The sequence below is a fragment of the Carcharodon carcharias genome, chromosome 3 (assembly GCF_017639515.1).
Source record: "Carcharodon carcharias isolate sCarCar2 chromosome 3, sCarCar2.pri, whole genome shotgun sequence".
NCBI classification, from domain to species: domain Eukaryota; kingdom Metazoa; phylum Chordata; class Chondrichthyes; order Lamniformes; family Lamnidae; genus Carcharodon; species Carcharodon carcharias.
Window position 1 is genome coordinate 4,190,142 of NC_054469.1, and position 67,151 is coordinate 4,257,292.

A 67,151-nucleotide genomic window follows, 5' to 3' on the forward strand; every position below is an offset into this window, starting at 1 on the left:
CAGAACTGTCTCTACTCTCTGACTCCTATCCACAGAGACCCAGAACTGTCTCTACTCTCTGACTCCTGTCCACAGAGTCTCAGAACTCTCTCTACTCTCTGACTCATGTCCACAGAGATCCAGAACTGTCTCTACTCTCTGACGCCTGTCCACAGAGACCCAGAACTGTCTCTGCTCTCTGACCCCTGTCCACAGAGCCCCAGAACTGTATCTACTCTCTGACTCCCCTCCACCAAGACCCAGACCTGTCCCTACTCTCTGACTCCTGTCCACAGAGCCCCAGAACTGTATTTATTCTCTCACTCATGTCCACAGAGATCCAGAAATGTCTCTACTCCCTGACCCCTGTCACAGAGACCCAGAACTTTCTCTACTCTCTGACTCCTGTCCACAGAGACCCAGAACTGTCTCTACTCTCTGACCCCTGTCCACAGAGTCCCAGAACTGTCTCTACTCTCTGACTCCTGTCCACAGAGTCCCAGAACTGTTTCTACTCTCTGACTCCTGTCCACAGAGTCCCAGAACTGTCTCTACTCTCTGACCCCTGTCGACAGAGATCCAGAACTGTCTCTACTCTCTGACCCCTGTCCACAGAGACCCAGAACTGTCTCTACTCACTGACTCCTGTCCACAGAGTCCCAGAACTGTCTCTACTCCCGGACTCCTGTCCACAGAGACCCCTAACTGTCTTTACTCTCTGACTCCTGTCCACAGAGACTCAGAACTGTCTCTATTCTCTGACTCCTCTCCACAGATACCCAGAACTGTCTCTACTCTCTGACCCCTGTCCACAGAGACCCACAACTGTCTCTACTCTCTGACTCCTGTCCACAGAGACCCAGAACTGACTCTACTCTCTGACTCATGTCCACAGATTCCCAGAACTGTCTCTACTCTCTGACTCCTGTCCACAGAGACCCAGTACTGTCTCTACTCTCTGACTCCTGTCCACAGAGACCCAGAACTGTCTCTACTCTCTGACTCCTGTCCACATAGACCCAGAACTGTCTGTACTCTCTGACTCCTGTCCACATAGACCCAGAACTGTCTCTACTCTCTGACTCCTGTCCACAGAGACCCAGAACTGTCTCTACTCTCTTACTCCTGTCCACAGAGACCCAGAACTGTCTCTACTCTCTGACCCCTGTCCACAGAGACCCAGAACGGTCTCTCCTCTCTGACTCCTGTCCACAAAGACCCAGAACTGTCTGTACTCTCTGACTCCTCTCCACAGAGACCCAGAACTGTCTCTACTCTCTGAATCCTGTCCACAGAGACCCAGAACTGTCTCTGCTCTCTGACCCCTGTCCACAGTGACCCTGAACTGTCTCTACTCTCTGACTCCTTTCCACATAGACCCAGAACTTTCTGTACTCTCTGACTCCTGTTCACAGAGACCCATATCTTTCTCTACTCTCTGACTCCTGTCCACAGAGACCCAGTACTGTCTATACTCTCTGATTCCTGTCCACAGAGACCCAGAACTGTCTATACTCTCTGACTCCTGTCCACTGAGACCCCGAACTGTCTCTACTCTCTGACTCTTGTCCACGGAGACCCAGAACTCTCTCCACTCCTTGGCTCTTATGCACAGAGCCTCAGACCAAAGAAGTTGTCTTTTATATTGTTCTCCCTTGCTCTGCACTGACTACAATGTCTCCTTTCCCGATCACCCCTGTTATCAGTCTCAAGTAACCCACCCCTCTTGTGTCACACTAACACCGCCCCCACCACTTTCCTATTGATGAGTCTGCGTGGAACTCCTCCCTTTCATACATCCTTTACCCCTTTCAGCCCCTTGTTCTCCTTGTCGGGTTCCATCTTCCCAGCCCTGGGTCTACCTTCTGCCTTCCATCATTGCCCTTCCTCCTATACCTCCTTGAAAAGCCTTCCTGCCCCTCTTGCCTTCCATCCTAGCTCCCTTCCCTCTCCCAGCCAATTGCAAAGCTGTCTTTCCCTCTTGTCCCCCTGTGTGTCCCCTTTTTGTTTTCCCTTTCCCAGACCCACCCAATCCCCCCACATCCCGGTTGAAATGTTGGTTTCTGTATGTTCGGCCCTGCCTGAGTCCCACTGCACAATGATGCCCTAGTGACCACAGGGCCAGCTCTGGGAGGAGACCAACCTTCCAGCCCCGGCAGTGTGGCACTCCGCTGGCACTGCAGTGGAGGCTGGCACAGCCCTGTGGGCAGGTTGGCTATTGTACTCAACACAAAAACAGAAACAGAATTACCTGGAAAAACTCAGCAGGTCTGGCAGAATCGGTGGAGAAGAAAAGAGTTGATGTTTCAAGTCCTCATGACCCTTCAGCAGAACAGAGTAAAAATAGGAAAGGGGTGAAATATAAACTGGTTTAAGGTGGGGCGGGGGGATGGGAGTTGTTGGGACAAGCAGCCAGTGATAGGTGGGATAACCAAAAGCTGTCACAGACAAAGGAACAAAGAGGTGTTGAAGGTGGTGATATTATCTAAACAAATGTGCTAATTAAGAGTAGAAGACAGGACAGATAAGGTACAGATAGCCCTAGTGGGGGTGGGGGATTACTAAAAGGTAGAAATAAACAATGGCTGAAAATACATTTAAAAGTAATGGAAATAGGTGGGAAAAGAAAAAATCTAAATAAATTTTTGGAAAAAACAAAACGAAGGGGGAAGAAACAGAAAGGGGATGGAAGAGGGAGTTCTAGATCTAAAGTTGTTGAATTCAATATTCAGTCCGGAAGGCTGTAAAGTGCCTAGTCAGAAGATGAGGTGCTGTTCTCCAGTTTGCGTTGAAAATTATATAGACTATTGTACTCACCTTGAAGTTGCCAGTGAAGTTGAGGTCTGTCTGACCAGTCCACCCCTTTTCCGAGTGTGTTTCCGGCTGGCGTAACTCCCCGCTGGCGGTGTCACAAGGTCGGCTGCAGTGAGTAGATGCTTTAATGAGCATTCATGAGATGTTGATGACTGTAAATGGGGTTCACGCCACTCGGCAGCGGGATAACCCTCTCCCCGCCATCGAGAGAATCACTCATTATTTTTGCGCCAGCATCTTTCCGATTTTTTTGACTCCCCGCTGGATTCTTTACTCCCACCTGTGGCGAAACCCGCTGTACGCAGGGTGGTGGAAATCCTGCCCAACGTTATTGGTCCCTAACTGAATCCTACCAACAACTTGGGAGTCTGATCGAGGACCATAACAGAGCTGACCTCCTAAGATCTTTCAGATTGTACCGAGATGCTTTCGGCCTTCTTCATGTTGAGATTGTTCATTCAAAGGCTCCTCTTTCCAACATCGGAAAATGATTTTGGTTTCCAGATGTTTGCCCTGGTCAATAGTCTCCAAGTGTCACTGGAGTTTATTTTAACTTCTTGCCTTCTCTGGACAGGACACGGAGGCAAAGGAGACAATCTGGCCTTTCTTCAGTTTCACTGAAACACTCGGGAAGTATTTGAGGAAAGTGTCTTCGTATTTCCAGACACCATTCCTACCTCCTCCTTTCCCAATTCCAGAGGAGTCAGAAGACTCGCTGCTGGAGGTGGAAGTTCTGTTAAAAAAGAAATGTATTGATGCTGTGACCTGCAAGTAACTACAACAGTAAGTCTCTCATGTAAAGCTTTAGTTGTGTTCCTGAAATTCTTGATTTGAATCACATTTTCCCATGGAATCAAAGTAAATTCTGTGGTTCGCTTTCTCCTCATGGCATTAAAACACCCTCTAGGTGGAAATACTTTTACATTGTTAAATACCTGTAAGTATGAAATAAATTTCAAAATATGTTATTTCCAAATATATAATTTGTGAAGATAGCTTACCACTTACTTACCATTCACTCACCACCTCTTCCACAGAGTGATTCTCTCCCACTCACTGCTTCTCTTCCAGATCATCCTCGTTCTTCACTTCCCTCCCCAACAATTCCCGCTCTTCACTTACCTCCCCGACCATTCCCGCTCTTCACTTCCCTCCCAGACCATTCCCACTCTTCACTTCCCTCCCCGACCTTTCCCGCTCTTCACATCCCTCCCTGACCCATTCCCGCTCTTCACTTCCCAACCTAACCATTCCCGCCCTTCACTTCCCTCCCCGACCATTCCCGCTCTTCACTTCCCAACCTAACCATTCCCGCTCTTCACTTCCCTCCCCAACCATTCCCGCTCTTCACTTCCCTCCCAGACCATTCCCGCTTTTCACTTCCCTCCCCGACCTTTCCCGCTCTTCACATCCCTCCCTGACCCATTCCCGCTCTTCACTTCCCAACCTAACCATTCCCGCTCTTCACTTCCCTCCTCAACCATTCCCACTCTTCACTTCCCTCCCCGACCCATTCCCGCTCTTCACTTCCCTCCCTGACCATCCTCGCTCTTCACTTCCCTCCCAGATCATTCCCGCTCTTCACTTCCCTCCCCGACCCATTCCCACTCTTCACTTCCCTCCCCGACCCATTCCCGCTCCTCACTTCCCTCCCTGACCCATTCCCGCTCTTCACTTCCCTCCCCGACCCATTCCCGCTCTTCAGTTCCCTACCTGACCATTCCCGCTCTTCACTTCCCAACCTAACCCTTCCCGCTCTTCACTTCCCTCCCTGACCATTTCCGCTCTTCACTTCCCTCCCTGACCATTCCTGCTCTTCACTTCCCTTCCTGACCATTCCCGCTCTTCACTTCCCAACCTAACCATTTCCACTCCTCACTCCCCGGGTCACCCACTCCGACTCCTTTTCAAGCCCATCCCCTGGACACAAAATCTGACATCTGGGCAGCTTTTATCAATGTTGGGTTCAGGGAACCGGGAATTTTTCCGTCTCTGCACAACCGATTGGAAAATCTGGAGTTTCATGTGGGAAAATGTGAAGTTGTTCACTTTGGCAGTTCTACTAGTCAGTCTCTGCTGGGTTGGTGACTTTCAGGCCATGCCAGTAGCTCACTCTTGGTATGAACCTTGTCCCATCAGATAGCCCATCATACAACCTTATTCTCAAGGGCTTCGCTTTTGGATCACCATGTTGAGCCACTTTGGAAAGGTCTGTGAAGGTCATGATGTTGTAAGATGCTGCAGTGTATCGGATGCTGATTGTTCATGTGATACTCTCCTTCTGTGGTCATCATTGTATCAATCACAAACCATCTCTCACCAATAGACTTGACAGAACCAACCTGTCATATGGTGTGTAGTTCTTGATCAGACTCTTCTGCTGAAATTTTTAAAAAATTAATTCACAGGATGTGGGCTTCGCTGACTGGGCCCAGCATTTATTGCCCATCCCTAGTTGCCCTTGAGAAGGTGGTGGTGAGCTGCCTTCTTGAGCCGCTGCAGTCCATGTGGTGTAGGTACACCCACAGTGCTGTTAGGGAGGGAGTTCCAGGATTTTGACCCAGCAACAGTGAAGGAACGGCGATATATTTCCAAGTCAGGATGGGAGTGACTTGGAGGGGAATTTCTAGGTGGTGGTGTTCCCATCTATCGGATGAGACAAGGTTCATACCAAGAGTGAGCTACTGGCATGGCCTGGAAGTCACTAACCCAGCAGAGACTGACTATTAGAACTGCCAAAGTGAAACTTACAGAATACTGAAAGGCCTGGATAGAGTGGACGTGGGGAAGATGTTTCCATCAGTAGGAGAGACTAGGACCCGAGGGCACAGCCTCAGAGTAAAGGGAAGACCTTTTAGAACAGAGATGAGGAGAAACTTCTTCAGCCAGAGAATGGTGAATCTATGGAATTCATTGCCACAGAAGGCTGTGGAGGCCAGGTCATTGAGTGTATTTAAGACAGAGATAGATAGGTTCTTGATTGGTAAGGGAATCAAAGGTTATGGGGAGAAGGCAGGAAATGGGGTTGAGAAAGTTATCAGCCATGATTGAATGGCAGAGCAGACTCGATGGGCCGAATGGCCTAATTTCTGCTCCTATGGCTCATGGTCTTATCTGCTGCCCTTCTCCTTCTAGATGGTAGTGGTCGTGAGTTTGGAAGGTGCTGTCTGAGGAGCCTTGGTGAGTTCCTGCAGTGCATCTTGTAGATGGTACACACTGCTGCCACTGTGTGTCGGTGGTGGAGGGAGTGAATGTTTGTGGATGGGATGCCAATCAAGCGGGCTGCTTTGTCCTGGATGGTGTCAAGCTTCTTGAGTGTTGTGGGAGCTGCACTCATCCAGGTAAGTGGGGAGTATTCCATCACGTTCCTGACTTGTGTCTTGTAGATGGTGGACAGGCTTTGGGGAGTCAGGAGGTGAGTTACTCACTGCAGGATTCCCAGCCTCTGACCTGCTCTTGTAGCCACAGTATTTATCTGGCTAGTCTAGTTCAGTTTCTGGTCAATGGTAACCCCCAGGATGTTGATAGTGGGGGATTCAGTGATGGTAATGCCATTGAATGTCAAGGGGTGATGGTTAGATTCTCCCTTGTTGGAGATGGTCATTGCCTGACACTTGTGTGGTGTGAATGTTTCTTTCCATTTGTCAGTCCAAGCCTGGATATTGTACAGGTCTTGCTGCATTCGGACATCTGTATAGGTAAAAGCAAAATACTGTGGAGGCTGGAAATATTAAATAAAAACATGAAATGCTGGAAAAATTCAGCAGGTCTGGCAACATCTGTGGAGGGAGAAACAGAGTCAACATTTCAAGTCTGTACGACTCTTTGTTAGAGCTAAAGAAAAGTAGATATATGATGGATTTTATACTGTTTAAGAGAGGGGGTGGAGTAAAAACAGAATGCCAGGGATAGCTAGGAGCTAAGGAAAAATTTGACAAAGATGTCATGGACACAGGATAAAGGGAGTGTTAATGGTAGCATTAAAGACTAAAGGAGGTGCTGATAGTGGTATAGAGGTAAGAGCAGAATGTGTTAATAACAGAACAAGGGTCAGCGCTCTGTGAAAGCACAACATAAAAACAAGGGGCAGATGGCCCTGTGGGGGTTGGGGGGGTGGGCGTTGGGGGGGCTTGGGGAAAAAGGATTAAAAAAAAGGTAAAAAGTAAATGAATGAATCAATACATTTTTTTTAAATTAATGTGATAAAAAGGGGGTAAAGATCGAGGAAAGAGCTCATTGCCTGAAGTTGTTGGAATTCAATATTCAGTCTGGAAGGCTGTAAAGTGCCTAGTCGGAAGATGAGGTGTTGTTCCTCCAGTTTGTGTTGAGCTTCACTGGAACAATGCAGCAGGCCAAGGACAGACATGTGGGCAAGAGAGCAGGGTGGAGTGTTAAAATGGCAAGCGACAGGGAGGTTTGGGTCATTCTTGCGGACAGACCACAGGTGTTCTGCAAAGTGGTCACTCAGTTTACGTTTGGTGTCTCCAATGTAGAGGAGACCACATTGGGAGCAACGAATGCAGTAGACTAAGTTGGGGGAAATGCAAGTGAAATGCTGCTTCACCTGAAAGGAATGCTTGGGCCCTTGGACGGTGAGGAGGGAGGGGGTAAAGGGGCAGATGTTGACCTTCTGCGGTTGCATGGGAAGTTGCCAGGGGAAGGGGATGAGGAGTTGGGGGTAATGGAGGAGTGGACCAGGGTGTCATGGAGGGAATGGTCCCTACAGAATGCTGACAGTGATGGGGGGAAGAGGGGTTGAGGGGGAGATGCATTTATTGTTGGCATCATGCTGGAGTTGGTGGAAATGGCGGAAGATGATCCTTTGAATGCGGAGGCTGGTGGGGTGATAAGTGAAGACAAGGGGGACCCTATCATGTTTCTGGGAGGGAGGAGAAGGCGTGAGGGCAGATGTGCGGGAGATGGGCCGGACACGGTTGAGGGCCCTGTCAACCACCGTGGGTGGAAAACCTCGGTTAAGGAAGAGGGAAGACATGTCAGAGGAACTGTTTTGTAAAGTGGCATCTTCAGAGCAGGTGTGACGGAGGCGAAGGAACTGAGAGAATGGGATGGAGTCCTTACAGGAAGCGGGGTGTGAGGAGCTGTAGTCAAGGTAGCTCTGGGAGTCGGTAGGCTTGTAATGGATATTGGTGGACAATCTATCACCAGAAATGGAGACAGAGAGGTCAAGGAAGGGAAGGGAAGTGTCAGAGATGGACCATGTGAAAGTGATGTGGTGGGGGGGGGGGGTGGAAACTGGAAGCGAAATTGATCAAATTTTTCCAGATCTAGAAGAGAGCATGAAGCAGCACCGAAGCAGTCATCAATGTCCTGAAAAAAGAGTTGGGGGAGGGGGGCTCATCTTTCAGTCAACTTTCTCTTACTGAGGGGTCTCGTTTGCCTAAGACTAATCTATCTTTAATCAGATAACCTTATAGCTGTCCAAATTCACATGATTCTGCAAGCTGTGTTATTGTGGCCACATACTGATCTATGGTTTCCATTACATCTTGGGCTCTAGTGTAAAACATAGGGTAACATTGTTAGCTCAGCGGGTGGGCACATGCCTGACCTGACTGTGTGTAAAATGACATGTGATGATGTAGGGCGTGTGTCCCAAGGCCGTTGGGCTCTCGCACGATCATTTTGACAGCGGGTCCACCCCCATGTCCGCAGTGCACCCGCTGACAATTAAACGGGCTGTTAAGGCCATTAAAAAGGTAATTCATGTAAATTTTTCACTGCCCGTCCGACCTTCTGGCTGACGGGCAGGCGAAAAGGCCAAGCGGCCTTTGCACTTTTTCAGGAAACCTCATCCACGGACGGGAGGAGGTTTCCCGAAAGCAAGTGAACATCAAATGAAAATTGCAAAACTTAATTAATAACACGACTCTGTCACATGAGGGGACGTGTTTCATAACATTTAGAAAATCTTTAATTTTTCTTTTGAAATCAGTTCCTCTCCCTGAGGCAGCTCTGTGCCTCGAGGAGGTTATGTAACAAAATTCACACTCACTCGGCTCACACTCCTCCCTCTGCCCACACAGGCAGTACTGAGTGCTGCCACTTGCTGCTGCTGTTTCACGCTGGCAGCTCTTAATTGGGCCCACCAGCGTGAAATTGCCTTCCGGGCCCAATCACGGGCAACATTCAGCTTCCCTGTCACCCCCACTCGCTCCCCACTGCACCTGCACACCAAGGGCAACATTCTGCCCATAGAGTTCATAAGTAACATTCAATTTGGGTTCAAATCATTCATTCAAAGATTTAAAAATCTTTGCCATCTGTTTACTTTGTTCATTGGTTTGTTGGTTGCTGAGGTGAGAGTGACTGCCCTTCACACCTTGACCCATTTGACCGAGTGTGGCATCAAGGAGCCCCAGCAAAACTGGAGTCAATGGGAATCAGGGGAAAACTTTCCATACCGAGCACAAAGGAAGATGGTTGTGGTTGTTGGAGGTCAGTCATCTCAGCTCCAGGACATCACTGCAGGAGTTCCTCAGGGTAGTGACCTCAACCCAACCATCTTCAGCTGCTTAATCAATGACCTTCCTTCACCATAAGGTCAGAAGTGGGGATGTTCACTGATGATTGCACAATGTTCAGCACCATTCACGACTCCTCAGATACTGAAGCAGTCCATGTCCAAATGCAGCAAGACCTGGACGATATCCAAGCTTGGGCTGACAAATGGCAAGTAACATTCACGTCACACAAGTGTCCGACAATGACCATCTCCAACAAGAGAGAATCTAACCATCCCCCTTGACATTCAATGGCATTACCATCACTGAATCCCCCACTATCAACATCCTGGGGGTTACCATTGACCAGAAACTGAACTGGACTAGCCAGATAAATACTGTGGCTACAACAGCAGGTAAGAGGCTAGGAATCCTGCAATAAATAACTCACCTCCTGACTCCCCAAAGCCTGTCCACCATCTACAAGGCACAACTCAGGAGTGTGATGGAATACAGTCCACTTGCCTGGATGAGTGCAGCTCCCACAACACTGAAGATGCTGGACACTGGCCAGGACAAAGCAGCCGCTTGATTGGCACCACATCCACAAACATTCACTCCCTCCACCACTGACGCACAGTAGCAGCAGTGTGTACCATCTACAAGATGCACTGCAGGAACTCACCAAGGCTCCTGAAACAGCACCTTCCAAACCCATGACCACTACCATCTAGAAGGACGAGGGCAGCAGATAGATGGGAACACCACCACCTGGAGGTTCCCCTCCAAGTCACTCACCATCCTGACTTGGAAATATATCGCCGTTCCTTCACTGTCACTGGGTCAAAATCCTGGAACTCCCTCCCTAACAGCACTGTGGGTGTACCTACACCACATGGACTGCAGCAGTTCAAGAAGGCAGCTCACCACCACCTTCTCAAGGGCAACTAGGGGTGGGCAATAAATGCTGGCCCAGCCAGCGAAGCCCGCACCCTGTGAATGAATTTTAAAAATACAGCTTGTAGCTGTCTCTCCCCAGCAGTGTTTGAAGTGTTGCTACATTTGTCGGCTTGTGAATTAAATCTGTTGCTAGCTCGTAATTTTGCCATTGCAAGTGGAAAAACTGCCAATTCAGCCACACATCGCCTTTCATTTCTACTGGAGGAGGGAGTGGAATGTTTAGAGCAGCCATCCATTCACTCAGTATTTCACTTGCAACCTTGGCTTCAGTATGTGCTTGCTTTTCCATGTCCTTTCTTTTAGCAGCTTTTTGTCTATTTGAACATCTCCATGTCCCTTTCTGAGACGTGTCTTCTCTGCCACATTCCCAGGACTCAAAACTCTATTTTTTCTCCACTTCCTGACACCGTGACTCAGGTTTAAAAACAGCAGAGCTTCTCAGTGCTTTCTCATTGCAGGTCTTTACTGAACTGATCTCAAGGTGACACCCTCCAGAGAGATTGCCTCCCGCACAGTTACATGACTATGGTAAGCCAGGTGGAACATCTAGGACTGTTGCATTTCAAAACCCAAACAGCCCCCTTTTCATACCGAACAAAGATGTAAACATTCAAATGCTCTCCTGGCTGGTCTTCTCCCACATTCTGCCCACTGTAAAATTGAGGTCATCCAAAATTCTCCTGCCCGGGTGTCCTAACTCCTACCTGGTCCTGTTCCCTGTCACCTCATGTTCACTAGATTGTCTCCAGCTGAAGCACTGTCTTGTTTTGAAAATTCTCATCCTTGTTTTCAAATCCTCCATGGCTCTGCCCTACCCTATCTCTCTATTCTCCTCCAGACCCCAGCACTCCTTTTGCTCTCCAGACCCTAAAGACCCCTGACACCAGAGGACCACCATGCTCCTTAAGAATCTGTGTTACACCATCTCTCTGCGCTCCTCCATTCTGGCCTCTTGATCATTGTTGATTTTAATCACTCCACCATTGACGGCATTGATGTCTTCAGCTGCCTGGGTTTTAATCTCTCAAATTCCCTCCCTAAATTTCCTGCCTCTCTACTCCCTCTATCCACATTTAAGCTGCTTCCTAAATCTTACCTCAATGATCAGGCTTTTGACCACCTGCCCTGGCTGGGTATCAAATTTCATCTGTTAACATCCTGTGAAGTGTCCTGGGATGTTCTCCAACATTAAATTCACAGAATAAGTATAAATTGTTGTTATTATCATATTTCCATTTGTGAGAGTTTACGGTGCTCAAAATGGCCACCACATTTCCCTAATTTCAAAGTACTTCTCCAGCTGTGAAATTCTTTAGGACATCCTGAGGTTAGGAAAGACCCTGGAGAAATATAAACCCATTGTTAAATATTAAATAGGGACAAACACTAACCCTGCAACTGGAGCTGTCAGAAACTAACAACTCATTGGGCGGAGTGTCATTCCACGGAGACCAATGAAAACCTAATTTATTGGGATTGTGGGATGGTTGGGGGGATACACTGGCACCAGGGATTATGGGGAGGGGAGGAGTGAGTGGGAGCCTTGCTTCAGTGGGTGGGAATCCCAAATAAGGATGGCAGGAAGAGGTTATGGGGAGCGAGGCCTCAGCTCTCCCCCCGAATACCAAGGCTCTGATCTCGGTCCTTTGGATGCATTTGTTCCTAGGCCTTCAGTGACCTCTTCTCCCTCCCTCTTTACCTGTCTTTACTGAGATAATTCAGTGGGGAAATGCTGTGGAACAAAATTGTGTCTTCAGAGCACACATTACAAATCCACAAATCAACGCTCCATTCTTCATCCTGGATGGTGAAAAATTTTAATAACTAACCTTCCTGAAGAAAATTGTTGAACAGTTTCAAACAAAAGAAAACAAAAAATGCACTGGAGTTTGTAGCTGGAGGGGTAGAGTTGAAAGTTATTTAGAAACTTTCTTAGACCCACATTCGGAGAACTGCAAACAGTTCTGGACTCCATTGGGTATCGAGACACTGGAAATCCCTGAGTCACAGTGAGATCTATGCTCTTCGTAATTGTGAAAGCGACACATGTGGCTCTCTTTGGATTATTATTTGCCGTCATATCAAGAGAATTCGGCGAAGTTTGTTCACGTGGTTTTATTTTAGTTTAATTGAGCTGCAACACAGGAGAGAGGATTTGAAGAGAAACTGATAACTGTCTGGATGGAGGAATGGGCCTCAATCTCCCACGAGGCACAGCATTGTCGGATTGCTGCTCCACCTCACACTTTTCCATGCCTTGGCTGCTGTTCCCCATTCAGCTTCTCCAGAACTGCGGGAGCGGAGCATTCATCGGAAAACTTCATCACAGTGCTGCGTTTTCCGGGAGAGGACAATTTTATGGCGCTAGCTGCTGTAAGTTAAGTTTAAATGCCAGTGTGAATATTAGTGAATGGGTGACTGGGTGAATGGGTACATGGGTATTCAGGCAAGGTAGAGAAGGGAATAGAAGAGGCGGGAGGTGGGGGGGGGGGCGGTCACGATATTGATCAAGGGATCAATATATCAGTGAGGAGGGATGATATCCTGGAATGATCATCAAATGAGGCTTATGGGTAGAAGTAAAAAACACAAAAGGGTTAAACCCACTGTTGGGTGTGTACTATAGGCCCCCAAACAGTCAGGGAGAGATAGAGGGTCAGGTATGTAAATGAAATTTCAGAGAAGTGTAAGAATAATTGGGCAGTAATAGTTGGGGATTTTAACCACCCAAATATTAACTGGGATAGTTTAGTGTGCAAGGTAGCGAGGGAGCAAAATTCTTAAGTTGGCTCCAGGAGAACCTTGTTAGCCATTAGGTAGAAAGCCCAAAAAGGCAGGGGGCAGTTCGAGACCTAATATTCGGAAATGAGCCTGGGTGGGTGGAAGGAGTATCAGTGGGGGAGCATTTTGGAAATAGTGACCATAACTCAGTTAGATTTAGGATAGTTATGGAAAAGGATAAGGTTGGGCCGGGAATAAATATTCTAAACTGGGGAAAGGCTAATTTTACTAAGATGAGATACGATTTGGCCCAAGTGCATTGGGAGCAGCTACTTGCAGATAAAACTGTGTCAGAGCAGTGGGAGGCATTCAAGGAGGGAATAGAGAGAGTACAGGGCAAGTATATACCCGTAAAGACAAAGGGGGACAAAGTCTGGAGAACCCTGGGCGTCAAGGGACATAAAGTTTAGGATTAGGATAAAAAGAGAAACTTATGGCAGATACCATGGGCTCAATACGGCAGAGACCCTAGAGGAGTATAAAAAGTGCAGGGGGGAACTTAAAAAGGAAACTCGGAAAGCTAAGAGAGTGTATGAGAAAGCATTGGTGGGTAGAATAAAGGAAAACCCAAAGGGTTTTTTTTAAATATATAAAGAACAAGAAAATAACTAGGGAAAGAGCAGGGCCAATTAGGGACCATAGAGGTAATATGTGTGTGGATATGGAAGACGTGGGTACAGTTCTCAATGAATATTTTATGTTGGTCTTCACAATGGAAAAGGATGATGCAGGTATAGACATCCGGGTGGAGGACTGTGAAATATTAGAGTAAATTAACACAGAGAGAGAGGAGGTACTAGCGGGTTTAGCGGCCTTAAAAATGGATAAATCCACAGGCCCAGATGAGATGTATCCCAGGCTGTTGAGGGAGGTAAGGGAAGAGATATTAGGGGCCCTGGCAGTAATTTTCAAATCCTCGCTGGCCACAGGTGAGGTGCCAGAGGACTGGAGGGCTGCTAACGCCGTCCCATCATTAAAAAAGGAGGAAGGGATAGACCAGGAAATTATAGGCCAGTCAGACTAATCTCAGTGTTGGGGAAGTTACTAGAAAGAAGTCTAAGGGACAGAATATATCTGCACTTGGAGAGACACGGATTAATCAGGGATAGTCAGCATGGATTTGTTAAGGGAAGGTTGTGTTGACAAATTTGATTGAATTTTTTGAGGGGGTAACCAGGAGTGTTGATGAGGGTAATGTATTTGATGTGGTCTACATGGACTCAGCAAGGCTTTTGGTAAGGTCCCTCATGGCAGACTGGTTAAGAAAGTAAGAGCCCATGGGATCCAAGGCAAAGTGGCACATTGGATCCAAAATTGGCTGAGAGGCAGGAAGCAGAGGGTGATGGTAGAGGGATGTTTCTGTAACTGGAAGTCTGTTTCCAATGGGGTTCTGCAGGGCTCGGTGTTGGGGCCCTTGCTGTTTGTGGTGTACATAAATGATGTGGACTTATATGTAGGGGGTATGATCAAGAAGATCATGGATGACATGTAGGGTGGTAAATAGTGAGAAGGACAACCATAAACTGCAGGAGGATATCAATGGACAAGTCAGGTGGACAGAGCAGTGGTAAATGGAATTCAACCCAGAAAAGTGTGAGGTAATGCAGTTGGGGAGGGCTAACAAGGCAAGGGATTACACTATGAATGGTAGGACCCTGGAAAGTACTGAAGATCAGAGGGACCTTGGTGTGGATATCCATAGTTCCCTGAGGGTAGCAGGGCAGATAGATTAGGTGGTTAAGAAGGCATATGGGAAACTTGCCTTTATTAGCTGAGGCATAGAGTACAAGAGCAGGGAGGTTATGCTGGAACTGTATAAAACGCTGGTTAAGCCACAGCTGGAGTACTGTGTGCAGTTCTGGTCACCACATTATAGGAGGGATGTGACTGCACTGGAGAGGGTGCAGAGGAGATTTACCAGACCAGGATGCTGCCTGTGCTGGAGGGTCTGAGCTATGAGGAAAGATTGGAGAGGCTGGGGTTGTTTTCCTTGGAGCAGCGAAGGTTGAGAGGGGACCTGATAGAGGTGGATGAGGCTATGAGGGGCATAAATAGGGTGGATAGGAGGGCACTTTTTCCATTAATAAAGGGTTCAATAACCAGGGGGCATAGATTTAAGGTAAGAGGTAGAAGGATAAGAGGGAAGTTGAGAAATGTTTTCACCCAGAAAAGGCAGGAGTTTGGAACTCACTGCCTGAAAGGGTGGTTGAGTCAGAAACACTCATAACATTTAAGAAGAGTTTAGATTATTCACTAGCATTGCCATAGCCTCCAGGGTTAAGGGTCAAACTCTGGGAAATGGGATTAGTGTAGTCAGATCTTTGATGGGCACAGACACGGTGGGCTGAATGGCCTCTTTCTGAGCTGTAAACGTTTATGGATGCTGTAAGTGGATCGGATGGGTGAGGTAAATGGGTAAGTGGAAAAAATGGAAAGCGGGTGAGTTGGTAATTGGGTAGGTTGGCAGGGGAGTAGGGTGGTAGGTGAGTAGGGTGGTAGGTGAGTAGGGTGACAGGTGAGTAAGGTGACAGGTGAGTAGGGTGGTAGGTGAGTAGGGTGGCAGGTGAGTAGAGTGGTAGGTGAGGAGGGTGACAGGTGAGTAGGGTGGTAGGAGAGTAGGCTGACAGGTGAGTAGGGTGGTAGGTGAGTAGGGTGGTAGGTGAGTAGGGTGGTAGGTGAGTAGGGTGGCAGGTGAGTAGAGTGGTAGGTGAGTAGGGTGGTAAGTGAGTAGGGTGACAGGTGAGTAGGGTGGTAGGTGAGTAGGGTGGCAGGTGAGTAGAGTGGTAGGGGAGGAGGGTGACAGGTGAGTAGGGTGACAGGTGAGTAGGGTGACAGGTGAGTAGGGTGACAGGTGAGTAGGGTGACAGGTGAGTAGGGTGACAGGTGAGTAGGGTGGTAGGTGAGTAGGGTGGCAGGAGAGTAAGGGGGTAGGTGAGGAGGGTGACAGGTGAGTAGGGTGGTAGGAGAGTAGAGTGACAGGTGAGTAGGGTGGTAGGTGAGTAGGGTGGTAGGTGAGTAGGGTGGTAGGTGAGTAGTGTGGCAGGTAAGTAGGGTGGTTGGTGAGTAGGGTGGTAGGTGAGTAGGGTGGTAGGTGAGTAGGGTGGTAGGTGAGTAGGGTGGCAGGTGAGTAGGGTGAAAGGTGAGTAGGGTGATGGGTGAGTAGGGTGATAGGTGAGTAGGGTAGCAGCTGAGAAGGGTGATAGGTGAGTAGGGTGGTAGGTGAAGAGGGTGGCAGTGAATAGAGTGGTAGGTGAGTAGGGTGGTAGGTGAGTAGGGGGGTAGGAGAGTAGGGTGGTAGGTGAGAAGGGTGAAAGGAGAGTAGGATGGTAGGTGAGGAGGGTGGTAGGTGAGATGGGTGACAGGTGAGTAGGGTGGTAGGTGAGATGGGTGGTAGGTGAGATGGGTGGTAGGTGAGAAGGGTATAGATGAGTAGGGTGGAAGTGAGTAGGGTGGTAGGTGAGTAGGGTGGTAGGTGAGTAGGGTGGTAGGTGAGTAGGGTGGTAGGTGAGTAGGGTGGTAGGTGAGTAGGGTGGTGGGTGAGTAGGGTGGTAGGTGAGTAGGGTGGTAGGTGAGTAGGGTGGTAGGTGAGCAGGGTGGTAGGTGAGGAGGGTGGTTAATGAGTAGGGTGGCAGGTGAGTAGGGTGGCAGGTGAGTAGGGTGGTAGGTGAGTAGGGTGGTAGGTGAGGAGGGTGGTTAATGAGTAGGGTGGCAGGTGAGTAGGGTGGCAGGTGAGTAGGGTGGCAGGTGAGTAGGGTGGTAGGTGAGTAGGGTGGTAGGTGAGTAGGGTGGCAGGTGAGTAAGGGGGTAGGTGAGGAGGGTGACAGGTGAGTAGGGTGAAAGGTGAGTAGGGTGAAAGGTGAGTAGGGTGACAGGTGAGTAGGGTGACAGGTGAGTAGGGTGGTAGGTGAGGAGGGTGGTTAATGAGTAGGGTGGCAGGTGAGTAGGGTGGCAGGTGAGTAGGGTGGTAGGTGAGTAGGGTGGTAGGTGAGTAGGGTGGCAGGTGAGTAAGGGGGTAGGTGAGGAGGGTGACAGGTGAGTAGGGTGACAGGTGAATAGGGTGGTAGGTGAGTAGGGTGACAGGTGAGTAGGGTGTTAGGTGAGGAGGGTGGTAGGTGAGTAGAGTGGTAGGTGAGTAGGGTGGTAGGTGAGGAGGGTGGTAGGTGAGTAGAGTGGTAGGTGAGTAGGGTGGTAGGTGAGTAGGGTGAAAGGTGAGTAGGGTGGTAGGTGAGTAGGGTGGTAGGTGAGTAGAGTGGTAGGTGAGTAGGGAGGTAGGTGAGTAGGGTGGAAGGTGAGTAAGGTGGCAGGTGAGTAGGGTGGCAGGTGAGTAGGGTGGCAGGTGAGTAGGGTGACAGGTGAGTAGGGTGACAGGTGAGTAGGGTGCCAGGTGAGTAGGGTGCCAGGTGAGTAGGGTGCCAGGTGAGTAGGGTGGTAGGTGAGTAGGGTGGTAGGTGTGTAGAGTGGTAGGTGAGTAGGGAGCTAGGTGAGTAGGGTGGAAGGTGAGTAAGGTGGCAGGTGAGTAGGGTGCCAGGTGAGTAGGGTGCCAGGTGAGTAGGGTGCCAGGTGAGTAGGGTGCCAGGTGAGTAGGGTGGTAGGTGAGTAGAGTGGTAGGTGAGGAGGGTGACAGGTGAGTAGGGTGGTAGGAGAGTAGGGTGACAGGTGAGTAGGGTGACAGGTGAGTAGGGTGGTAGGTGAGTAGGGTGGCAGGTGAGTAGGGTGGCAGGTGAGTAGGGTGGCAGGTGTGTAGGGTGGTAGGTGAGGAGGGTGACAGGTGATTAGGGTGGTAGGAGAGAAGGGTGACAGGTGAGGAGGGTGGTAGGTGAGTAGGGTGGCAAGTGAGTAGAGTGGTAGGTGAGGAATGTGACAGGTGAGCAGAGTGGTAGGTGAGGAGGGTGACAGGTGAGGAGGGTGACAGGTGAGTAGGGTGGCAGGTGAGTAGGGTGGTTGGTGAATAGGGTGGTAGGTGAGCAGGGTGGTAGGTGAGAAGGGTGAAGGTGAGTAGGGTGGCAAGTGAGTAGGGTGGTGGGTGAGTGGGGTGGTAGGTGAGTAGGGTGGAAGGTGAGGAGGGTGGTTAATGAGTAGGGTGGCAGGTGAGTAGGGTGGTAGGTGAGTAGGGTGGTGGTGAGTAGGGTGCTATGTGAGTAGGGTGAAAGGTGAGTAGGGTGACAGGTGAGTAGGGTGGAAGGTGAGTAGGGTGGAAGGTGAGTAGGGTGGTATGTGAGTAGGGTGGTATGTGAGTAGGGTGGTATGTGAGTAGGGTGGTAGGTGAGGAGGGTGATAGGTGAGTAGGGTGAAAGGTGAGTAGAGTGGTATGTGAGTAGAGTGGTATGTGAGTAGGGTGGTAGGTGAGGAGGGTGGTAGGTGAGTAGGGTGACAGGTGAGTAGGGTGACAGGTGAATAGGGTGGCAGGTGAGTAGGGTGGTAGATGAGTAGGGTGGTAGGTGAGTAGGGTGGTAGGTGAGAAGGGTGACAGGTGAGTAGGGTGGTAGGTGAGTAGGGTGCTATGTGAGTAGGGTGACAGGTGAATAGGGTGACAGGTGAATAGGGTGACAGGTGAATAGGGTGACAGGTGAGTAGGGTGGTAGGTGAGTAGGGTGGTAGGTGAGTAGGGTGGTAGGTGAGTAGGGTGACAGTTGAGTAAGGTGACAGGTGAGTAGGGTGGTAGGTGAGAAGGGTGGCAGGTGAGTAGAGTCGTAGGTGAGAAGGGTGAAAGGTGAGTAGGGTGGTAGGTGAGGAGGGTGGTAGGTGAGATGGGTGACAGGTGAGTAGGTTGGTAGGTGAGTAGGTTGGTAGGTGAGATGGTTGGTAGGTGAGAAGGGTGTAGGTGAGTAGGGTGGTAGGTGAGTAGGGTGGTAGGTGAGTAGGGTGGCAGGTGAGTAGGGTGGCAGGTGAGTAGGGTGGCAGGTGAGTAGGGTGGCAGGTGAGTAGGGTGGCAGGTGAGTAGGGTGGCAGGTGAGTAGGGTGGTAGGTGAGTAGGGTGGTAGGTGAGGAGGGTGGTTAATGAGTAGGGTGGCAGACGAGTAGGGTGGTAGGTGAGCAGGGTGGTAGGTGGGTAGGGTGACAGTTGAGTAGGGTGGTAGGTGGGTAGCGTGACAGGTGAGTAGGGTGACAGGTGAGTAGAGTGGTAGGTGAGGAGGGTGGTAGGTGAGATGTGTGGCAGGTGAGTAGGGTGAAGGGTGAGTAGGGTGATAGGTGAGATGGCTGGTAGGTGAGAAGGGTGAAGGTGAGTAGGGTGGCAGGTGAGTAGGGTGGTGGGTGAGTAGGGTGGTAGGTGAGTAGGGTGGTAGGTGAGGAGGGTGGTTAATGAGTAGGGTGGCAGGTGAGTAGGGTGGCAGGTGAGTAGGGTGGTAGGTGAGTAGGGTGGTAGGTGAGTAGGGTGACAGGTGAGTAGGGTGGTAGGTAAGCAGGGTGGTAGGTGAGTAGGTTGGTAGTTGAGCAGGGTGGTAGGTGAGTAGGATGACAGGTGAGTAGAGTGGTAGGTGAGGAGTGTGGTAGGTGAGATGTGTGGCAAATGAGTAGGGTGACAGGTGAGTAGGGTGACAGGTGAGTAGGGTGACAGGTGAGTAGGGTGACAGGTGAGTAGGGTGGTGGGTGAGTAGGGTGGTGGGTGAGTAGGGTGGTAGGTGAGTAGGGTGGTAGGTGAGTAGGGTGGTAGGAAAGGAGCGTGGTTAATGAGTAGGGTGAGAGGTGAGTAGGGTGGCAGGTGAGTAGGGTGACAGGTGAGTAGGGTGAGAGGTGAATAGGGTGGCAAGTGAGTAGGGTGGTAGGAGAGTAGGGTGGTAGGAGAGAAGGGTGACAGGTGAGTAGGGTGGTAGGTGAGTAGGGTGTTATGTGAGTAGGGTGACAGGTGAGTAGGGTGACAGGTGAGTAGGGTGACAGGTGAGTAGGGTGACAGGTGAGTAGGGTGACAGGTGAGTAGGGTGGTAGTTGAGTAGGGGGGTAGGTGAGTAGGGTGGTAGGTGAGAAGGGTGAAAGGTGAGTAGGGTGGTAGGTGAGGAGGGTGGTAGGTGAGGAGGGTGGTAGGTGAGTAGGGTTTAAGGTGAGTAGGGTGGAAGGTGAGTAGGGTGGTAGGTGAGATGGGTGGTAGGTGAGAAGTGTGTAGGTGAGAAGTGTGTAGGTGAGTAGGGTGGCAGTTGAGTAGGTTGGTAGTTGAATAGAGTGGTAGGTGAGTAGGGTGGTAGGTGAGTAGGGTGGTAGGTGAGTAGGGTGGTAGGTGAGTAGGGTGGTAGGTGAGTAGGCTGGTAGGTGAGTAGGGTGGCAGGTGAGTAGGGTGGTAGGTGAATAGAGTGGTAGGTGAGTAGGGTGGTAGGTGAGCAGGGTGGTAGGTGAGCAGGGTGACAGGTGAGCAGGGTGACAGGTGAGCAGGGTGACAGGTGAGTAGGGTGACAGGTGAGTAGGGTGACAGGTGAGTAGGGTGACAGGTGAGTAGGGTGGTAGGTGAGGAGGGTGGTTAATAAGTAGTGTGGCAGGCGAGTAGGGTGGTAGGTGAGCAGGGTGGTAGGTGAGGAGGGTGGTTAATGAGTAGGGTGGCAGGTGAGTAAGGGGGTAGGTGAGTAGGGTGGTAGGTGAGTAGGGTGGTAGGTGAGTAGGGTGGTAGGTGAGTAGGGTGGTAGGTGAGTAGGTGGTAGGTGATTAGGGTGGTAGGTGAGTAGGGTGGCAGGTGAGTAGGGTGGTAGGTGAGTAGGGTGGGAGGTGAGTAGAGTGGTAGGTGAGTAGAGTGGTAGGTGAGTAGGGTGGTAGGTGAGCAGGGTGACAGGTGAGTAGGGTGACAGGTGAGTAGGGTGACAGGTGAGTAGGGTGGTAGGTGAGAACTGTGTAGGTGAGAAGTGTGTAGGTGAGTAGGGTGGCAGTTGAGTAGGTTGGTAGTTGAATAGAGTGGTAGGTGAGTAGGGTGGTAGGTGAGTAGGGTGGTAGGTGAGTAGGGTGGTAGGTGAGTAGGGTGGTAGGTGAGTAGGCTGGAAGGTGAGTAGGGTGGCAGGTGAGTAGGGTGGTAGGTGAATAGAGTGGTAGGTGAGTAGGGTGGTAGGTGAGCAGGGTGGTAGGTGAGCAGGGTGACAGGTGAGCAGGGTGACAGGTGAGTAGGGTGACAGGTGAGTAGGGTGACAGGTGAGTAGGGTGACAGGTGAGTAGGGTGACAGGTGAGTAGGGTGGTAGGTGAGTAGTGTGGTAGGTGTGTAGGGTGGGAGGTGAGTAGGGTGGGAGGTGAGTAGAGTGGTAGGTGAGTAGAGTGGTAGGTGAGTAGAGTGGTAGGTGAGTAGGGTGGTAGGTGAGCAGGGTGACAGGTGAGTAGGGTGACAGGTGAGTAGGGTGACAGGTGAGTAGGGTGGTGGGTGAGTAGGGTGGTAGGTGAGTAGGGTGGTAGGAAAGGAGGGTGGTTAATGAGTAGGGTGGCAGGTGAGTAGGGTGGCAGGTGAGTAGGGTGACAGGTGAGTAGGGTGAGAGGTGAATAGGGTGGCAATTGAGTAGGGTGGTAGGAGAGTAGGGTGGTAGGAGAGAAGGGTGACAGGTGAGTAGGGTGGTAGGTGAGTAGGGTGTTATGTGAGTAGGGTGACAGGTGAGTAGGGTGACAGGTGAGTAGGGTGACAGGTGAGTAGGGTGACAGGTGAGTAGGGTGGTAGTTGAGTAGGGGGGTAGGTGAGTAGGGTGGTAGGTGAGAAGGGTGAAAGGTGAGTAGGGTGGTAGGTGAGGAGGGTGGTAGGTGAGTAGGGTGGAAGGTGAGTAGGGTGGAAGGTGAGTAGGGTGGAAGGTGAGTAGGGTGGTAGGTGAGATGGGTGGTAGGTGAGAAGTGTGTAGGTGAGAAGTGTGTAGGTGAGTAGGGTGGCAGTTGAGTAGGTTGGCAGTTGAATAGAGTGGTAGGTGAGTAGGGTGGTAGGTGAGTAGGGTGGTAGGTGAGTAGGGTGGTAGGTGAGTAGGCTGGTAGGTGAGTAGGGTGGCAGGTGAGTAGGGTGGTAGGTGAATAGAGTGGTAGGTGAGTAGGGTGGTAGTTGAGCAGGGTGGTAGGTGAGCAGGGTGACAGGTGAGCAGGGTGACAGGTGAGTAGGGTGACAGGTGAGTAGGGTGACAGGTGAGTAGGGTGACAGGTGAGTAGGGTGGTAGGTGAGGAGGGTGGTTAATAAGTAGTGTGGCAGGCGAGTAGGGTGGTAGGTGAGCAGGGTGGTAGGTGAGGAGGGTGGTTAATGAGTAGGGTGGCAGGTGAGTAAGGGGGTAGGTGAGTAGGGTGGTAGGTGAGTAGGGTGGTAGGTGAGTAGGGTGGTAGGTGAGTAGGGTGGTAGGTGAGTAGAGTGGTAGGTGAGTAGGTGGTAGGTGATTAGGGTGGTAGGTGAGTAGGGTGGCAGGTGAGTAGGGTGGTAGGTGAGTAGGGTGGGAGGTGAGTAGAGTGGTAGGTGAGTAGAGTGGTAGGTGAGTAGGGTGGTAGGTGAGCAGGGTGACAGGTGAGTAGGGTGACAGGTGAGTAGGGTGACAGGTGAGTAGGGTGACAGGTGAGTAGGGTGGTAGGTGAGCTGGATGGTAGGTGAGTGGGGTCACTGGTGAGTAGGGTGGCAGGTGAGTAGGGTGGCAGGTGAGTAGGGTGGCAGGTGAGTAGGGTGGCAGGTGAGTAGGGTGGTAGGTGAGTAGCGTGACAGGTGAGGAGGGTGGTAGGTGAGATGTGTGGCAGGTGAGTAGGGTGAAAGGTGAGTAGGGTGATAGGTGAGATGGCTGGTAGGTGAGAAGGGTGAAGGTGAGTAGGTTGGCAGGTGAGTAGGGTGGCGGGTGAGTAGGGTGGTAGGTGAGTAGGGTGGTAGGTGAGGAGGGTGGTTAATGAGTAGGGTGGCAGGTGAGTAGGGTGGCAGGTGAGTAGGGTGGTAGGTGAGGAGGGTGGTTAATGAGTAGTGTGACAGCTGAGTAGTGTGGTTGGTGAGTAGGGTGGTAGGTGAGGAGGGTGGTTAATAAATAGTGTGGCAGGCGAGTAGGGTGGTAGGTGAGCAGGGTGGTAGGTGAGGAGGGTGGTTAATGAGTAGGGTGGCAGGTGAGTAAGGGGGTAGGTGATTAGGGTGGCAGGTGAGTAGGGTGGTAGGTGAGTAGTGAGGGAGGTGAGTAGAGTGGTAGGTGAGGAGGGTGGTAGGTGAGGAGGGTGGTAGGTGAGTAGGGTGGCAGGTGAGTAGGGTGGCAGGTGAGTAGGGTGGTAGGTGAGTAGGGTGGCAGGTGAGTAGGGTGGTATGTGAGCAGGGTGGTAGGTGAGTAGGGTGGCAGGTGAGTAGGGTGGCAGGTGAGTAGGGTGGCAGGTGAGTAGGGTGGTAGGTGAGTAGGGTGGCAGGTGAGTAGGGTGGTAGGTGAGTAGGGTGACAGGTGAGTAGGGTGTTAGGTGAGGAGGGTGGTAGGTGAGTAGAGTGGTAGGTGAGTAGGGAGGTAGGTGAGTAGGGTGGAAGGTGAGTAAGGTGGCAGGTGAGTAGGGTGACAGGTGAGTAGGGTGACAGGTGAGTAGGGTGACAGGTGAGTAGGGTGCCAGGTGAGTAGGGTGCCAGGTGAGTAGGGTGGTAGGTGAGTAGAGTGGTAGGTGAGGAGGGTGACAGGTGAGTAGGGTGGTAGGAGAGTAGGGTGACAGGTGAGTAGGGTGACAGGTGAGTAGGGTGACAGGTGAGTAGGGTGACAGGTGAGTAGGGTGACAGGTGAGTAGGGTGGCAGGTGAGTAGGGTGGCAGGTGAGTAGGGTGGTAGGTGAGGAGGGTGACAGGTGATTAGGGTGGTAGGAGAGAAGGGTGACAGCTGAGGAGGGTGGTAGGTGAGTAGGGTGGCAAGTGAGTAGAGTGGTAGGTGAGGAATGTGACAGGTGAGCAGAGTGGTAGGTGAGGAGGGTGACAGGTGAGTAGGGTGACAGGTGAGTAGGGTGGCAGGTGAGTAGGGTGGTTGGTGAATAGGGTGGTAGGTGAGCAGGGTGGTAGGTGAGAAGGGTGAAGGTGAGTAGGGTGGCAAGTGAGTAGGGTGGTGGGTGAGTGGGGTGGTAGGTGAGTAGGGTGGTAGGTGAGTAGGGTGGTAGGTGAGTAGGGTGGAAGGTGAGGAGGGTGGTTAATGAGTAGGGTGGCAGGTGAGTAGGGTGGTAGGTGAGTAGGGTGGTGGTGAGTAGGGTGCTATGTGAGTAGGGTGAAAGGTGAGTAGGGTGACAGGTGAGTAGGGTGGAAGGTGAGTAGGGTGGAAGGTGAGTAGGGTGGTATGTGAGTAGGGTGGTATGTGAGTAGGGTGGTATGTGAGTAGGGTGGTAGGTGAGGAGGGTGATAGGTGAGTAGGGTGAAAGGTGAGTAGAGTGGTATGTGAGTAGAGTGGTATGTGAGTAGAGTGGTATGTGAGTAGAGTGGTATGTGAGTAGAGTGGTATGTGAGTAGAGTGGTATGTGAGTAGGGTGGTAGGTGAGGAAGGTGGTAGGTGAGTAGGGTGACAGGTGAGTAGGGTGACAGGTGAGTAGGGTGACAGGTGAATAGGGTGGCAGGTGAGTAGGGTGGTAGGTGAGTAGGGTGGTAGGTGAGAAGGGTGACAGGTGAGTAGGGTGGTAGGTGAGTAGGGTGCTATGTGAGTAGGGTGACAGGTGAATAGGGTGACAGGTGAATACGGTGACAGGTGAATAGGGTGACAGGTGAATAGGGTGACAGGTGAATAGGGTGACAGGTGAGTAGGGTTGTAGGTGAGTAGGGTGGTAGGTGAGTAGGGTGACAGTTGAGTAAGGTGACAGGTGAGTAGGGTGGTAGGTGAGAAGGGTGGCAGGTGAGTAGAGTCGTAGGTGAGAAGGGTGAAAGGTGAGTAGGGTGGTAGGTGAGGAGGGTGGTAGGTGAGATGGGTGACAGGTGAGTAGGTTGGTAGGTGAGTAGGTTGGTAGGTGAGATGGTTGGTAGGTGAGAAGGGTGTAGGTGAGTAGGGTGGCAGGTGAGTAGGGTGGCAGGTGAGTAGGGTGGTAGGTGAGTAGGGTGGTAGGTGAGTAGGGTGGCAGGTGAGTAGGGTGGCAGGTGAGTAGGGTGGCAGGTGAGTAGGGTGGCAGGTGAGTAGGGTGGTAGGTGAGTAGGGTGGTAGGTGAGGAGGGTGGTTAATGAGTAGGGTGGCAGACGAGTAGGGTGGTAGGTGAGCAGGGTGGTAGGTGGGTAGGGTGACAGTTGAGTAGGGTGGTAGGTGGGTAGCGTGACAGGTGAGTAGGGTGACAGGTGAGTAGAGTGGTAGGTGAGGAGGGTGGTAGGTGAGATGTGTGGCAGGTGAGTAGGGTGAAGGGTGAGTAGGGTGATAGGTGAGATGGCTGGTAGGTGAGAAGGGTGAAGGTGAGTAGGGTGGCAGGTGAGTAGGGTGGTGGGTGAGTAGGGTGGTAGGTGAGTAGGGTGGTAGGTGAGTAGGGTGGTAGGTGAGGAGGGTGGTTAATGAGTAGGGTGGTAGGTGAGTAGGGTGGTAGGTGAGTAGGGTGACAGGTGAGTAGGGTGGTAGGTAAGCAGGGTGGTAGGTGAGTAGGTTGGTAGTTGAGCAGGGTGGTAGGTGAGTAGGATGACAGGTGAGTAGAGTGGTAGGTGAGGAGTGTGGTAGGTGAGATGTGTGGCAAATGAGTAGGGTGAAAGGTGAGTAGGGTGACAGGTGAGTAGGGTGACAGGTGAGTAGGGTGACAGGTGAGTAGGGTGGTGGGTGAGTAGGGTGGTAGGTGAGTAGGGTGGTAGGAAAGGAGGGTGGTTAATGAGTAGGGTGGCAGGTGAGTAGGGTGACAGGTGAGCAGGGTGAGAGGTGAATAGGGTGGCAAGTGAGTAGGGTGGTAGGAGAGTAGGGTGGTAGGAGAGAAGGGTGACAGGTGAGTAGGGTGGTAGGTGAGTAGGGTATTATGTGAGTAGGGTGACAGGTGAGTAGGGTGACAGGTGAGTAGGGTGACAGGTGAGTAGGGTGGTAGGTGAGTAGGGTGGTAGTTGAGTAGGGGGGTAGGTGAGTAGGGTGGTAGGTGAGAAGGGTGAAAGGTGAGTAGGGTGGTAGGTGAGGAGGGTGGTAGGTGAGATGGGTGACAGGTGAGTAGGGTGGAAGGTGAGTAGGGTGGTAGGTGAGATGGGTGGTAGGTGAGAAGTGTGTAGGTGAGTAGGGTGGCAGTTGAGTAGGTTGGTAGTTGAATAGAGTGGTAGGTGAGTAGGGTGGTAGGTGAGTAGGGTGGTAGGTGAGTAGGGTGGTAGGTGAGTAGGGTGGTAGGTGAGTAGGGTGGTAGGTGAGTAGGGTGGCAGGTGAGTAGGGTGGTAGGTGAATAGAGTGGTAGGTGAGTAGGGTGGTAGGTGAGTAGGGTGGTAGGTGAGCAGGGTGGTAGGTGAGCAGTGTGACAGGTGAGCAGTGTGACAGGTGAGTAGGGTGACAGGTGAGTAGGGTGACAGGTGAGTGGGGTGACAGGTGAGTAGGGTGGTAGGTGAGTAGGGTGGTAGTTGAGGAGGGTGGTTAATAAGTAGTGTGGCAGGCGAGTAGGGTGGTAGGTGAGCAGGGTGGTAGGTGAGGAGGGTGGTTAATGAGTAGGGTGGCAGGTGAGTAAGGGGGTAGGTGAGTAGGGTGGTAGGTGAGTAGGGTGGTAGGTGAGTAGGGTGGTAGGTGAGTAGAGTGGTAGGTGAGTAGGTGGTAGGTGATTAGGGTGGTAGGTGATTAGGGTGGTAGGTGAGTAGGGTGGCAGGTGAGTAGGGTGGTAGGTGAGTAGGGTGGGAGGTGAGTAGAGTGGTAGGTGAGTAGAGTGGTAGGTGAGTAGAGTGGTAGGTGAGTAGAGTGGTAGGTGAGTAGAGTGACAGGTGAGTAGAGTGACAGGTGAGTAGGGTGACAGGTGAGTAGGGTGACAGGTGAGTAGGGTGACAGGTGAGTAGGGTGACAGGTGAGTAGGGTGACAGGTGAGTAGCGTGACAGGTGAGGAGGGTGGTAGGTGAGATGTGTGGCAGGTGAGTAGGGTGAAAGGTGAGTAGGGTGATAGGTGAGATGGCTGGTAGGTGAGAAGGGTGAAGGTGAGTAGGTTGGCAGGTGAGTAGGGTGGCGGGTGAGTAGGGTGGTAGGTGAGTAGGGTGGTAGGTGAGGAGGGTGGTTAATGAGTAGGGTGGCAGGTGAGTAGGGTGGCAGGTGAGTAGGGTGGTAGGTGAGGAGGGTGGTTAATGAGTAGTGTGACAGCTGAGTAGGGTGGTTGGTGAGTAGGGTGGTAGGTGAGGAGGGTGGTTAATAAATAGTGTGGCAGGCGAGTAGGGTGGTAGGTGAGCAGGGTGGTAGGTGAGGAGGGTGGTTAATGAGTAGGGTGGCAGGTGAGTAAGGGGGTAGGTGATTAGGGTGGCAGGTGAGTAGGGTGGTAGGTGAGTAGTGAGGGAGGTGAGTAGAGTGGTAGGTGAGGAGGGTGGTAGGTGAGGAGGGTGGTAGGTGAGTAGGGTGACAGGTGAGTAGGGTGGCAGGTGAGTAGGGTGGTAGGTGAGTAGGGTGGCAGGTGAGTAGGGTGGTATGTGAGTAGGGTGGTAGGTGAGTAGGGTGGCAGGTGAGTAGGGTGGCAGGTGAGTAGGGTGGCAGGTGAGTAGGGTGGTAGGTGAGTAGGGTGGCAGGTGAGTAGGGTGGTAGGTGAGTAGGGTGACAGGTGAGTAGGGTGTTAGGTGAGGAGGGTGGTAGGTGAGTAGAGTGGTAGGTGAGTAGGGAGGTAGGTGAGTAGGGTGGAAGGTGAGTAAGGTGGCAGGTGAGTAGGGTGACAGGTGAGTAGGGTGACAGGTGAGTAGGGTGACAGGTGAGTAGGGTGCCAGGTGAGTAGGGTGGTAGGTGAGTAGAGTGGTAGGTGAGGAGGGTGACAGGTGAGTAGGGTGGTAGGAGAGTAGGGTGGTAGGAGAGTAGGGTGACAGGTGAGTAGGGTGACAGGTGAGTAGGGTGACAGGTGAGTAGGGTGGTAGGTGAGTAGGGTGGCAGGTGAGTAGGGTGGCAGGTGAGTAGGGTGGCAGGTGAGTAGGGTGGTAGGTGAGGAGGGTGACAGGTGATTAGGGTGGTAGGAGAGAAGGGTGACAGCTGAGGAGGGTGGTAGGTGAGTAGGGTGGCAAGTGAGTAGAGTGGTAGGTGAGGAATGTGACAGGTGAGCAGAGTGGTAGGTGAGGAGGGTGACAGGTGAGTAGGGTGACAGGTGAGTAGGGTGGCAGGTGAGTAGGGTGGTTGGTGAATAGGGTGGTAGGTGAGCAGGGTGGTAGGTGAGAAGGGTGAAGGTGAGTAGGGTGGCAAGTGAGTAGGGTGGTGGGTGAGTGGGGTGGTAGGTGAGTAGGGTGGTAGGTGAGTAGGGTGGTAGGTGAGTAGGGTGGAAGGTGAGGAGGGTGGTTAATGAGTAGGGTGGCAGGTGAGTAGGGTGGTAGGTGAGTAGGGTGGTGGTGAGTAGGGTGCTATGTGAGTAGGGTGAAAGGTGAGTAGGGTGACAGGTGAGTAGGGTGGAAGGTGAGTAGGGTGGTATGTGAGTAGGGTGGTATGTGAGTAGGGTGGTATGTGAGTAGGGTGGTATGTGAGTAGGGTGGTAGGTGAGGAGGGTGATAGGTGAGTAGGGTGAAAGGTGAGTAGAGTGGTATGTGAGTAGAGTGGTATGTGAGTAGAGTGGTATGTGAGTAGAGTGGTATGTGAGTAGAGTGGTATGTGAGTAGAGTGGTATGTGAGTAGAGTGGTATGTGAGTAGAGTGGTATGTGAGTAGAGTGGTATGTGAGTAGGGTGGTAGGTGAGGAAGGTGGTAGGTGAGTAGGGTGACAGGTGAGTAGGGTGACAGGTGAGTAGGGTGACAGGTGAATAGGGTGGCAGGTGAGTAGGGTGGTAGGTGAGTAGGGTGGTAGGTGAGAAGGGTGACAGGTGAGTAGGGTGGTAGGTGAGTAGGGTGCTATGTGAGTAGGGTGACAGGTGAATAGGGTGACAGGTGAATACGGTGACAGGTGAATAGGGTGACAGGTGAATAGGGTGACAGGTGAATAGGGTGACAGGTGAGTAGGGTGGTAGGTGAGTAGGGTGGTAGGTGAGTAGGGTGACAGTTGAGTAAGGTGACAGGTGAGTAGGGTGGTAGGTGAGAAGGGTGGCAGGTGAGTAGAGTCGTAGGTGAGAAGGGTGAAAGGTGAGTAGGGTGGTAGGTGAGGAGGGTGGTAGGTGAGATGGGTGACAGGTGAGTAGGTTGGTAGGTGAGTAGGTTGGTAGGTGAGATGGTTGGTAGGTGAGAAGGGTGTAGGTGAGTAGGGTGGCAGGTGAGTAGGGTGGTAGGTGAGTAGGGTGGTAGGTGAGTAGGGTGGCAGGTGAGTAGGGTGGCAGGTGAGTAGGGTGGCAGGTGAGTAGGGTGGTAGGTGAGTAGGGTGGTAGGTGAGTAGGGTGGTAGGTGAGGAGGGTGGTTAATGAGTAGGGTGGCAGACGAGTAGGGTGGTAGGTGAGCAGGGTGGTAGGTGGGTAGGGTGACAGTTGAGTAGGGTGGTAGGTGGGTAGCGTGACAGGTGAGTAGGGTGACAGGTGAGTAGAGTGGTAGGTGAGGAGGGTGGTAGGTGAGATGTGTGGCAGGTGAGTAGGGTGAAGGGTGAGTAGGGTGATAGGTGAGATGGCTGGTAGGTGAGAAGGGTGAAGGTGAGTAGGGTGGCAGGTGAGTAGGGTGGTGGGTGAGTAGGGTGGTAGGTGAGTAGGGTGGTAGGTGAGTAGGGTGGTAGGTGAGGAGGGTGGTTAATGAGTAGGGTGGCAGGTGAGTAGGGTGGCAGGTGAGTAGGGTGGTAGGTGAGTAGGGTGACAGGTGAGTAGGGTGGTAGGTAAGCAGGGTGGTAGGTGAGTAGGTTGGTAGTTGAGCAGGGTGGTAGGTGAGTAGGATGACAGGTGAGTAGAGTGGTAGGTGAGGAGTGTGGTAGGTGAGATGTGTGGCAAATGAGTAGGGTGAAAGGTGAGTAGGGTGACAGGTGAGTAGGGTGACAGGTGAGTTGGGTGACAGGTGAGTAGGGTGGTAGGTGAGTAGGGTGAAAGGTGAGTAGGGTGGTAGGTGAGGAGGGTGGTAGGTGAGATGGGTGACAGGTGAGTAGGGTGGAAGGTGAGTAGGGTGGTAGGTGAGATGGGTGGTAGGTGAGAAGTGTGTAGGTGAGTAGGGTGGCAGTTGAGTAGGTTGGTAGTTGAATAGAGTGGTAGGTGAGTAGGGTGGTAGGTGAGTAGCGTGGTAGGTGAGTAGGGTGGTAGGTGAGTAGGGTGGTAGGTGAGTAGGGTGGTAGGTGAGTAGGGTGGCAGGTGAGTAGGGTGGTAGGTGAATAGAGTGGTAGGTGAGTAGGGTGGTAGGTGAGCAGGGTGGTAGGTGAGCAGGGTGACAGGTGAGCAGTGTGACAGGTGAGTAGGGTGACAGGTGAGTAGGGTGACAGGTGAGTGGGGTGACAGGTGAGTAGGGTGGTAGGTGAGTAGGGTGGTAGTTGAGGAGGGTGGTTAATAAGTAGTGTGGCAGGCGAGTAGGGTGGTAGGTGAGCAGGGTGGTAGGTGAGGAGGGTGGTTAATGAGTAGGGTGGCAGGTGAGTAAGGGGGTAGGTGAGTAGGGTGGTAGGTGAGTAGGGTGGTAGGTGAGTAGAGTGGTAGGTGAGTAGGTGGTAGGTGATTAGGGTGGTAGGTGAGTAGGGTGGCAGGTGAGTAGGGTGGTAGGTGAGTAGGGTGGGAGGTGAGTAGAGTGGTAGGTGAGTAGAGTGGTAGGTGAGTAGAGTGGTAGGTGAGTAGGGTGGTAGGTGAGTAGGGTGGTAGGTGAGTAGGGTGACAGGTGAGTAGGGTGACAGGTGAGTAGGGTGACAGGTGAGTAGGGTGACAGGTGAGTAGGGTGACAGGTGAATAGGGTGACAGGTGAGTAGCGTGACAGGTGAGTAGGGTGGTAGGTGAGCTGGATGGTAGGTGAGTGGGGTCACTGGTGAGTAGGGTGGCAGGTGAGTAGGGTGGCAGGTGAGTAGGGTGGCAGGTGAGTAGGGTGGCAGGTGAGTAGGGTGGCAGGTGAGTAGGGTGGCAGGTGAGTAGCGTGACAGGTGAGTAGGGAGGTAGGTGAGGAGGGTGGTAGGTGAGATGTGTGGCAGGTGAGTAGGGTGAAAGGTGAGTAGGGTGATAGGTGAGATGGCTGGTAGGTGAGATGGCTGGTAGGTGAGAAGGGTGAAGGTGAGTAGGGTGTCAGGTGAGTAGGGTGGTGGGTGAGTAGGGTGGTAGGTGAGTAGGGTGGTATGTGAGGAGGGTGGTTAATGAGTAGGGTGGCAGGTGAGTAGGGTGGTAGGTGAGTAGGGTGGTAGGTGAGGAGGGTGGTTAATGAGTAGTGTGACAGCTGAGTAGGGTGGTTGGTGAGTAGGGTGGTAGGTGAGGAGGGTGGTTAATAAGTAGCGTGGCAGGCGAGTAGGGTGGTAGGTGAGCAGGGTGGTAGGTGAGGAGGGTGGTTAATGAGTAGGGTGGCAGGTGAGTAAGGGGGTTGGTGATTAGGGTGGCAGGTGAGTAGGGTGGTAGGTGAGTAGTGAGGGAGGTGAGTAGAGTGGTAGGTGAGGAGGGTGGTAGGTGAGTAGGGTGGTAGCTGAGTAGGGTGGCAGGTGAGTAGGGTGGCAGGTGAGTAGGGTGGTAGGTGAGTAGGGTGGCAGGTGAGTAGGGTGGTATGTGAGCAGGGTGGTAGGTGAGTAGGGTGGCAGGTGAGTAGGGTGGCAGGTGAGTAGGGTGGTAGGTGAGTAGGGTGGCAGGTGAGTAGGGTGGTAGGTGAGTAGGGTGACAGGTGAGTAGGGTGTTAGGTGAGGAGGGTGGTAGGTGAGTAGAGTGGTAGGTGAGTAGGGTGGTAGGTGAGGAGGGTGGTAGGTGAGTAGAGTGGTAGGTGAGTAGGGTGGTAGGTGAGTAGGGTGAAAGGTGAGTAGGGTGGTAGGTGAGTAGGGTGGTAGGTGAGTAGAGTGGTAGGTGAGTAGGGAGGTAGGTGAGTAGGGTGGAAGGTGAGTAAGGTGGCAGGTGAGTAGGGTGGTAGGTGAGTAGGGTGACAGGTGAGTAGGGTGCCAGGTGAGTAGGGTGGTAGGTGAGTAGGGTGGTAGGTGAGTAGAGTGGTAGGTGAGTAGGGAGGTAGGTGAGTAGGGTGGAAGGTGAGTAAGGTGGCAGGTGAGTAGGGTGACAGGTGAGTAGGGTGACAGGTGAGTAGGGTGACAGGTGAGTAGGGTGACAGTTGAGTAGGGTGACAGGTGAGTAGGGTGCCAGGTGAGTAGGGTGCCAGGTGAGTAGGGTGGTAGGTGAGTAGAGTGGTAGGTGAGGAGGGTGACAGGTGAGTAGGGTGGTAGGAGAGTAGGGTGACAGGTGAGTAGGGTGACAGGTGAGTAGGGTGGTAGGTGAGTAGGGTGGTAGGTGAGTAGGGTGGTAGGTGAGTAGGGTGGCAGGTGAGTAGGGTGGCAGGTGAGTAGGGTGGTAGGTGAGGAGGGTGACAGGTGATTAGGGTGGTAGGAGAGAAGGGTGACAGGTGAGGAGGGTGGTAGGTGAGTAGGGTGGCAAGTGAGTAGAGTGGTAGGTGAGGAATGTGACAGGTGAGCAGAGTGGTAGGTGAGGAGGGTGACAGGTGAGTAGGGTGACAGGTGAGTAGGGTGGCAGGTGAGTAGGGTGGTTGGTGAATAGGGTGGTAGGTGAGCAGGGTGGTAGGTGAGAAGGGTGAAGGTGAGTAGGGTGGCAAGTGAGTAGGGTGGTGGGTGAGTGGGGTGGTAGGTGAGTAGGGTGGAAGGTGAGGAGGGTGGTTAATGAGTAGGGTGGCAGGTGAGTAGGGTGGTAGGTGAGTAGGGTGGTGGTGAGTAGGGTGCTATGTGAGTAGCGTGAAAGGTGAGTAGGGTGACAGGTGAGTAGGGTGGAAGGTGAGTAGGGTGGAAGGTGAGTAGGGTGGAAGGTGAGTAGGGTGGTATGTGAGTAGGGTGGTAGGTGAGGAGGGTGATAGGTGAGTAGGGTGAAAGGTGAGTAGAGTGGTATGTGAGTAGAGTGGTATGTGAGTAGAGTGGTATGTGAGTAGAGTGGTATGTGAGTAGAGTGGTATGTGAGTAGAGTGGTATGTGAGTAGGGTGGTAGGTGAGGAAGGTGGTAGGTGAGTAGGGTGACAGGTGAGTAGGGTGACAGGTGAATAGGGTGGCAGGTGAGTAGGGTGGTAGGTGAGTAGGGTGGTAGGTGAGTAGGGTGGTAGGTGAGAAGGGTGACAGGTGAGTAGGGTGGTAGGTGAGTAGGGTGGTAGGTGAGTAGGGTGCTATGTGAGTAGGGTGCTATGTGAGTAGGGTGACAGGTGAATAGGGTGACAGGTGAATAGGGTGACAGGTGAGTAGGGTGGTAGGTGAGTAGGGTGGTAGGTGAGTAGGGTGGTAGGTGAGTAGGGTGACAGTTGAGTAAGGTGACAGGTGAGTAGGGTGGTAGGTGAGAAGGGTGGCAGGTGAGTAGAGTCGTAGGTGAGAAGGGTGAAAGGTGAGTAGGGTGGTAGGTGAGGAGGGTGGTAGGTGAGATGGGTGACAGGTGAGTAGGTTGGTAGGTGAGTAGGTTGGTAGGTGAGATGGTTGGTAGGTGAGAAGGGTGTAGGTGAGTAGGGTGGCAGGTGAGTAGGGTGGTAGGTGAGTAGGGTGGTAGGTGAGTAGGGTGGTAGGTGAGTAGGGTGGTAGGTGAGTAGGGTGGTAGGTGAGTAGGGTGGCAGGTGAGTAGGGTGGCAGGTGAGTAGGGTGGTAGGTGAGGAGGGTGGTTAATGAGTAGGGTGGCAGACGAGTAGGGTGGTAGGTGAGCAGGGTGGTAGGTGGGTAGGGTGACAGTTGAGTAGGGTGGTAGGTGGGTAGCGTGACAGGTGAGTAGGGTGACAGGTGAGTAGAGTGGTAGGTGAGGAGGGTGGTAGGTGAGATGTGTGGCAGGTGAGTAGGGTGAAGGGTGAGTGGGGTGATAGGTGAGATGGCTGGTAGGTGAGAAGGGTGAAGGTGAGTAGGGTGGCAGGTGAGTAGGGTGGTGGGTGAGTAGGGTGGTGGGTGAGTAGGGTGGTGGGTGAGTAGGGTGGTAGGTGAGTAGGGTGGTAGGTGAGGAGGGTGGTTAATGAGTAGGGTGGTTAATGAGTAGGGTGGCAGGTGAGTAGGGTGGTAGGTGAGTAGGGTGGTAGGTGAGTAGGGTGACAGGTGAGTAGGGTGGTAGGTAAGCAGGGTGGTAGGTGAGTAGGTTGGTAGTTGAGCAGGGTGGTAGGTGAGTAGGATGACAGGTGAGTAGAGTGGTAGGTGAGGAGTGTGGTAGGTGAGATGTGTGGCAAATGAGTAGGGTGAAAGGTGAGTAGGGTGACAGGTGAGTAGGGTGACAGGTGAGTAGGGTGACAGGTGAGTAGGGTGGTGGGTGAGTAGGGTGGTGGGTGAGTAGGGTGGTAGGTGAGTAGGGTGGTAGGAAAGGAGGGTGGTTAATGAGTAGGGTGGCAGGTGAGTAGGGTGACAGGTGAGCAGGGTGAGAGGTGAATAGGGTGGCAAGTGAGTAGGGTGGTAGGAGAGTAGGGTGGTAGGAGAGAAGGGTGACAGGTGAGTAGGGTGGTAGGTGAGTAGGGTGTTATGTGAGTAGGGTGACAGGTGAGTAGGGTGACAGGTGAGTAGGGTGACAGGTGAGTAGGGTGGTAGGTGAGTAGGGTGGTAGTTGAGTAGGGGGGTAGGTGAGTAGGGTGGTAGGTGAGAAGGGTGAAAGGTGAGTAGGGTGGTAGGTGAGGAGGGTGGTAGGTGAGATGGGTGACAGGTGAGTAGGGTGGAAGGTGAGTAGGGTGGAAGGTGAGTAGGGTGGTAGGTGAGATGGGTGGTAGGTGAGAAGTGTGTAGGTGAGTAGGGTGGCAGTTGAGTAGGTTGGTAGTTGAATAGAGTGGTAGGTGAGTAGGGTGGTAGGTGAGTAGGGTGGTAGGTGAGTAGGGTGGTAGGTGAGTAGGGTGGTAGGTGAGTAGGGTGGTAGGTGAGTAGGGTGGCAGGTGAGTAGGGTGGTAGGTGAATAGAGTGGTAGGTGAGTAGGGTGGTAGGTGAGCAGGGTGACAGGTGAGCAGTGTGACAGGTGAGTAGGGTGACAGGTGAGTAGGGTGACAGGTGAGTGGGGTGACAGGTGAGTAGGGTGGTAGTTGAGGAGGGTGGTTAATAAGTAGTGTGGCAGGCGAGTAGGGTGGTAGGTGAGCAGGGTGGTAGGTGAGGAGGGTGGTTAATGAGTAGGGTGGCAGGTGAGTAAGGAGGTAGGTGAGTAGGGTGGTAGGTGAGTAGGGTGGTAGGTGAGTAGGGTGGTAGGTGAGTAGAGTGGTAGGTGAGTAGGTGGTAGGTGATTAGGGTGGTAGGTGAGTAGGGTGGCAGGTGAGTAGGGTGGTAGGTGAGTAGGGTGGGAGGTGAGTAGGGTGGGAGGTGAGTAGGGTGGTAGGTGAGTAGAGTGGTAGGTGAGCAGGGTGACAGGTGAGTAGGGTGACAGGTGAGTAGGGTGACAGGTGAGTAGGGTGACAGGTGAGTAGCGTGACAGGTGAGTAGGGTGGTAGGTGAGCAGGATGGTAGGTGAGTGGGGTCACTGGTGAGTAGGGTGGCAGGTGAGTAGGGTGGCAGGTGAGTAGGGTGGCAGGTGAGTAGGGTGGCAGGTGAGTAGGGTGGCAGGTGAGTAGGGTGGCAGGTGATTAGGGTGGTAGGTGAGTAGCGTGACAGGTGAGTAGGGAGGTAGGTGAGGAGGGTGGTAGGTGAGATGTGTGGCAGGTGAGTAGGGTGAAAGGTGAGTAGGGTGATAGGTGAGATGTCTGGTAGGTGAGAAGGGTGAAGGTGAGTAGGGTGGCAGGTGAGTAGGGTGGTGGGTGAGTAGGGTGGTAGGTGAGTAGGGTGGTAGGTGAGGAGGGTGGTTAATGAGTAGGGTAGCAGGTGAGTAGGGTGGTAGGTGAGTAGGGTGGTAGGTGAGGAGGGTGGTTAATGAGTAGTGTGACAGCTGAGTAGGGTGGTTGGTGAGTAGGGTGGTAGGTGAGGAGGGTGGTTAATAAGTAGTGTGGCAGGCGAGTAGGGTGGTAGGTGAGCAGGGTGGTAGGTGAGGAGGGTGGTTAATGAGTAGGGTGGCAGGTGAGTAAGGGGGTAGGTGATTAGGGTGGCAGGTGAGTAGGGTGGTAGGTGAGTAGTGAGGGAGGTGAGTAGAGTGGTAGGTGAGGAGGGTGGTAGGTGAGGAGGGTGGTAGGTGAGTAGGGTGGTAGGTGAGTAGGGTGGCAGGTGAGTAGGGTGGCAGGTGAGTAGGGTGGTAGGTGAGTAGGGTGGCAGGTGAGTAGGGTGGTATGTGAGCAGGGTGGTAGGTGAGTAGGGTGGCAGGTGAGTAGGGTGGCAGGTGAGTAGGGTGGCAGGTGAGTAGGGTGGCAGGTGAGTAGGGTGGCAGGTGAGTAGGGTGGCAGGTGAGTAGGGTGGTAGGTGAGTAGGGTGGCAGGTGAGTAGGGTGGCAGGTGAGATGGCTGGTAGATGAGAAGGGTGAAGGTGAGTAGGGAGGCAGGTGAGTAAGGTGGTGGGTGAGTAGGGTGGTAGGTGAGGAGGGTGGTTAATGAGTAGTGTGGCAGGTGAGTAGGGTGACAGGTGAGTAGGGTGGTGGGTGAGTAGGGTGGTGGGTGAGTAGGGTGGAAGGTGAGTAGGGTGGTAGGTGCGTAAGGTGACACGTGAGTAGGGTGTTGGTTGAGTAGGGTGGTGGGTGAGTAGGGTGACAGGTGAGTAGGGTGATAGGTGAGATGGCTGGTAGGTGAGAAGGGTGAAGGTGAGTAGGGTGGCAGGTGAGTAGGGTGGCAGGTGAGTAGGGTGGTGGGTGAGTAGGGTGGTGGGTGAGTAGGGTGGCGGGTGAGTAGGGTGGCAGGTGAGTAGGGTGGCAGGTGAGTAGGGTGGCAGGTGAGTAGGGTGGTAGGTGAGTAGGGTGGTAGGTGAGTAGGTTGGTGGTGAGTAGGGTGCTATTTGAGTAGGGTGCTATTTGAGTAGGGTGACAGGTGAGTAGGGTGACAGGTGAGTAGGGTGACAGGTGAGTAGGGTGGTAGGTGATTAGGGTGGCAGGTGAGTAGGGTGGTAGGAGAGTAGGGTGTTAGGTGAGGAGGGTGGTTAATGAGTAGGGTGGCAGGTGAGTAGGGTGGTAGGTGAGTAGGGCGGTAGGTGAGAAGGGTGACAGGTGAGTAGGGCGGTAGGTGAGAAGGGTGACAGGTGAGTAGGGTGGTAGGTGAGGAGGGTGGTAGGTGAGCAGGATGGTAGGTGAATAGGGTGGCAGGTGAGGAGGTTGGTAGGTGAGTAGGGTGGTAGGTGAGTAGGGTGACAGGTGAGTAGGGTGGTGGGTGAGTAGGGTGGTGGGTGAGTAGGGTGGTAGGTGAGTAGGGTGGTAGGTGAGGAGGGTGGTTAATGAGTAGGGTGGCAGGTGAGTAGGGTGACAGGTGAGTAGGGTGACAGGTGAGTAGGGTGGTAGGTGAATAGGGTGGCAGGTGAGTAGGGTGGTAGGAGAGTAGGGTGTTAGGTGAGGAGGGTGGTTAATGAGTAGGGTGGCAGGTGAGTAGGGTGGTAGGTGAGTAGGCTGGTAGGTGAGTAGGGCGGTAGGTGAGAAGGGTGACAGCTGAGTAGGGCGGTAGGTGAGAAGGGTGACAGGTGAGTAGGGTGGTAGGTGAGGAGGGTGGTAGGTGAGGAGGGTGGTAGGTGAGGAGGGTGGTAGGTGAGGAGGGTGGTAGGTGAGGAGGGTGGTAGGTGAGGAGGGTGGTAGGTGAGGAGGGTGGTAGGTGAGGAGGGTGGTAGGTGAGTAGGATGACAGGTGAGTTGTGTGGTAGGTGAGGAGGGTGGTAGGTGAGATGTGTGGCAGGTGGGTAGGGTGGTAGGTGAGAAGGGTGAAGGTGAGTAGGGTGGCAGGTGAGTAGGGTGGCAGGTGTGTAGGGTGGCAGGTGAGTAGGGTGACAGGTGAGTAGGGTGGTAGGTAAGCAGGGTGGTAGGTGAGTAGGGTGGTTGTTGAGCACGGTGGTAGGTGAGAAGGATGACAGGTGAGTAGGGTGAAAGGTGAGTAGGGTGATAGGTGAGATGGCTGGTAGGTGAGAAGGGTGAAGGTGAGTAGGGTGGCAGGTGAGTAGGGTGGTGGGTGAGTAGGGTGGTAGGTGAGTAGGGTGGTGGGTGAGTAGGGTGGCAGGTGAGTAGGGTGGCAGGTGAGTAGGGTGGCAGGTGAGTAGGGTGGCAGGTGAGTAGGGTGGTAGGTGAGTAGGTTGGTGGTGAGTAGGGTGCTATTCGAGTAGGGTGACAGGTGAGTACGGTGACAGGTGAGTAGGGTGGTAGTTGAGCATGGTGGTAGGTGAGTAGGATGACAGGTGAGTAGGGTGGCAGGTGAGGAGGGTGGTAGGTGAGAAGTGTGAAGGTGAGTAGGGTGGCAGGTGAGTAGGGTGGCAGGTGAGTAGGGTGACAGGTGAGTAGGGTGGTAGGTGAGTAGGGTGATAGGTGAGAAGGGTGAAGGTGAGTAGGGTGGCAGGTGAGTAGGGTGACAGGTGAGTAGGGTGACAGGTGAGTAGGGTGACAGGTGAGTAGGGTGACAGGTGAGTAGGGTGGTGGGTGAGTTGGGTGGTAGGTGAGTAGGGTGGTAGGTGAGGAGTGTGGTTAATGAGTAGGGTGGCAGGTGAGTAGGGTGGTAGGTGAGTAGGTTGGTGGTGAGTAGGGTGCTATGTGAGTAGGGTGCTATGTGAGTAGGGTGCTATTTGAGTAGGGTGACAGGTGTGTAGGGTGACAGGTGAGTAGGGTGACAGGTGAATAGGGTGGCAGGTGAGTAGGGTGGTAGGAGAGTAGGGTGGTATGTGAGTAGGGTGACAGGTGAGTAGGGTGACAGTTGATTAGGGTGGCAGGTGAGTAGAGTGGTAGGTGAGGAGGGTGACAGGTGAGTAGGGTGGTAGGAGAGTAGGGTTACAGGTGAGTAGGGTCGTAGGTGTGTAGGGTGACAGGTGATTAGGGTGGTAGGTGAGTAGGGTGGCTGGTGAGTAGAGTGGTAGGTGAGGAGGGTGACAGGTAAGTAGGGTGGTAGGAGAATAGGGTGACAGGTGAGGAGGGTGGTAGGTGAGTAGGGTGGCAGGTGAGTAGAGTGGTAGGTGAGGAATGTGACAGGTGAGTTGGGTGGTAGGAGAGTAGAGTGACAGGTGAGTAGGGTGGTAGGGGAGTAGGGTGGCAGGTGAGAAGGGTGGTAGGTAGTAGGGTGGTAGGTGAGTAGGGTGGAAGGTGAGTAGGGTGGTTGGTGAGTAGGGTGGCAGGTGAGTAGGGTGGCAAGTGAGTAGGGTGACAGGTGAGTAGGGTGACAGGTGAGTAGGGTGACAGGTGAGTAGGGTGACAGGTGAGTAGGGTGATAGGTGAGTAGGGTGATAGGTGAGTAGGGTGATAGGTGAGTAGGGTAGCAGCTGAGTAGGGTGATAGGTGAGTAGGGTGTTAGGTGAAGAGGGTGGCAGGAGAATAGAGTGGTAGGTGAGTAGGGTGGTAGGTGAGTAGGGTGGTAGGTGAGTAGGGTGGTAGGTGAGTAGGAGGGTAGGTGAGCAGGGTGGTAGGTGAGTAGGAGGGTAGGTGAGTAGGGTGGTAAGTGAGAAGGGTGAAAGGTGAGTAGGGTGGTAGGTGAGTAGGGTGGTAGGTGAGTAGGGTGGTAGGTGAGTAGGGTGGTAGGTGAGTAGGGTGGTAGGTGAGTAGGGTGGTAGGTGAGTAGGGTGGTAGGTGAGTAGGGTGGTAGGTGAGAAGGGTGAAAGGTGAGTAGGGTGGTAGGTGAGTAGGGTGGTAGGTGAGAAGGGTGAAAGTTGAGTAGGGTGGTAGGTGAGAAGGGTGAAAGGTGAGTAGGGGGTTAGGTGAGTAGGGTGGTAGGTGAGATGGGTGACAGGTGAGTAGGTTGGTAGGTGAGTAGGGTGGTAGGTGAGATGGGTGGTAGGTGAGAAGGGTGTAGGTGAGAAGGGTGTAGGTGAGAAGGGTGTAGGTGAGTAGGGTGGCAGGTGAGTAGGGTGGTAGGTGAGTAGGGTAGTAGGTGAGTAGGGTGGCAGGTGAGTAGGGTGGTAGGTGAATAGAGCGGTAGGTTAGTAGGGTGGTAGGTGAGTAGGGTGACAGGTGAGTAGGGTGACAGGTGAGTAGGGTGACAGGTGGTTAGGGTGACAGGTGGTTAGGGTGACAGGTGAGTAGGGTGGTAGGTGAGTAGGGAAGTAGGTGTGGACGGTGGTTAATGAGTAGGGTTGTAGTTGAGTAGGGTGGTAGGTGAGTAGGGTGGCAGGTGAGTAGGGTGGCAGGTGAGTAGGGTGGCAGGTGAGTAGGGTGGCAGGTGAGTAGGGTGGTAGGTGAGTAGGGTGGTAGGTGAGTAGAGTGTTAGCTGAAGAGGGTGGCAGGTGAGTAGAGTGGTAGGTGAGCAGGATGGTAGGTGAATAGGGTGGCAGGTGAGGAGGGTGGTATGTGAGTAGGGTGGTATGTGAGTAGGGTGACAGGTGAGTAGGGTGACAGGTGAGTAGGGTGACAGGTGAGTAGGGTGACAGGTGAGTAGGGTGGTGGGTGAGTAGGGTGGTGGGTGAGTAGGGTGGTGGGTGAGTAGGGTGGTGGGTGAGTAGGGTGGTGGGTGAGTAGGGTGGTGGGTGAGTAGGGTGGTGGGTGAGTAGGGTGGTGGGTGAGTAGGGTGGTAGGTGAGTAGAGTAGTAGGTGAGGAGGTTGGTTAATGAGTAGGGTGGCAGGTGAGTAGGGTGGTAAGTGAGTAGGTTGGTGGTGAGTAGGGTGCTATGTGAGCAGGGTGTCAGGTGAGTAGGGTGGTAGGTGAGTAGGGTGGCAGGTTAGTAGGGTGGTAGTTGAGTAGGGTGGTAGGTGAGGAGGGTGGTTAATGAGTAGGGTGGCAGGTGAGTAGAGTGTTAGGTGAGGAGGGTGACAGGTGAGTTGGGTGGTAGGAGACTAGAGTGACAGGTGAGTAGGGTGGTAGGGGAGTAGGGTGGCAGGTGAGAAGGGTGGTAAGTGAGTAGGGTGACAGGTGAGTAGGGTGATAGGTGAGTAGGGTGATAGGTGAGTAGGGTGATAGGTGAATAGGGTAGCAGCTGAGGAGGGTGATAGGTGAGTAGGGTGATAGGTGAGTAGGGTGGTAGGTGAGCAGGGTGGTAGGTGAGATGGGTGACAGGTGAGTAGGTTGGTAGGTGAGTAGGGTGGTAGGTGAGATGGGTGGTAGGTGAGTAGGGTGGTAGGTGAGTAGGGTGGTAGGTGAGTAGGGTGGTAGGTGAGTAGGGTGGTAGGTGAGTAGGGTAGTAGGTGAGTAGGGTGGTAGGTGAATAGAGTGGTAGGTTAGTAGGGTGGTAGGTGAGTAGGGTGCCAGGTGAATAGGGTGGTAGGTGAGTAGGGAAGTAGGTGAGGAGGGTGGTTAATGAGTAGTGTGGTAGGTCAGTAGGGTGGTAGGTGAGTAGGGTGGTAGGTGAGTAGGGTGGCAGGTGAGTAGGGTGGTAGGTGAGTAGGGTGGTAGGTGAGGAGGGTGGTTAATGAGTAGGGTGGCAGGTGAGTAGGGTGGTAGGTGAGTAGTGAGGGAGGTGAGTAGAGTGGTAGGTGAGTAGAGTGGTAGGTGAGGAGGGTGGTAGGTGAGGAGGGTGGTAGGTGAGTAGGGTGGCAGGTGAGTAGGGTGGCAGGTGAGTAGGGTGGCAGGTGAGTAGGGTGGTAGGTGAGTAGGGTGGCAGGTGAGTAGGGTGGTATGTGAGCAGGGTGGCAGGTGAGCAGGGTGGCAGGTGAGTAGGGTGGCAGGTGAGTAGGGTGGCAGGTGAGTAGGGTGGCAGCTGAGTAGGGTGGCAGCTGAGTAGGGTGGCAGGTGAGTAGGGTGGCAGGTGAGTAGGGTGGCAGGTGAGTAGGGTGGCAGGTGAGTAGGGTGGCAGGTGAGTAGGGTGGCAGGTGAGATGGCTGGTAGATGAGAAGGGTGAAGGTGAGTAGGGAGGCAGGTGAGTAAGGTGGTGGGTGAGTAGGGTGGTAGGTGAGGAGGGTGGTTAATGAGTAGTGTGGCAGGTGAGTAGGGTGACAGGTGAGTAGGGTGGTGGGTGAGTAGGGTGGAAGGTGAGTAGGGTGGTAGGTGCGTAAGGTGACACGTGAGTAGGGTGTTGGGTGAGTAGGTTGGTGGTGAGTAGGGTGCTATTTGAGTAGGGTGCTATTTGAGTAGGGTGACAGGTGAGTAGGGTGACAGGTGAGTAGGGTGGTAGGTGATTAGGGTGGCAGGTGAGTAGGGTGGTAGGAGAGTAGGGTGTTAGGTGAGGAGGGTGGTTAATGAGTAGGGTGGCAGGTGAGTAGGGTGGTAGGTGAGTAGGGCGGTAGGTGAGAAGGGTGACAGGTGAGTAGGGCGGTAGGTGAGAAGGGTGACAGGTGAGTAGGGTGGTAGGTGAGGAGGGTGGTAGGTGAGCAGGATGGTAGGTGAATAGGGTGGCAGGTGAGGAGGTTGGTAGGTGAGTAGGGTGGTAGGTGAGTAGGGTGACAGGTGAGTAGGGTGGTGGGTGAGTAGGGTGGTAGGTGAGTAGGGTGGTAGGTGAGGAGGGTGGTTAATGAGTAGGGTGGCAGGTGAGTAGGGTGGCAGGTGAGTAGGGTGACAGGTGAGTAGGGTGACAGGTGAGTAGGGTGACAGGTGAGTAGGGTGGTAGGAGAGTAGGGTGGTAGGAGAGTAGGGTGTTAGGTGAGGAGGGTGGTTAATGAGTAGGGTGGCAGGTGAGTAGGGTGGTAGGTGAGTAGGCTGGTAGGTGAGTAGGGCGGTAGGTGAGAAGGGTGACAGCTGAGTAGGGCGGTAGGTGAGAAGGGTGACAGGTGAGTAGGGTGGTAGGTGAGGAGGGTGGTAGGTGAGGAGGGTGGTAGGTGAGGAGGGTGGTAGGTGAGGAGGGTGGTAGGTGAGGAGGGTGGTAGGTGAGTAGGGTGGTAGGTGAGCAGGGTGGTAGGTGAGTAGGATGACAGGTGAGTTGTGTGGTAGGTGAGGAGGGTGGTAGGTGAGATGTGTGGCAGGTGGGTAGGGTGGTAGGTGAGAAGGGTGAAGGTGAGTAGGGTGGCAGGTGAGTAGGGTGGCAGGTGAGTAGGGTGGCAGGTGAGTAGGGTGGCAGGTGAGTAGGGTGACAGGTGAGTAGGGTGGTAGGTAAGCAGGGTGGTAGGTGAGTAGGGTGGTTGTTGAGCAGGGTGGTAGGTGAGAAGGATGACAGGTGAGTAGGGTGAAAGGTGAGTAGGGTGATAGGTGAGTAGGGTGGTGGGTGAGTAGGGTGGTAGGTGAGTAGGTTGGTGGTGAGTAGGGTGCTATTTGAGTAGGGTGACAGGTGAGTACGGTGACAAGTGAGTAGGGTGGTAGTTGAGCATGGTGGTAGGTGAGTAGGATGACAGGTGAGTAGGGTGGCACGTGAGGAGGGTGGTAGGTGAGAAGTGTGAAGGTGAGTAGGGTGGCAGGTGAGTAGGGTGGCAGGTGAGTAGGGTGACAGGTGAGTAGGGTGGTAGGTGAGTAGGGTGATAGGTGAGAAGGGTGGCAGGTGAGTAGGGTGGCAGGTGAGTAGGGTGACAGGTGAGTAGGGTGACAGGTGAGTAGGGTGGTGGGTGAGTTGGGTGGTAGGTGAGTAGGGTGGTAGGTGAGGAGTGTGGTTAATGAGTAGGGTGGCAGGTGAGTAGGGTGGTAGGTGAGTAGGTTGGTGGTGAGTAGGGTGCTATGTGAGTAGGGTGCTATGTGAGTAGGGTGACAGGTGTGTAGGGTGACAGGTGAGTAGGGTGGCAGGTGAGTAGGGTGGCAGGTGAGTAGGGTGGTAGGAGAGTAGGGTGGTAGGAGAGTAGGGTGGTATGTGAGTAGGGTGACAGGTGAGTAGGGTGACAGTTGAGTAGGGTGGCAGGTGAGTAGAGTGGTAGGTGAGGAGGGTGACAGGTGAGTAGGGTGGTAGGAGAGTAGGGTGACAGGTGAGTAGGGTCGTAGGTGTGTAGGGTGACAGGTGATTAGGGTGGTAGGTGAGTAGGGTGGCTGGTGAGTAGAGTGGTAGGTGAGGAGGGTGACAGGTAAGTAGGGTGGTAGGAGAATATGGTGACAGGTGAGGAGGGTGGTAGGAGAGTAGAGTGACAGGTGAGTAGGGTGGTAGGGGAGTAGGGTGGCAGGTGAGAAGGGTGGTAGGTAGTAGGGTGGTAGGTGAGTAGGGTGGAAGGTGAGTAGGGTGGTTGGTGAGTAGGGTGGCAGGTGAGTAGGGTGGCAAGTGAGTAGGGTGACAGGTGAGTAGGGTGACAGGTGAGTAGGGTGACAGGTGAGTAGGGTGATAGGTGAGTAGGGTGATAGGTGAGTAGGGTGATAGGTGAGTAGGGTAGCAGCTGAGTAGGGTGATAGGTGAGTAGGGTGTTAGGTGAAGAGGGTGGCAGGAGAATAGAGTGGTAGGTGAGTAGGGTGGTAGGTGAGTAGGAGGGTAGGTGAGCAGGGTGGTAGGTGAGTAGGAGGGTAGGTGAGTAGGGTGGTAAGTGAGAAGGGTGAAAGGTGAGTAGGGTGGTAGGTGAGTAGGGTGGTAGGTGAGTAGGGTGGTAGGTGAGTAGGGTGATAGGTGAGTAGGGTGATAGGTGAGTAGGGTAGCAGCTGAGTAGGGTGATAGGTGAGTAGGGTGTTAGGTGAAGAGGGTGGCAGGAGAATAGAGTGGTAGGTGAGTAGGGTGGTAGGTGAGTAGGAGGGTAGGTGAGCAGGGTGGTAGGTGAGTAGGAGGGTAGGTGAGTAGGGTGGTAAGTGAGAAGGGTGAAAGGTGAGTATGGTGGTAGGTGAGTAGGGTGGTAGGTGAGTAGGGTGGTAGGTGAGTAGGGTGGTAGGTGTGTAGGGTGGTAGGTGAGTAGGGTGGTAGGTGAGAAGGGTGAAAGGTGAGTAGGGTGGTAGGTGAGTAGGGTGGTAGGTGAGTAGGGTGGTAGGTGAGAAGGGTGAAAGTTGAGTAGGGTGGTAGGTGAGAAGGGTGAAAGGTGAGTAGGGGGTTAGGTGAGTAGGGTGGTAGGTGAGATGGGTGACAGGTGAGTAGGTTGGTAGGTGAGTAGGGTGGTAGGTGAGATGGGTGGTAGGTGAGAAGGGTGTAGGTGAGAAGGGTGTAGGTGAGAAGGGTGTAGGTGAGAAGGGTGTAGGTGAGAAGGGTGTAGGTGAGTAGGGTGGCAGGTGAGTAGGGTGGTAGGTGAGTAGGGTGGTAGGTGAGTAGGGTAGTAGGTGAGTAGGGTGGCAGGTGAGTAGGGTGGTAGGTGAATAGAGCGGTAGGTTAGTAGGGTGGTAGGTGAGTAGGGTGCCAAGTGAGTAGGGTGACAGGTGAGTAGGGTGACAGGTGAGTAGGGTGACAGGTGGTTAGGGTGACAGGTGAGTAGGGTGGTAGGTGAGTAGGGAAGTAGGTGTGGACGGTGGTTAATGAGTAGGGTTGTAGTTGAGTAGGGTGGTAGGTGAGTAGGGTGGTAGGTGAGTAGGGTGGCAGGTGAGTAGGGTGGCAGGTGAGTAGGGTGGCAGGTGAGTAGGGTGGCAGGTGAGTAGGGTGGTAGGTGAGTAGGGTGGCAGGTGAGTAGAGTGTTAGCTGAAGAGGGTGGCAGGTGAGTAGAGTGGTAGGTGAGCAGGATGGTAGGTGAATAGGGTGGCAGGTGAGGAGGGTGGTAGGTGAGTAGGGTGGTATGTGTGTTGGGTGACAGGTGAGTAGGGTGACAGGTGAGTAGGGTGACAGGTGAGTAGGGTGACAGGTGAGTAGGTTGGTAGGTGAGTAGGGTGGTATGTGTGTTGGGTGACAGGTGAGTAGGGTGACAGGTGAGTAGGGTGACAGGTGAGTAGGGTGACAGGTGAGTAGGGTGACAGGTGAGTAGGGTGACAGGTGAGTAGGGTGACAGGTGAGTAGGGTGGTAGGTGAGTAGGGTGGTGGGTGAGTAGGGTGGTGGGTGAGTAGGGTGGTGGGTGAGTAGGGTGGTGGGTGAGTAGGGTGGTGGGTGAGTAGGGTGGTGGGTGAGTAGAGTAGTAGGTGAGGAGGTTGGTTAATGAGTAGGGTGGCAGGTGAGTAGGGTGGTAAGTGAGTAGGTTGGTGGTGAGTAGGGTGCTATGTGAGCAGGGTGACAGGTGAGTAGGGTGGTAGGTGAGTAGGGTGGCAGGTTAGTAGGGTGGTAGTTGAGTAGGGTGGTAGGTGAGGAGGGTGGTTAATGAGTAGGGTGGCAGGTGAGTAGAGTGTTAGGTGAGGAGGGTGACAGGTGAGTTGGGTGGTAGGAGACTAGAGTGACAGGTGAGTAGGGTGGTAGGGGAGTAGGGTGGCAGGTGAGAAGGGTGGTAAGTGAGTAGGGTGACAGGTGAGTAGGGTGATAGGTGAGTAGGGTGATAGGTGAGTAGGGTGATAGGTGAATAGGGTAGCAGCTGAGGAGGGTGATAGGTGAGTAGGGTGATAGGTGAGTAGGGTGGTAGGTGAGCAGGGTGGTAGGTGAGATGGGTGACAGGTGAGTAGGTTGGTAGGTGAGTAGGGTGGTAGGTGAGTAGGGTGGTAGGTGAGTAGGGTGGTAGGTGAGTAGGGTGGTAGGTGAGTAGGGTGGTAGGTGAGTAGGGTAGTAGGTGAGTAGGGTGGTAGGTGAATAGAGTGGTAGGTTAGTAGGGTGGTAGGTGAGTAGGGTGCCAGGTGAATAGGGTGGTAGGTGAGTAGGGAAGTAGGTGAGGAGGGTGGTTAATGAGTAGTGTGGTAGGTCAGTAGGGTGGTAGGTGAGTAGGGTGGTAGGTGAGTAGGGTGGTAGGTGAGTAGGGTGGCAGGTGAGTAGGGTGGTAGGTGAGTAGGGTGGTAGGTGAGGAGGGTGGTTAATGAGTTGGGTGGCAGGTGAGTAGGGTGGCAGGTGAGTAGGGTGAAAGGTGAGTAGGGTGACAGGTGAGTAGGGTGGTAGGTGATTAGGGTGGCAGGTGAGTAGGGTGGTAGGAGAGTAGGGTGGTAGGAGAGTAGGGTGGTAGGAGAGTAGGGTGTTAGGTGAGGAGGGTGGTTAATGAGTAGGGTGGCAGGTGAGTAGGGTGGCAGGTGAGTAGGGTGGTAGGTGAGTAGGGCGGTAGGTGAGAAGGGTGACAGGTGAGTAGGGCGGTAGGTGAGAAGGGTGACAGGTGAGTAGGGTGGTAGGTGAGGAGGGTGGTAGGTGAGCAGGATGGTAGGTGAATAGGGTGGCAGGTGAGGAGGTTGGTAGGTGAGTAGGGTGACAGGTGAGTAGGGTGACAGGTGAGTAGGGTGGTGGGTGAGTAGGGTGGTAGGTGAGTAGGGTGGTAGGTGAGGAGGGTGGTTAATGAGTAGGGTGGCAGGTGAGTAGGGTGACAGGTGAGTAGGGTGACAGGTGAGTAGGGTGACAGGTGAGTAGGGTGGTAGGTGATTAGGGTGGCAGGTGAGTAGGGTGGTAGGAGAGTAGGGTGTTAGGTGAGGAGGGTGGTTAATGAGTAGGGTGGCAGGTGAGTAGGGTGGTAGGTGAGTAGGGCGGTAGGTGAGAAGTGTGACAGGTGAGTAGGGCGGTAGGTGAGAAGGGTGACAGGTGAGTAGGGTGGTAGGTGAGGGGGGTGGTAGGTGAGTAGGGTGGTAGGTGAGTAGGGTGGTAGGTGAGTAGGGTGGTAGGTGAGTAGGGTGGTAGGTGAGTAGGGTGGTAGGTGAGAAGGGTGAAAGGTGAGTAGGGTGGTAGGTGAGTAGGGTGGTAGGTGAGTAGGGTGGTAGGTGAGTAGGGTGGTAGGTGAGAAGGGTGAAAGTTGAGTAGGGTGGTAGGTGAGAAGGGTGAAAGGTGAGTAGGGGGTTAGGTGAGTAGGGTGGTAGGTGAGATGGGTGACAGGTGAGTAGGTTGGTAGGTGAGTAGGGTGGTAGGTGAGATGGGTGGTAGGTGAGAAGGGTGTAGGTGAGAAGGGTGTAGGTGAGAAGGGTGTAGGTGAGTAGGGTGGCAGGTGAGTAGGGTGGTAGGTGAGTAGGGTGGTAGGTGAGTAGGGTGGTAGGTGAGTAGGGTAGTAGGTGAGTAGGGTAGTAGGTGAGTAGGGTGGCAGGTGAGTAGGGTGGTAGGTGAATAGAGCGGTAGGTTAGTAGGGTGGTAGGTGAGTAGGGTGCCAAGTGAGTAGGGTGACAGGTGAGTAGGGTGACAGGTGAGTAGGGTGACAGGTGGTTAGGGTGACAGGTGAGTAGGGTGGTAGGTGAGTAGGGAAGTAGGTGTGGACGGTGGTTAATGAGTAGGGTTGTAGTTGAGTAGGGTGGTAGGTGAGTAGGGTGGTAGGTGAGTAGGGTGGCAGGTGAGTAGGGTGGCAGGTGAGTAGGGTGGCAGGTGAGTAGGGTGGTAGGTGAGTAGGGTGGTAGGTGAGTAGAGTGTTAGCTGAAGAGGGTGGCAGGTGAGTAGAGTGGTAGGTGAGCAGGATGGTAGGTGAATAGGGTGGCAGGTGAGTAGGGTGGTATGTGAGTAGGGTGGTATGTGAGTAGGGTGACAGGTGAGTAGGGTGACAGGTGAGTAGGGTGACAGGTGAGTAGGGTGACAGGTGAGTAGGGTGGTGGGTGAGTAGGGTGGTGGGTGAGTAGGGTGGTGGGTGAGTAGGGTGGTGGGTGAGTAGGGTGGTGGGTGAGTAGGGTGGTGGGTGAGTAGGGTGGTAGGTGAGTAGAGTAGTAGGTGAGGAGGTTGGTTAATGAGTAGGGTGGCAGGTGAGTAGGGTGGTAAGTGAGTAGGTTGGTGGTGAGTAGGGTGCTATGTGAGCAGGGTGACAGGTGAGTAGGGTGGTAGGTGAGTAGGGTGGCAGGTTAGTAGGGTGGTAGGTGAGTAGGAGGGTAGGTGAGTAGGGTGGTAAGTGAGAAGGGTGAAAGGTGAGTATGGTGGTAGGTGAGTAGGGTGGTAGGTGAGTAGGGTGGTAGGTGAGTAGGGTGGTAGGTGTGTAGGGTGGTAGGTGAGTAGGGTGGTAGGTGAGAAGGGTGAAAGGTGAGTAGGGTGGTAGGTGAGTAGGGTGGTAGGTGAGTAGGGTGGTAGGTGAGAAGGGTGAAAGTTGAGTAGGGTGGTAGGTGAGAAGGGTGAAAGGTGAGTAGGGGGTTAGGTGAGTAGGGTGGTAGGTGAGATGGGTGACAGGTGAGTAGGTTGGTAGGTGAGTAGGGTGGTAGGTGAGATGGGTGGTAGGTGAGAAGGGTGTAGGTGAGAAGGGTGTAGGTGAGAAGGGTGTAGGTGAGAAGGGTGTAGGTGAGAAGGGTGTAGGTGAGTAGGGTGGCAGGTGAGTAGGGTGGTAGGTGAGTAGGGTGGTAGGTGAGTAGGGTAGTAGGTGAGTAGGGTGGCAGGTGAGTAGGGTGGTAGGTGAATAGAGAGGTAGGTTAGTAGGGTGGTAGGTGAGTAGGGTGCCAAGTGAGTAGGGTGACAGGTGAGTAGGGTGACAGGTGAGTAGGGTGACAGGTGGTTAGGGTGACAGGTGAGTAGGGTGGTAGGTGAGTAGGGAAGTAGGTGTGGACGGTGGTTAATGAGTAGGGTTGTAGTTGAGTAGGGTGGTAGGTGAGTAGGGTGGTAGGTGAGTAGGGTGGCAGGTGAGTAGGGTGGCAGGTGAGTAGGGTGGCAGGTGAGTAGGGTGGCAGGTGAGTAGGGTGGTAGGTGAGTAGGGTGGCAGGTGAGTAGAGTGTTAGCTGAAGAGGGTGGCAGGTGAGTAGAGTGGTAGGTGAGCAGGATGGTAGGTGAATAGGGTGGCAGGTGAGGAGGGTGGTATGTGAGTAGGGTGGTATGTGAGTAGGGTGACAGGTGAGTAGGGTGACAGGTGAGTAGGGTGACAGGTGAGTAGGGTGACAGGTGAGTAGGGTGACAGGTGAGTAGGGTGGTAGGTGAGTAGGGTGACAGGTGAGTAGGGTGACAGGTGAGTAGGGTGACAGGTGAGTAGGGTGACAGGTGAGTAGGGTGACAGGTGAGTAGGGTGGTGGGTGAGTAGGGTGGTGGGTGAGTAGGGTGGTGGGTGAGTAGGGTGGTGGGTGAGTAGGGTGGTGGGTGAGTAGGGTGGTGGGTGAGTAGGGTGGTGGGTGAGTAGGGTGGTGGGTGAGTAGGGTGGTGGGTGAGTAGAGTAGTAGGTGAGGAGGTTGGTTAATGAGTAGGGTGGCAGGTGAGTAGGGTGGTAAGTGAGTAGGTTGGTGGTGAGTAGGGTGCTATGTGAGCAGGGTGACAGGTGAGTAGGGTGGTAGGTGAGTAGGGTGGCAGGTTAGTAGGGTGGTAGTTGAGTAGGGTGGTAGGTGAGGAGGGTGGTTAATGAGTAGGGTGGCAGGTGAGTAGAGTGTTAGGTGAGGAGGGTGACAGGTGAGTTGGGTGGTAGGAGACTAGAGTGACAGGTGAGTAGGGTGGTAGGGGAGTAGGGTGGCAGGTGAGAAGGGTGGTAAGTGAGTAGGGTGACAGGTGAGTAGGGTGATAGGTGAGTAGGGTGATAGGTGAGTAGGGTGATAGGTGAATAGGGTAGCAGCTGAGGAGGGTGATAGGTGAGTAGGGTGATAGGTGAGTAGGGTGGTAGGTGAGCAGGGTGGTAGGTGAGATGGGTGACAGGTGAGTAGGTTGGTAGGTGAGTAGGGTGGTAGGTGAGTAGGGTGGTAGGTGAGTAGGGTGGTAGGTGAGTAGGGTGGTAGGTGAGTAGGGTGGTAGGTGAGTAGGGTAGTAGGTGAGTAGGGTGGTAGGTGAATAGAGTGGTAGGTTAGTAGGGTGGTAGGTGAGTAGGGTGCCAGGTGAATAGGGTGGTAGGTGAGTAGGGAAGTAGGTGAGGAGGGTGGTTAATGAGTAGTGTGGTAGGTCAGTAGGGTGGTAGGTGAGTAGGGTGGTAGGTGAGTAGGGTGGTAGGTGAGTAGGGTGGCAGGTGAGTAGGGTGGTAGGTGAGTAGGGTGGTAGGTGAGGAGGGTGGTTAATGAGTTGGGTGGCAGGTGAGTAGGGTGGCAGGTGAGTAGGGTGAAAGGTGAGTAGGGTGACAGGTGAGTAGGGTGGTAGGTGATTAGGGTGGCAGGTGAGTAGGGTGGTAGGAGAGTAGGGTGGTAGGAGAGTAGGGTGGTAGGAGAGTAGGGTGTTAGGTGAGGAGGGTGGTTAATGAGTAGGGTGGCAGGTGAGTAGGGTGGCAGGTGAGTAGGGTGGTAGGTGAGTAGGGCGGTAGGTGAGAAGGGTGACAGGTGAGTAGGGCGGTAGGTGAGAAGGGTGACAGGTGAGTAGGGTGGTAGGTGAGGAGGGTGGTAGGTGAGCAGGATGGTAGGTGAATAGGGTGGCAGGTGAGGAGGTTGGTAGGTGAGTAGGGTGACAGGTGAGTAGGGTGACAGGTGAGTAGGGTGGTGGGTGAGTAGGGTGGTAGGTGAGTAGGGTGGTAGGTGAGGAGGGTGGTTAATGAGTAGGGTGGCAGGTGAGTAGGGTGACAGGTGAGTAGGGTGACAGGTGAGTAGGGTGACAGGTGAGTAGGGTGGTAGGTGATTAGGGTGGCAGGTGAGTAGGGTGGTAGGAGAGTAGGGTGTTAGGTGAGGAGGGTGGTTAATGAGTAGGGTGGCAGGTGAGTAGGGTGGTAGGTGAGTAGGGCGGTAGGTGAGAAGTGTGACAGGTGAGTAGGGCGGTAGGTGAGAAGGGTGACAGGTGAGTAGGGTGGTAGGTGAGGGGGGTGGTAGGTGAGTAGGGTGGTAGGTGAGTAGGGTGGTAGGTGAGTAGGGTGGTAGGTGAGTAGGGTGGTAGGTGAGTAGGGTGGTAGGTGAGAAGGGTGAAAGGTGAGTAGGGTGGTAGGTGAGTAGGGTGGTAGGTGAGTAGGGTGGTAGGTGAGTAGGGTGGTAGGTGAGAAGGGTGAAAGTTGAGTAGGGTGGTAGGTGAGAAGGGTGAAAGGTGAGTAGGGGGTTAGGTGAGTAGGGTGGTAGGTGAGATGGGTGACAGGTGAGTAGGTTGGTAGGTGAGTAGGGTGGTAGGTGAGATGGGTGGTAGGTGAGAAGGGTGTAGGTGAGAAGGGTGTAGGTGAGAAGGGTGTAGGTGAGTAGGGTGGCAGGTGAGTAGGGTGGTAGGTGAGTAGGGTGGTAGGTGAGTAGGGTAGTAGGTGAGTAGGGTAGTAGGTGAGTAGGGTGGCAGGTGAGTAGGGTGGTAGGTGAATAGAGCGGTAGGTTAGTAGGGTGGTAGGTGAGTAGGGTGCCAAGTGAGTAGGGTGACAGGTGAGTAGGGTGACAGGTGAGTAGGGTGACAGGTGGTTAGGGTGACAGGTGAGTAGGGTGGTAGGTGAGTAGGGAAGTAGGTGTGGACGGTGGTTAATGAGTAGGGTTGTAGTTGAGTAGGGTGGTAGGTGAGTAGGGTGGTAGGTGAGTAGGGTGGCAGGTGAGTAGGGTGGCAGGTGAGTAGGGTGGCAGGTGAGTAGGGTGGTAGGTGAGTAGGGTGGTAGGTGAGTAGAGTGTTAGCTGAAGAGGGTGGCAGGTGAGTAGAGTGGTAGGTGAGCAGGATGGTAGGTGAATAGGGTGGCAGGTGAGGAGGGTGGTATGTGAGTAGGGTGGTATGTGAGTAGGGTGACAGGTGAGTAGGGTGACAGGTGAGTAGGGTGACAGGTGAGTAGGGTGACAGGTGAGTAGGGTGGTGGGTGAGTAGGGTGGTGGGTGAGTAGGGTGGTGGGTGAGTAGGGTGGTGGGTGAGTAGGGTGGTGGGTGAGTAGGGTGGTGGGTGAGTAGGGTGGTGGGTGAGTAGGGTGGTAGGTGAGTAGAGTAGTAGGTGAGGAGGTTGGTTAATGAGTAGGGTGGAAGGTGAGTAGGGTGGTAAGTGAGTAGGTTGGTGGTGAGTAGGGTGCTATGTGAGCAGGGTGACAGGTGAGTAGGGTGGTAGGTGAGTAGGGTGGCAGGTTAGTAGGGTGGTAGTTGAGTAGGGTGGTAGGTGAGGAGGGTGGTTAATGAGTAGGGTGGCAGGTGAGTAGAGTGTTAGGTGAGGAGGGTGACAGGTGAGTTGGGTGGTAGGAGACTAGAGTGACAGGTGAGTAGGGTGGTAGGGGAGTAGGGTGGCAGGTGAGAAGGGTGGTAAGTGAGTAGGGTGACAGGTGAGTAGGGTGATAGGTGAGTAGGGTGATAGGTGAGTAGGGTGATAGGTGAATAGGGTAGCAGCTGAGGAGGGTGATAGGTGAGTAGGGTGATAGGTGAGTAGGGTGGTAGGTGAGCAGGGTGGTAGGTGAGATGTGTGACAGGTGAGTAGGTTGGTAGGTGAGTAGGGTGGTAGGTGAGATGGGTGGTAGGTGAGTAGGGTGGTAGGTGAGTAGGGTGGTAGGTGAGTAGGGTGGTAGGTGAGTAGGGTAGTAGGTGAGTAGGGTGGTAGGTGAATAGAGTGGTAGGTTAGTAGGGTGGTAGGTGAGTAGGGTGCCAGGTGAATAGGGTGGTAGGTGAGTAGGGAAGTAGGTGAGGAGGGTGGTTAATGAGTAGTGTGGTAGGTCAGTAGGGTGGTAGGTGAGTAGGGTGGTAGGTGAGTAGGGTGGCAGGTGAGTAGGGTGGTAGGTGAGTAGGGTGGTAGGTGAGGAGGGTGGTTAATGAGTAGGGTGGCAGGTGAGTAGGGTGGCAGGTGAGTAGGGTGGCAGGTGAGTAGGGTGACAGGTGAGTAGGGTGACAGGTGAGTAGGGTGGTAGGTGATTAGGGTGGCAGGTGAGTAGGGTGGTAGGAGAGTAGGGTGTTAGGTGAGGAGGGTGGTTAATGAGTAGGGTGGCAGGTGAGTAGGGTGGCAGGTGAGTAGGGTGGTAGGTGAGTAGGGCGGTAGGTGAGAAGGGTGACAGGTGAGTAGGGCGGTAGGTGAGAAGGGTGACAGGTGAGTAGGGTGGTAGGTGAGGAGGGTGGTAGGTGAGCAGGATGGTAGGTGAATAGGGTGGCAGGTGAGGAGGTTGGTAGGTGAGTAGGGTGGTAGGTGAGTAGGGTGACAGGTGAGTAGGGTGGTGGGTGAGTAGGGTGGTGGGTGAGTAGGGTGGTAGGTGAGTAGGGTGGTAGGTGAGGAGGGTGGTTAATGAGTAGGGTGGCAGGTGAGTAGGGTGACAGGTGAGTAGGGTGGCAGGTGAGTAGGGTGGTAGGTGATTAGGGTGGCAGGTGAGTAGGGTGGTAGGAGAGTAGGGTGTTAGGTGAGGAGGGTGGTTAATGAGTAGGGTGGCAGGTGAGTAGGGTGGTAGGTGAGTAGGGCGGTAGGTGAGAAGTGTGACAGGTGAGTAGGGCGGTAGGTGAGAAGGGTGACAGGTGAGTAGGGTGGTAGGTGAGGAGGGTGGTAGGTGAGTAGGGTGGTAGTTAAGCAGGGTGGTAGGTGAGTAGGATGACAGGTGAGTTGTGTGGTAGGTGAGGAGGGTGGTAGGTGAGATGTGTGGCAGGTGAGTAGGGTGGTAGGTGAGAAGGGTGAAGGTGAGTAGGGTGGCAGGTGAGTAGGGTGACAGGTGAGTAGGGTGGTAGGTAAGCAGGGTGGTAGGTGAGTAGGGTGGTTGTTGAGCAGGGTGGTAGGTGAGAAGGATGACAGGTGAGTAGGGTGAAAGGTGAGTAGGGTGATAGGTGAGATGGCTGGTAGGTGAGAAGGGTGAAGGTGAGAAGGGTGAAAGGTGAGTAGGGTGGTAGGTGAGCAGGGTGGTAGGTGAGATGGGTGACAGGTGAGTAGGTTGGTAGGTCAGTAGGGTGGTAGGTGAGATGGGTGGTAGGTGAGAAGGGTGGTAGGTGAGTAGGGTGGTAGGTGAGTAGGGTGGTAGGTGAGTAGGGTGGTAGGTGAGTAGGGTGGCAGGTGAGTAGGGTGGCAGGTGAGTAGGGTGGTAGGTGAGTAGGGTGGTAGGTGAGTAGGGTGGTAGGTGAGTAGGGTGGTAGGTGAGTAGGGTGGTAGGTGAGTAGGGTGGTAGGTGAGTAGGGTAGTAGGTGAGTAGGGTGGTAGCTGAATAGAGTGGTAGGTGAGTAGGGTGGTAGGTGAGTAGGGTGGTAGGTGAGTAGGGTGGTAGGTGAGTAGGGTGACAGGTGAGTAGGGTGGTAGGTGAGTAGGGAAGTACGTGAGGAGGGTCGTTAATGAGTAGGGTGGTAGGTGAGTAGGGTGGTAGGTGAGAAGGGTGGCAGTGAGTAGGGTGGTAGGTGAGTAGGTTGGTAGGTGAGTAGAGTGTTAGCTGAAGAGGGTGGCAGGTGAGTAGAGTGGTAGGTGAGTAGGGTGGTAGGTGAGTAGGGTGGTAGGTGAGTAGGGTGGTAGGTGAGTAGGGTGGTAGGTGAGTAGGGTGACGGGTGAGTAGGGTGGTGGGTGAGTAGGGTGGTGGGTGAGTAGGGTGGTAGGTGAGTAGGGTGGTAGGTGAGGAGGGTGGTTAATGAGTAGGGTGGCAGGTGAGTAGGGTGGCAGGTGAGTAGGGTGGCAGGTGAGTAGGGTGACAGGTGAGTAGGGTGACAGGTGAGTAGGGTGACAGGTGAGTAGGGTGACAGGTGAGTAGGGTGGTAGGTGATTAGGGTGGCAGGTGAGTAGTGTGGTAGGAGAGTAGGGTGGTAGGTGAGTAGGGTGTTAGGTGAGGAGGGTGGTTAATGAGTAGGGTGGCAGGTGAGTAGGGTGGTAGGTGAGTAGGGCGGTAGGTGAGAAGGGTGACAGGTGAGTAGGGCGTTAGGTGAGAAGGGTGACAGGTGAGTAGGGTGGTAGTTGAGCAGGGTGGTAGTTGAGCAGGGTGGTAGTTGAGCAGGGTGGTAGGTGAGTAGGATGACAGGTGAGTTTGGTGGTAGGTGAGGAGGGTGGTAGGTGAGATGTGTGGCAGGTGAGTAGGGTAGTAGGTGAGAAGGGTGAAGGTGAGTAGGGTGGCAGGTGAGTAGGGTGGCAGGTGAGTAGGATGGCAGGTGAGTAGGATGGCAGGTGAGTAGGGTGGCAGGTGAGTAGGGTGGCAGGTGAGTAGGGTGGCAGGTGAGTAGGGTGGCAGGTGAGTAGGGTGGCAGGTGAGTAGGGTGGCAGGTGAGTAGGGTGACAGGTGAGTAGGGTTGTAGGTAAGCAGCGTGGTAGGTGAGTAGGGTGGTTGTTGAGCCGGGTGGTAGGTGAGAAGGATGACAGGTGAGTAGGGTGAAAGGTGAGTAGCGTGATAGGTGAGATGGCTGGTAGGTGAGAAGGGTGAAGGTTTGAAGGGTGGCAGGTGAGTAGGGTGGCAGGTGAGTAGGGTGGCAGGTGAGTAGGGTGGTAGGTGAGGAGGGTGGTAGGTGAGTAGGGTGACATGTGAGTAGGGTGACAGGTGAATAGGGTGGCAGGTGAGTAGGGTGACAGGTGAGTAGGGTGGTAGGAGAGTAGGGTGGTAGGAGAGTAGGGTGGTAGGAGAGTAGGGTGGTAGGAGAGTAGGGTGGTAGGAGAGTAGGGTGGTAGGAGAGAAGGGTGACAGGTGAGTAGGGTGGTAGGTGAGTAGGGTGGTATGTGAGTAGGGTGGTATGTGAGTAGGGTGGTATGTGAGTAGGGTGACAGGTGAGTAGGGTGACAGGTGAGTAGGGTGGTAGGTGAGTCGGGTGGTAGGTGAGTAGGGTGACAGGTGAGTAAGGTGACAGGTCAGTAGGGTGGTAGGTGAGTAGGGTGGCAGGTGCGTAGAGTGGTAGGTGAGGAGGGTGACAGGTGAGTAGGGTGGTAGGAGTGTAGGGTGTCAGGTGAGTAGGGTGACAGGTGATTAGGGGGGTAGGTGAGTAGGGTGGCAGGTGAGTAGAGTGGTAGGTGAGGAGGGTGACAGGTGATTAGGGTGGTAGGTGAGTAGGGTGGCAGGTGCGTAGAGTGGTAGGTGAGGAGGGTGACAGGTGAGTAGGGTGGTAGGAGTGTAGGGTGTCAGGTGAGTAGGGTGACAGGTGATTAGGGGGGTAGGTGAGTAGGGTGGCAGGTGAGTAGAGTGGTCGGTGAGGAGGGTGACAGGTGATTAGGGTGGCAGGTGAGTAGGGTGGCAGGTGAGTAGAGTGGTAGGTGAGGAATGTGACAGGTGAGCAGAGTGGTAGGTGAGGAGGGTGACAGGTGAGTAGGGTGGCAGGTGAGTAGGGTGGTTGGTGAATAGTGTGGTAGGTGAGCAGGGTGGAAGGTGAGGAGGGTCGTTAATGAGTAGGGTGATAGGTGAGTAGGGTGGTAGGTGAGTAGGGTGGTAGGTGAGTAGGGTGGTAGGTGAGTAGGGTGATAGGTGAGTAGAGTAGTATGTGAGTAGGGTGGTAGGTGAGTAGGGTGACAGGTGAGTAGGGTGACAGGTGAGTAGGGTGACAGGTGAATAGGGTGGCAGGTGAGTAGGGTGGTATGTGAGTAGGATGACAGGTGAGTAAGGTGACAGGTGAGTAGGGTGGTAGGTGAGTAGGGTGGCAGGTGAGTAGAGTGGTAGGTGAGGAGGGTGACAGGTGAGTAGGGTGGTAGGAGAGTAGGGTGGTAGGAGAGTAGGGTGGTAGGAGAGTAGGGTGGTAGGAGAGTAGGGTGGTAGGTGAGTAGGGTGGTAGGTGAGTAGGGTGGTAGGTGAGTAGGGTGACAGGTGAGTAGGGTGGTAGGTGAGTAGAGTGGTAGGTGAGGAGGGTGACAGTTGAGTAGGGTGGTAGGTGAGTAGGGTGGTAGGTGAGTAGGGTGGTAGGTGAGTAGGGTGGTAGGTGAGTAGGGTGGTAGGTGAGTAGGGTGGTAGGTGAGTAGGGTGACAGGTGAGTAGGGTGGTAGGTGAGTAGGGTGGCAGGTGAGTAGAGTGGTAGGTGAGGAGGGTGACAGGTGAGGAGGGTGGTAGGTGAGTAGGGTGACAGGTGAGTAGGGTGACAGGTGAGTAGGGTGGTAGGTGAGTAGGGTGGCAGGTGAGTAGAGTGGTAGGTGAGGAGGGTGACGAGGTGAGGAGGGTGGTAGGTGAGTAGAGTGGTAGGTGAGGAATGTGAAAGGTGAGTAGGGTGGTAGGAGAGTAGAGTGACAGGTGAGTAGGGTGGTAGGAGAGTAGAGTGACAGGTGAGAAGGGTGGTAGGTGAGTAGTGTGGCAGGTGAGTAGGGTGGTAGGTGAGTAGGGTGGCAGGTGAGTAGGGTGAAAGGTGAGTAGGGTGATGGGTGAGTAGGATGATAGGTGAGTAGGGTAGCAGCTGAGAAGGGTGATAGGTGAGTAGGGTGGTAGGTGAAGAGGGTGGCAGGTGAATAGAGTGGTAGGTGAGTAGGGTGGTAGGTGAGTAGGGTGGTAGGTGAGTAGGGTGGTAGGTGAGTAGGGTGGTAGGTGAGTAGGGTGGTAGGTGAGTAGGGTGGTAGGTGAGTAGGGTGGTAGGTGAGTAGGGGGGTAGGTGAGTAGGGTGGTAGGTGAGAATGGTGAAAGGTGAGTAGGGTGGCAGGTGAGGAGGGTGGTAGGTGAGATGGGTGACAGGTGAGTATGTTGGTAGGTGAGTAGGGTGGTAGGTGAGATGGGTGGTAGGTGAGAAGGGTGTAGGTGAGAAGGGTGTAGGTGAGTAGGGTGGCAGCTGATTAGGGTGGTAGGTGAGTAGGGTGGTAGGTGAGTAGGGTGGTAGGTGAGTAGGGTGGTAGGTGAGTAGGGTGGTAGGTGAGTAGGGTGGTAGGTGAGTAGGGTGGTAGGTGAGTAGGGTGGTAGGTGAGGAGGGTGGTTAATGAGTAGGGTGGCAGGTGAGTAGGGTGGTAGGTGAGTAGGGCGGTAGGTGAGAAGGGTGACAGGTGAGTAGGGCGTTAGGTGAGAAGGGTGACAGGTGAGTAGGGTGGTAGGTGAGGAGGGTGGTAGTTGAGCAGGGTGGTAGTTGAGCAGGGTGGTAGGTGAGTAGGATGACAGGTGAGTTTGGTGGTAGGTGAGGAGGGTGGTAGGTGAGATGTGTGGCAGGTGAGTAGGGTAGTAGGTGAGAAGGGTGAAGGTGAGTAGGGTGGCAGGTGAGTAGGGTGGCAGGTGAGTAGGATGGCAGGTGAGTAGGATGGCAGGTGAGTAGGGTGGCAGGTGAGTAGGGTGGCAGGTGAGTAGGGTGGCAGGTGAGTAGGGTGGCAGGTGAGTAGGGTGACAGGTGAGTAGGGTTGTAGGTAAGCAGCGTGGTAGGTGAGTAGGGTGGTTGTTGAGCCGGGTGGTAGGTGAGAAGGATGACAGGTGAGTAGGGTGAAAGGTGAGTAGCGTGATAGGTGAGATGGCTGGTAGGTGAGAAGGGTGAAGGTTTGAAGGGTGGCAGGTGAGTAGGGTGGCAGGTGAGTAGGGTGGCAGGTGAGGAGGGTGGTAGGTGAGTAGGGTGACATGTGAGTAGGGTGACAGGTGAATAGGGTGGCAGGTGAGTAGGGTGACAGGTGAGTAGGGTGGTAGGAGAGTAGGGTGGTAGGAGAGTAGGGTGGTAGGAGAGTAGGGTGGTAGGAGAGTAGGGTGGTAGGAGAGTAGGGTGGTAGGAGAGAAGGGTGACAGGTGAGTAGGGTGGTAGGTGAGTAGGGTGGTATGTGAGTAGGGTGGTATGTGAGTAGGGTGGTATGTGAGTAGGGTGACAGGTGAGTAGGGTGATAGGTGAGTAAGGTGACAGGTCAGTAGGGTGGTAGGTGAGTAGGGTGGCAGGTGCGTAGAGTGGTAGGTGAGGAGGGTGACAGGTGAGTAGGGTGGTAGGAGTGTAGGGTGTCAGGTGAGTAGGGTGACAGGTGATTAGGGGGGTAGGTGAGTAGGGTGGCAGGTGAGTAGAGTGGTCGGTGAGGAGGGTGACAGGTGATTAGGGTGGTAGGTGAGTAGGGTGGCAGGTGAGTAGAGTGGTAGGTGAGGAATGTGACAGGTGAGCAGAGTGGTAGGTGAGGAGGGTGACAGGTGAGTAGGGTGGCAGGTGAGTAGGGTGGTTGGTGAATAGTGTGGTAGGTGAGCAGGGTGGAAGGTGAGGAGGGTCGTTAATGAGTAGGGTGATAGGTGAGTAGGGTGGTAGGTGAGTAGGGTGGTAGGTGAGTAGGGTGATAGGTGAGTAGGGTGAAAGGTGAGTAGAGTGGTATGTGAGTAGGGTGGTAGGTGAGTAGGGTGACAGGTGAGTAGGGTGACAGGTGAGTAGGGTGACAGGTGAATAGGGTGGCAGGTGAGTAGGGTGGTATGTGAGTAGGATGACAGGTGAGTAAGGTGACAGGTGAGTAGGGTGGTAGGTGAGTAGGGTGGCAGGTGAGTAGAGTGGTAGGTGAGGAGGGTGACAGGTGAGTAGGGTGGTAGGAGAGTAGGGTGGTAGGAGAGTAGGGTGGTAGGAGAGTAGGGTGGTAGGTGAGTAGGGTGGTAGGTGAGTAGGGTGGTAGGTGAGTAGGGTGGTAGGTGAGTAGGGTGACAGGTGAGTAGGGTGGTAGGTGAGTAGAGTGGTAGGTGAGGAGGGTGACAGTTGAGTAGGGTGGTAGGTGAGTAGGGTGGTAGGTGAGTAGGGTGGTAGGTGAGTAGGGTGGTAGGTGAGTAGGGTGACAGGTGAGTAGGGTGGCAGGTGAGTAGAGTGGTAGGTGAGGAGGGTGACAGGTGAGGAGGGTGGTAGGTGAGTAGGGTGACAGGTGAGTAGGGTGACAGGTGAGTAGGGTGGTAGGTGAGTAGGGTGGCAGGTGAGTAGAGTGGTAGGTGAGGAGGGTGACGAGGTGAGGAGGGTGGTAGGTGAGTAGAGTGGTAGGTGAGGAATGTGAAAGGTGAGTAGGGTGGTAGGAGAGTAGTGTGACAGGTGAGTAGGGTGGTAGGAGAGTAGAGTGACAGGTGAGAAGGGTGGTAGGTGAGTAGTGTGGCAGGTGAGTAGGGTGGTAGGTGAGTAGGGTGGCAGGTGAGTAGGGTGAAAGGTGAGTAGGGTGATGGGTGAGTAGGATGATAGGTGAGTAGGGTAGCAGCTGAGAAGGGTGATAGGTGAGTAGGGTGGTAGGTGAAGAGGGTGGCAGGTGAATAGAGTGGTAGGTGAGTAGGGTGGTAGGTGAGTAGGGTGGTAGGTGAGTAGGGTGGTAGGTGAGTAGGGTGGTAGGTGAGTAGGGTGGTAGGTGAGTAGGGTGGTAGGTGAGAATGGTGAAAGGTGAGTAGGGTGGCAGGTGAGGAGGGTGGTAGGTGAGATGGGTGACAGGTGAGTATGTTGGTAGGTGAGTAGGGTGGTAGGTGAGATGGGTGGTAGGTGAGAAGGGTGTAGGTGAGTAGGGTGGCAGCTGATTAGGGTGGTAGGTGAGTAGGGTGGTAGGTGAGTAGGGTGGTAGGTGAGTAGGGTGGTAGGTGAGTAGGGTGGTAGGTGAGTAGGGTGGTAGGTGAGTAGGGTGGTAGGTGAGTAGGGTGGTACGTGAATAGAGTGGTAGGTTAGTAGGGTGGTAGGTGAGTAGGGTGACAGGTGAGTAGGGTGGTAGGTGAGTAGGGAAGTACGTGAGGAGGGTCGTTAATGAGTAGTGTGGTAGGTGAGTAGGGTGGTAGGTGAGTAGGGTGGTAGGTGAGTAGGGTGGCAGGTGAGTAGGGTGGTAGGTGAGTAGGGTCGTAGGTGAGTAGGGTGGTAGGTGAGTAGGGTGGTAGGTGAGTAGGGTGGTAGGTGAGTAGGGTAGTAGGTGAGTAGGGTGGTAGGTGAATAGAGTGGTAGGTTAGTAGGGTGGTAGGTGAGTAGGGTGACAGGTGAGTAGGGTGGTAGGGGAGTAGGGAAGTACGTGAGGAGGGTCGTTAATGAGTAGTGTGGTAGGTGAGTAGGGTGGTAGGTGAGTAGGGTGGTAGGTGAGTAGGGTGGTAGGTGAGTAGGGTGGCAGTGAGTAGGGTGGTAGGTGAGTAGGTTGGTAGGTGAGTAGAGTGTTAGCTGAAGAGGGTGGCAGGTGAGTAGAGTGGTAGGTGAGTAGGGTGGTAGGTGAGTAGGGTGACGGGTGAGTAGGGTGGTGGGTGAGTAGGGTGGTAGGTGAGTAGGGTGGTAGGTGAGGAGGGTGGTTAATGAGTAGGGTGGCAGGTGAGTAGGGTGACAGGTGAGTAGGGTGACAGGTGAGTAGGGTGACAGGTGAGTAGGGTGGCAGGTGATTAGGGTGGCAGGTGAGTAGGGTGGTAGGAGAGTAGGGTGGTAGGTGAGTAGGGTGTTAGGTGAGGAGGGTGGTTAATGAGTAGGGTGGCAGGTGAGTAGGGTGGTAGGTGAGTAGGGCGGTAGGTGAGAAGGGTGACAGGTGAGTAGGGCGTTAGGTGAGAAGGGTGACAGGTGAGTAGGGTGGTAGGTGAGGAGGGTGGTAGGTGAGTAGGGTGGTAGTTGAGCAGGGTGGTAGGTGAGTAGGATGACAGGTGAGTTGGGTGGTAGGTGAGTTGGGTGGTAGGTGAGGAGGGTGGTAGGTGAGATGTGTGGCAGGTGAGTAGGGTGGCAGGTGAGTAGGGTGGCAGGTGAGTAGGGTGGTAGGTAAGCAGGGTGGTAGGTGAGTAGGATGGTTGTTGAGCAGGGTGGTAGGTGAGAAGGATGACAGGTGAGTAGGGTGAAAGGTGAGTAGGGTGATAGGTGAGATGGCTGGTAGGTGAGAAGGGTGAAGGTGAGAAGGGTGGCAGGTGAGAAGGGTGGCAGGTGAGTAGGGTGGCAAGTGAGTAGGGTGGTAGGTGAGGAGGGTGGTAGGTGAGTATGGTGACATGTGAGTAGGGTGACAGGTGAATAGGGTGACAGGTGAATAGGGTGGCAGGTGAGTAGGGTGACAGGTGAGTAGGGTGGTAGGAGAGTAGGGTGGTAGGAGAGATGGGTGACAGGTGAGTAGGGTGGTAGGTGAGTAGGGTGACAGGTGAGTAGGGTGACAGGTGAGTAGGGTGACAGGTGAGTAGGGTGACAGGTGAGTAGGGTGACAGGTGAGTCGGGTGGTAGGTGAGTAAGGTGACAGGTGAGTAAGGTGACAGGTCAGTAGGGTGGTAGGTGAGTAGGGTGGCAGGTGAGTAGAGTGGTAGGTGAGGAGGGTGACAGGTGAGTAGGGTGGTAGGAGAGTAGGGTGTCAGGTGAGTAGGGTGACAGGTGATTAGGGGGGTAGGTGAGTAGGGTGGCAGCTGAGTAGAGTGGTCAGTGAGGAGGGTGACAGGTGATTAGGGTGGTAGGTGAGTAGGGTGGCAGGTGAGTAGGGTGGCAGGTGAGTAGGGTGGCAGGTGAGTAGGGTGGTTGGTGAATAGGGTGGTAGGTGAGCAGGGTGGTAGGTGAGCAGGGTGGTAGGTGAGAAGGGTGAAGGTGAGTAGGGTGGCAAGTGAGTAGGGTGGTGGGTGAGTAGGGTGGTAGGTGAGTAGGGTGGAAGGTGAGGAGGGTCGTTAATGAGTAGGGTGGCAGGTGAGTAGGGTGATAGGTGAGTAGGGTGGTAGGTGAGTAGGGTGAAAGGTGAGTAGAGTGGTATGTGAGTAGGGTGGTAGGTGAGGAGGGTGGTAGGTGAGGAGGGTGGTAGGTGAGTAGGGTGACAGGTGAGTAGGGTGACAGGTGAGTAGGGTGACAGGTGAGTAGGGTGACAGGTGAATAGGGTGGCAGGTGAGTAGGGTGGTATGTGAGTAGGGTGACAGGTGAGTAGGGTGACAGGTGAGTAGGGTGGTAGGTGAGTAGGGTGGTAGGTGAGTAGGGTGGCAGGTGAGTAGAGTGGTAGGTGAGGAGGGTGACAGGTGAGTAGGGTGGTAGGAGAGTAGGCTGACAGGTGAGTAGAGTGGTAGGTGAGGAGGGTGACAGGTGAGTAGGGTGGTAGGAGAGTAGGCTGACAGGTGAGTAGGGTGGTAGGTGAGTAGGGTGACAGGTGAATAGGGTGGTAGGTGAGTAGGGTGGCAGGTGAGTAGAGTGGTAGGTGAGGAGGGTGACAGTTGAGTAGGGTGGTAGGTGAGTAGGGTGACAGGTGAGTAGGGTGACAGGTGAGTAGGGTGGTAGGTGAGTAGGGTGGCAGGTGAGGAGGGTGACAGGTGAGGAGGGTGACAGGTGAGGAGGGTGACAGGTGAGGAGGGTGACAGGTGAGGAGGGTGACAGGTGAGGAGGGTGACAGGTGAGGAGGGTGACAGGTGAGTAGGGTGGTAGGTGAGTAGGGTGGTAGGTGAGTAGGGTGGCAGGTGAGTAGAGTGGTAGGTGAGGAGGGTGACAGGTGAGGAGGGTGGTAGGTGAATAGAGTGGTAGGTTAGTAGGGTGGTAGGTGAGTAGGGTGACAGGTGAGTAGGGTGGTAGGGGAGTAGGGAAGTACGTGAGGAGGGTCGTTAATGAGTAGTGTGGTAGGTGAGTAGGGTGGTAGGTGAGTAGGGTGGTAGGTGAGTAGGGTGGTAGGTGAGTAGGGTGGTAGGTGAGTAGGGTGGCAGTGAGTAGGGTGGTAGGTGAGTAGGTTGGTAGGTGAGTAGAGTGTTAGCTGAAGAGGGTGGCAGGTGAGTAGAGTGGTAGGTGAGTAGGGTGGTAGGTGAGTAGGGTGGTAGGTGAGTAGGGTGACGGGTGAGTAGGGTGGTGGGTGAGTAGGGTGGTAGGTGAGTAGGGTGGTAGGTGAGGAGGGTGGTTAATGAGTAGGGTGGCAGGTGAGTAGGGTGACAGGTGAGTAGGGTGACAGGTGAGTAGGGTGGCAGGTGATTAGGGTGGCAGGTGAGTAGGGTGGCAGGAGAGTAGGGTGGTAGGTGAGTAGGGTGTTAGGTGAGGAGGGTGGTTAATGAGTAGGGTGGCAGGTGAGTAGGGTGGTAGGTGAGTAGGGCGGTAGGTGAGAAGGGTGACAGGTGAGTAGGGCGTTAGGTGAGAAGGGTGACAGGTGAGTAGGGTGGTAGGTGAGGAGGGTGGTAGGTGAGTAGGGTGGTAGTTGAGCAGGGTGGTAGGTGAGTAGGATGACAGGTGAGTTGGGTGGTAGGTGAGTTGGGTGGTAGGTGAGGAGGGTGGTAGGTGAGATGTGTGGCAGGTGAGTAGGGTGGCAGGTGAGTAGGGTGGCAGGTGAGTAGGGTGGTAGGTAAGCAGGGTGGTAGGTGAGTAGGATGGTTGTTGAGCAGGGTGGTAGGTGAGAAGGATGACAGGTGAGTAGGGTGAAAGGTGAGTAGGGTGATAGGTGAGATGGCTGGTAGGTGAGAAGGGTGAAGGTGAGAAGGGTGAAGGTGAGAAGGGTGGCAGGTGAGTAGGGTGGCAAGTGAGTAGGGTGGTAGGTGAGGAGGGTGGTAGGTGAGTATGGTGACATGTGAGTAGGGTGACAGGTGAATAGGGTGGCAGGTGAGTAGGGTGGCAGGTGAGTAGGGTGACAGGAGAGTAGGGTGGTAGGAGAGATGGGTGACAGGTGAGTAAGGTGGTAGGTGAGTAGGGTGGTATGTGAGTAGGGTGACAGGTGAGTAGGGTGACAGGTGAGTAGGGTGACAGGTGAGTAGGGTGACAGGTGAGTAGGGTGACAGGTGAGTAGGGTGACAGGTGAGTCGGGTGGTAGGTGAGTAAGGTGACAGGTGAGTAAGGTGACAGGTCAGTAGGGTGGTAGGTGAGTAGGGTGGCAGGTGAGTAGAGTGGTAGGTGAGGAGGGTGACAGGTGAGTAGGGTGGTAGGAGAGTAGGGTGTCAGGTGAGTAGGGTGACAGGTGATTAGGGGGGTAGGTGAGTAGGGTGGCAGGTGAGTAGAGTGGTCAGTGAGGAGGGTGACAGGTGATTAGGGTGGTAGGTGAGTAGGGTGGCAGGTGAGTAGGGTGGCAGGTGAGTAGGGTGGCAGGTGAGTAGGGTGGTTGGTGAATAGGGTGGTAGGTGAGCAGGGTGGTAGGTGAGCAGGGTGGTAGGTGAGAAGGGTGAAGGTGAGTAGGGTGGCAAGTGAGTAGGGTGGTGGGTGAGTAGGGTGGTAGGTGAGTAGGGTGGAAGGTGAGGAGGGTCGTTAATGAGTAGGGTGGCAGGTGAGTAGGGTGATAGGTGAGTAGGGTGGTAGGTGAGTAGGGTGAAAGGTGAGTAGAGTGGTATGTGAGTAGGGTGGTAGGTGAGGAGGGTGGTAGGTGAGGAGGGTGGTAGGTGAGTAGGGTGGTAGGAGAGTAGGCTGACAGGTGAGTAGGGTGGTAGGTGAGTAGGGTGACAGGTGAATAGGGTGGTAGGTGAGTAGGGTGGCAGGTGAGTAGAGTGGTAGGTGAGGAGGGTGACAGGTGAGTAGGGTGGTAGGAGAGTTGGGTGGTAGGTGAGTAGGGTGGTAGGTGAGTAGGGTGACAGGTGAATAGGGTGGTAGGTGAGTAGGGTGGCAGGTGAGTAGAGTGGTAGGTGAGGAGGGTGACAGTTGAGTAGGGTGACAGTTGAGTAGGGTGACAGGTGAGTAGGGTGACAGGTGAGTAGGGTGGTAGGTGAGTAGGGTGGCAGGTGAGTAGAGTGGTAGGTGAGGAGGGTGACAGGTGAGGAGGGTGACAGGTGAGGAGGGTGACAGGTGAGGAGGGTGACAGGTGAGGAGGGTGACAGGTGAGGAGGGTGGTAGGTGAGTAGGGTGGTAGGTGAGTAGGGTGGTAGGTGAGTAGGGTGGCAGGTGAGTAGAGTGGTAGGTGAGGAGGGTGACAGGTGAGGAGGGTGGTAGGTGAGTAGAGTGGTAGGTGAGGAATTTGAAAGGTGAGTAGGGTGGTAGGAGAGTAGAGTGACAGGTGAGTAGGGTGGTAGGAGAGTAGAGTGACAGGTGAGAAGGGTGGTAGGTGAGTAGTGTGGCAGGTAAGTAGGGTGGTAGGTGAGTAGGGTGGCAGGTGAGTAGGGTGGCAGGTGAGTAGGGTGGCAGGTGAGTAGGGTGAAAGGTGAGTAGGGTGATGGGTGAGTAGGATGATAGGTGAGTAGGGTAGCAGCTGAGAAGGGTGATAGGTGAGTAGGGTGGTAGGTGAAGAGGGTGGCAGGTGAATAGAGTGGTAGGTGAGTAGGGTGGTAGGTGAGTAGGGTGGTAGGTGAGTAGGGGGGTAGGTGAGTAGGGTGGTAGGTGAGAAGGGTGAAAGGTGAGTAGGGTGGTAGGTGAGGAGGGTGGTAGGTGAGATGGGTGACAGGTGAGTAGGTTGGTAGGTGAGTAGTGTGGTAGGTGAGCAGGGTGACAGGTGAGTATTGTGAAAGTTGAGTCGGGTGGTAGGTGAGTAGTGTGGTAGGTGAGGAGGGTGGTTAATGAGTAAGGTTGCAGGCGAGTATGGTGGTAGGTGAGCAGGGTGGTAGGTGGGTAGCGTGACAGGTGAGTAGGGTGACAGGTGAGTAGGGTGGTAGGTGGGTAGGGTGACAGGTGAGTAGGGTGGTAGGTGCGTAGCGTGACAGGTGAGTAGGGTGACAGGTGAGTAGGGTGGTAGGTGCGTAGCGTGACAGGTGAGTAGGGTGACAGGTGAGTAGGGTGACAGGTGAGATGTGTGGCAGGTGAGTAGGGTGAAAGGTGAGTAGGGTGATAGTTGAGATGGCTGGTAGGTGAGAAGGGTGAAGGTGAGTAGGGTGGCAGGTGAGTATGTTGGTGGGTGAGTAGGGTGGTAGGTGAGTAGGGTGTTAGGTGAGTAGGGTGGTAGGTGAGTAGGATGACAGGTGAGTAGAGTGGTAGGTGAGGAGGGTGGTAGGTGAGTAGGGTGGTAGTTGAGCAGGGTGGCGGGTGAGTAGGATGACAGGTGAGTAGAGTGGTAGGTGAGGAGGGTGGTAGGTGAGATGTGTGGCAGGTGAGTAGGGTGGTAGGTGAGTAGGGTGGTGGTGAGTAGGGTGCTATGTGAGTAG